Genomic DNA, 72,089 nt, shown 5'->3' with positions numbered 1-72,089 from the left:
GGGTCGTTATATTTTATGTATCAATTTGAAAGTGATTGGTGCAAAATTGCAACAGTTATTGTGTCCACAAGAAAATGAAATGTATATATAAACTTTTGAACTGACTGGTTTTGGAGTCTGGGGTATGTGAAACGCGAAGATATGTCAAAATTTTTCAGAAGTTGAATCATGGTATCCATTACAATGGATAGCTTTCTTATGAAATCTACCTAAATGTTGATATATTTTTATAATAAAGCTCAAAAGCATTACTGAGTTATAGGTAAAAGCAAGATGTTCTGGAAGACCCTTCCTTCATTTCTATGAATGCACATTCATGTGGTAATAAAAAGATAATTCGAATTTTAAAATTGTAGTGAGTTTGCTATATCAACTATTGAAATAAAAATATTTGACACCACAATTCAAACCAAAAGATAATAACATTATCTGCATGATCTGCCTCACAGAGTATTAATGACACACTGACTGATGATCTGGCATAAATGTGTGTTTTAATCAGAAAGTTATATACCATATAGTTATAACCACATAAGACTGCCTCCAGGCAGCTGACATTATACAACTGTTAAAGAGTACACATTTTTTAATACAAAATTATACCTTTTAGACTGATTTGCACAAAGGCTAATAGAAATCTGATTGTTATTTGAAACATGGTTTAATGAATACAGCAAAAACAATAATATTATTCATATCACCAATTGATTATTAATATATCAACAATAATAATGATAACAGCATTCAAACTCTCCAAATTGTTGAGAGGACAGGCAACAGTGTAAGTGGTTGGTATTTCAGAACATCTTGTTTGTTATTCTTCTTAAATATCAAACATAAGTGTAGTGTATTAAATAATCTGGAAAGGTACAATTTTTCATGAAAGTACATAAAGTATAATTGAAGCTGTTATAGTACTATAATGCCTGATCAATCCAAAGGGTAATTATTTTTTTAATTTATAAAGTATTTATAGTAAAGTCATTTTTAAAGTATTTATTAAAATGTAATTTTTTAATATAGTACAAAATTTTTAAAATCTGTTTGGGACTATTGGAAAATCTATTATAATTTATAGTTTGTAGTCTGTCTTTAACTTATTAGTACAGTACATTTTATCTTAATTCCTTTTATTTAATCAGAAATTGATATTAGTTGAAATTATCTAATGAATATAATTTATTTTTATGATTTAATTATAAAATTTAGAAATTAATCTAAATGCCACATTACTAGAGATTAATTTAAATGCCACACAGCATTTATAGATTTAGAAAAGGCACTTGATAATGTAGACTGGATAAAATGATAACATTTAAAAAAATGTAAGGTTCAAGAATAGAGGTAGAAGAACGATTGCTAACATTTACAGGAAGCAAATTGCAAGAGTAGTAATCAAAGGCATAAGAAAGAAGCAATAATAAAAAAGGAAGTCAGAGAAGAATGTTCCTTACCCCAGTTGCTTTTTAATTTTTACATAGAACTAGCAGTTAATGATGTTAAAAACCAGTCTAGATGTGGAATAACAGTGCAAGATGAAAAGACAAAGATGCTACGATTTGCTGATGATATAGTAATTCTAGCTGAGAGTAAAAAAGATTTAGAAGAAAGAATGAATGAAATGGATGAAGTTCTACGCAACAACTACTACATGAAAATAAACCATAACAAAACGAATGTAATGAAATGTACTACAAATAATGTGGATGGACAACTGCATATAAAAATAGGGCAAGAGAAGACTATGGAGGTAGAAGAATTTTGTTATTTGGGAAGAAGAATTATTAAAGATGACAAAGCAGGAGCAATATAAAATGCTGAGTACACAGTCAAAACGAGCTTTCAGTCAGAAATATAATTTGCTTACATCAAAAATTAATTTAAACATCTAGAAAACATTTTTGAAAGTGTATGTTTGGAGCGTAGCTTTATATGGAAGTGAAACTTGAACAATCTGACTACCTGAAAAGAAAAAAATTAGAAGCTTTTGAAATATGGTGCAATACGAGAATGTTAGAAATCAGATGGGTGGATAAAGTGACAAATGAAAAGGTGTTGTGGCAAATTGATGATGAAAGAAGCATTTGGGAAAATATAGCTAAAAGAAGAGACAGACTTATAGGCCACATCTTAAGGCATCCTGGAATAGTCGCTTTGATATTGGAGGGACAGGTAGATAGGAAAAATTGTGCAGGCAGGCAAAGTTTGGAATACATGAAACAAATCGTTAGGGATGAGGATGTAGGGGGTATACCGAAATGAAACGACTGGCACTAAATAGGAAATATTGGAGAGCTGTAGCAAACCAGTCAAATGACACTAGACAAAAAAAAAAGAGATTGATTATTATTTCAGTAAAATGGTGTTGTCTGTTAACTTAAATGTGAAGCTAAAAATCTGGTAAGGAACCAAATAAAGATCACAATTTTGTAAAAAAGACCTGGAATAATTTAAGTTCAATTGTTGCCCTTGCTTATAATTATTGTATATATATATGTATTTTTTTTATTATCATATAATTATCTGATTGTTTTATTTAATCTAAGTCAGTTTATTTAGCTAATTTTTTATTTTGTTAATATAATCTAGCTGTTAATATAAAGTAAACATAGAAAAATAATACATTCATAAGCAATGGATTAGGCAACTGTCAACAGTAATTATAGTGAAACATAAATAATCTACGATGGTGTTCAACCCAGTCTGAATTACCATTTTATTCAGAATTTTTAATTCATATTGTCTATGTTGAAACTGATACTGTGCAGGAATACATCTACAACTCAAAGTATAGAAAAAAATCATAAAAATACAGGTCTGAAAATGTTCTGTTTTGGTGTCTGAAAAACGTTTTCTTGATTTCTGGTACAAAAGTCATACCAATTCCTACCATAAAATAAAACCTCATTCTATATCTGTGGATATAACTACAGAGCAAAATTTACGATATTAAATGTAATTTAACTTGAAGAATTTAAAAAACGGTGTCTCAAATTTGTACTTTCATTATTATCCAGGTTTTTTTTAACTTCATAAGCTACTGTCAAATACTTTTATGTTTGGAGTAACTAAACTTTATTAAGTTGTCAAAACTTGAAAACATAAAATCAGTAGAAAATTAAATTCTGAAAAAATTACTGTGAATAAAATAATAGTTCAATCAGCAAGCAGATTATATTTTAAATTACACAATCTTTCCCAGTTCAATAAGTGATGTTTCAATTCAGTCAGAGATTGTTTCAACCCCTTTATACCTATCAGGTTTTTTCGCTTTCATTTAATTACATACCTACGACAGTCTAATAAATAAACTGCACAAAATGAATGATTATAACTCAGAAGTGTTGCACTAATGAAATGCAGTCATGATTTATGCAGCTGTTGGATGTATGAAACCTTAGAATGCTTTTACTACGTCAAAATCGTTTCATAGAAGAGACTGGAATTATGGTACTTATCTTAATCCTTGAAATTTCATTTACTACATGATACACCAGAAAGTTTATACTGTTTACTGCTGCTTATATTGTTTGAAAGCTTATAATAACCCTCAATAAGTTATTTATATTATTCAACATTGAATAATCATATTTTTTATAATAGGTTAGGTAAATTTTAGTCATTAACTAATACGTATAATATATATCCGCCTGAAAAATCAGTTAATTATTCTTGAAATCTTTCAATAATTTTCTCAATTATATACACATTTTTCTATGTTTTGCTAGTTATTGACCATTCTGACATAATGAATAGTCTTTATTGACGCTGTCTTTAACTGACTCACTATTAAAACTACAGACTATCTAAAATCAGAGACCTAATTGAAAGATTCTCTCTATTAGCCTGACAAACGTTTCAGAAATTTCTGTTACTGAATAACCTAAATCTTTTTATAAAGCAACATATCACAGGTGCACAGGCACTAGCAACTCCATTGCACACGTGTCTTGTCATCCATTTACTATTGATAAATCATGCAACCTACCACAGTTATTTTCATTGTGAGGTATTTTTATTTCTTATCTGTATTTCTCATTTATCATATTTTTAAACTTATATATATATATATCCGCCTGAAACTTGAGTGTTTGAGCCTGAAGGTACACTTTCAAACCTGTAGTACAATGTAATATGGCATACTATACATTACCTTATTAATTAGTAGTTATTCATATCTATGGAAATCATATAAAGTACGATTTGATCTTGGTCCAAAATATTATCATGTAAATGTATAGAGATTTGTAACAGGGATGTAACAGTGTGATCTGGTTTAGTCAAAACAAATATGAATACACTCAAGGTTCAGTACAAATATTAAAAATGACCATAAAAACAATTTTTTTTTAAATATTTAATCGAATAAAAAGGTAGATTATTTTGGGATTGATTACCACAAGAAAAACCTTGCAGACAGTTTTTAAGAAATCCATAATATCAGTAATACACAAAGATGATTGTGAATAAGCACTGAAGATATTTGGTAAGTCAATCCAAGGCAAATTGTACAGAATGCTTATGAAAGGGAGTCACTCTGCTAAATGATAATGTTTTGCCTCCACTTCAGATTTACACAATGGTTTAAACATTCAAAATGATAAATTTTCAAACTTCCCTTCTACACTCTAAAATTAGTCATCAACACTTTTGTGCCCAGTTAGCTATCAGCATCTTGAAACCAGCAAGGTCCTCTTATGGATGCAATAAGTGGATGGATACTTTGACAGAGGAGTTCTTCAGGAAGCGAATTCTAAAACTTGTATCACTATGAGTATGTTTAAATGTGTTTGCAAGTGTAGTTAAGCATTAACATATAAATATGCAAACTATAATATTTTTTTACATCAGCCACTTGGAAATGAATTTTGGAGTAATCTTTGTGTGCAAGAGACCAAATCTTATATTCATTATAGTTTATTAATTGTTTCAAATTTTAAACAAAAGAAAAGTGTAGAAACAAAAACATCTCATGAATTTTCTTTTTCAAATTTCATCTCCAGAAAGTATGCAGTTAACATATACAGCAGTTTCAGTTTCAATTGTTTATATATTGATAATAAACCATGTGTTTAATCAGTATTTATTTGATGTGGTATATTATATTAATGCCTTTCACAGATTAACTGAGACTCTGCTACATTCCTCACTTATGTAAAATGAAATAAAACTTGCTTTTCTATTATTATTTTTTTTTTTACTTGGATTAAGCTGCGTGGTAGTTGAAGAGCTAAATTATTTCAAAAAAATATTACCTAGATTTGCTCAATATTGTGTAATTATTTTAAACTTAGTTTCAATATTCATAAAAAAATAATTAAAACATTTTATTATATTAATAACATATTTTTTCTTAATATTTGTTTCTAAATTTTATGAAGGCAGTAAATGCATAATATGCTAAGTGCCAAAAACAAATTCTTTCTGAAGACACAAGTAACTATATAGATTAATTTCCGATTTCCACTTGTCTACTAAAGCTACTTTTTGATTTATTTGTATTTTTTTATCGATTTTTCATTTATTATATTTTTAGATTTTAAATATATATCCTCCTGAAACTTGTGTGTTTGAGCCTGAAGGTACACTTCCAAACCTGTAGTATAATATATAATGTACTATACACTAATCTACTAATTAGTAGGTATTCATATTTATGGAGATCACATTATACATGATTTGATCTTGGTCCAGAATATTATCATGTAAATGTGTAGTCATTTGCAACAGTGATATTAATTGTGATCTTCTGGTTTAGTCAATGCAGATGTAAATAAAGTATACTCCAGGTTTGGTACAGATATTAAAAATGATCGTAAAAATATTTTTTTTTTTAATATATAATCAAATAAAAAGGTAGAAATAACAGAATAGTTGGTAAATCAGGATATTCCATAGAATACTATGGAATATCCTATATGTACCATGTTTCAGATATATATATATATATATATATATATACCACATATATATACCATGTTTCAGATGTAATGAAGTTTTTTAAAGACTTACTATAAGAAATGTTGCACTTGTTTTCAAAGGATTGATGATGCATAAGAATATTGATAAGGTCTTAGAAATATAAGAATTATTTTTTCCTTATTGTTATAATATTGTGAAAATGAAAAGTAATACTAATGATTATACTTAATTGATATAACAACAGAATAATTATGTTTTAGGGTTTTAAATGAGTTGAAATGAAATAGAAGAACTATCTTCCATTTGATTTTAAAGATGATGACTCCTGAACAGAAAACCTTGTTTGTTTTACAGTTTACTAAATGCAAATCTATAGTTACAGTTCAACAATGTTATTACAAAAAGTTTAATTATGATCTTTAATAAGAGGCTCCTCTTTAATAAGTGATAATAACATTTGTCGAGGCTGTAATAAATTTGAAATGAAAACTGGGGATGCCTCCTCTTAATAGGATGACCTGGGAAGGTTTTTTTAATAAAAAAATTATATTTTTAAACTTGGTCACTTAAACTTATTTTTTTAACTGCTATATTTTTGCAATAATATAACTATATACACACAGTTAAGAATATAAGAGTTCTTCATAATTAAAACTTCTCTTTAATTAAAGAACTAGCTATCCAATCACAATTTCTATATCAATCAATGTATTTGTAGTTCTCCATTATGCAAAATAAAATACTGAATTTTCCCAGTAATTCCCAAAAAATGTGTATCCATAACACTTTTAAACAAAGAACACAGCAGTTTTTTTTTGGATTAAAGATCAAAGTATTTGAGCTCTTTGAATTGTAGATGAGTTCACAAATTAGTAATGAAATGAGTTATATTAAATCACAATTATTGTCTATGAATTACTCCTTTCTTGCCTATGAATTTATTCCTTTCTGTGAATTTTATAAATAACTTTCTTTACCTGCTACATAACAAGCTTAGGCCAACAAATCAGCACACTAACTTCTGTTCGCTTAATAATAGAAGTCCTTTTCTTCCCTTTGTACAGGCCATAAATGTTGGCTTAAATCAGGTAGTAATTCATGAGATGATGCTTTTCATAATGCACTTCAGTTCTCATTCAGAAAGTCTTGAAATTTTATAAATTCCCTAATAGCATATTATGACTAAAAATACTTTATCAATGGATTTATTTTTTACCACAGTATTGTGACAAGGAAACTCAGTATTGTATGGTATACAGTAGTGGGCAGTACCAGAACACAATTTGATTTTCATAGCTAAATTTACCATTATCATTGAGCCCATGATACTGATACAGTAGTTATTATATTTCTGTAAGGTGTCATACTAAATACAGTACATTTGGTACTATTGAATGATATATTATGTTCTTCTATTACACTAAAGTTCACTTGTGTGAGAACATGGAAAAACATGAAAACATTTTTTTAATTTTTTCTGATAAAAAAAAAATAATAATTAAAACTTAAAAATATTTTATCAGAAAAAATTAAGATTACTCAAATATTAGAAGAGGGAAATAAGCAAGTTGATGTTTGCTGTAATTTTAATTTTGTTTCTACTATGAATGTATATAGAGCAATAGAAAAACTGCTGAAGGGAAACAATAATTGTTAAAAAATTTGAATACTAGTTTTCAATTATTATCTAGATAATTAGTGTTTCATTGATCTCAGAAGCAACAATATTCAAATTTCCTGTTTAACTAAAGTAATTACAATTTCAAAACTTAAGTGGAAGTCTTCAATAAAAAGCTATGAATAGAAACTTTTAAAGATCCTGACAGGCAGCTCCAAAATATAAAAAGTATTACAACCTCACTTTTGGAAAAATTAATAATGAAGAAAAAGATGTTGAGTAATATTATGTTACTAGTGTTTGGCTTGAAAATGGATTCTCTATAATATGAGTATGCAGGAATTATCAGGAAGACGATATTTTTAATGCTGATGAAATGGAACTTTTTTTTAATGCTGGAAAATAAGATTCAAATTTTAAAGGTGCAAAATTGTCAAAAGAAAGAATAATTAATGTTAAAATGTCAAAAGAAAGAGTAATTGATGCTAAAAAAATCTGAGAAGATTAGGCTGATTAATATTGACTTGTAAAAGAATTACTCATTTCAAAAATCAGAACAAAGAAGAAACAATAAATATTAAGAATGTCAAGAAACATTCAAAAATATGTTTTTTAATATTTATAATGTTGAGATCTATAAAACAGTTTTAATTTAAGAATAATCCTATTTTACAAGATTTTTTTTTTTTGCTTAAGTCAAATTTATTAACTATTTATAAATTAAAAATGATTGTTATCTTAAAAATATTATGAATGTTAATATCTTTACTTTGACATTTTTAAACTTCTTCGTTTGTGCTCCTTTACATCTAAAGACAGTTCTTTAATTCTTGTTAAAGCCATCAGATCATTGTAAAATCAATGGAACACATCAGGAATAAGTTGCTGTAAATCTGTACTGTTTTTCTTTCTTTCAGTAATTGGTATTACTCAGAAGTACAAATATAATTATACCAATAAATTCTTTTAATATAAAGTAATCTCTTGGGTGCAACATTTTTTTGCCTAACTAAAGAAGACTAAGTGTTCTAAATTACTCATTTTATTAATGTTTTATTTAAATTTGATATCACTTTTAGTGCATTAAAATCAGCTAAGTTTCCACAGTATTCTTCTTGTGAATTTGAAGAGAACTTATTGATAGGCTAGCAAAGCAAAGGTCTATGTTAAGAACTTTTGTTAGTTGAAAATGCTTATTTTTACCACATGAATTTACCAGTCATGCAGATAGTATGAATTTGAAGGTTATCTTTTCTACTTTTCAATTACACCATGGTCTATGTTGCACTCCACTATGTGGCTGTAGTCACTAACCATAAACTTTTGGTCTGTAATTTCAGTGTTAAGAGTTATTTTGAACTGCAGCCACATGTATCAAGAATTTTATGAGCTGCAAGTATTACATGTTAAGTTTATGGAGATAGTGAAAAGTAACTTCTTGTAAATACATAGCAATTTGGTTTCTCTTGTGACTTCCCTCCCCTGTATACCACATGTAACAATTGCCTTTTATAGCCAACTGAAAAATTAAGATAAGATGCAGGAAAACAGTCCTATAAATCAAAAGAAGAACGTTTTAATGAGTTGTCTTCCTTAAACAATTTTTTATCTCAAGATTTATTAAGATATTTTTCATTCACTCTTCATAATGAATGGTAATGTATTTTTCACTTTGCTTTAATCTATTTTCATCTTTTGTAAGTTTTTTCTTAATATTCAAATACATTTGTGTTATGTTAATTTGCTTTAAATAAAATTCTCTTTAGTAAATTGTTTCTGAAACTGTCTTGTCCTATATACTTTTATATTCATTTTATAGAGTAATGGTGTTATTCCTTACCATAATATCTCAGTAATATGATGAGGAAAGATCTCTTGTAAGTAAAACAAGTTATGAAAGGTTGCAAGAGATCTTTCCTCATCATAATACTGAGATATTCTTGAAAAAGAAGTTTGTTTACAGCAGGCAATTACGTAACAATGAAAACTTAAAAAGTCAAAATTAACACAATAAATTTGTTGTAAGCAAAAACAGTTTTTACTTTCTGGACGACCCTCTTATTTAAATTAAGCATATTTCAACTTCTACAGAAGTAAAGATATCCTGTACCCATTCTTTGAAAAATAAGTATATCATAAATAATATTTTACAAAAGAGAAAAACTGCACTTGTTCTTAAACAACTGTGTTCGATTCTAAGTGAATACCATATTGGAAATGCTGGAATACCATACTGTATTGGTTATAAATAAATCAGGACAGAAGAATTTAATTTAAAGCTCATTAAGTTGCAGAATATTTGGTTATAAAATTCAAGACAAGCAATAATAGTTTCATAGCCAAAGTTTGGAAGCGTATTTGGGAAATCAGAACTATTAAATCTACATGTTTGATTTGCAAAAGTTGTGCACTCTGTGAAAGATGAATATTTGATTGTGAAATATGAAAAATGATTTGAGTAGATAGTTGGTAGTGGTTAACAACATCGTGATTTAATTTGGGACCACACCTCTAATAGCCAAACAGAATGATGATCAACAAAAGATACAGAACAAGGAATAAAAGAAAAGTGGCTGATCACTCTAGTACAGGACATAATAGTCGACCGCAACAAAGTAATCTGCATTAACTTAATAATGCACCAAATGCAACAACATAATCTATAACAAAGTAATCTACTGCATTAACTGAATAATGCATTGTACCAAAGATTGCTATGGTGGATGGCATTCAATCATTGCCATTGTCATTCGCTTACCAAAATGTGAAGAGGTTGCAATAGGAAACTCTACTTTCTGTTTTGGAGCCGTTATCATATTGAAGGTATGAACATCTTCAACTATCTAAAGAATATTTTAAAGAAACAGGTGTAAATTAAAGAACCAGAAATAATATTATAACAGTAATATTATGACAATATAGATAGTAAGTAATCAAGTCAATTTTGTGTGGCAAATAATTTACAGCTGCAACAAAATAACACTAGTTAAATTTTGACTTGCTTATTTTTTTGATGTAAATAAAATTTTTTATATCCTTGGTTGTTAGGATTCTGCAGTTTAGGAGAAGGGACAGTTTTATGGCAGTTTTAGTTTTGTGACACAATAGCAGTAAAAATACTGCAGAATTATGCAATAAATTAATTGTGGTACTCACAAAAACAAAACAAAATAAAGTAATAAAGTTTTATTAACTATTGGTTTATTATTTACCTATCTCAAAAAATAATGGCATTTGTTTCAAAATTTATTTTTAACATCAAAGGTTAGATTTGTACTATTAATTTAGGTGTCAGTTTAGTTAAAGAATACAGAAGTAAGTGATAATATTTTGTACCACTATAACTGTTATATTTAATAAACTGTAATTTAATGAAAAAAAAACATTTATAAAAAGAAATTTCAAAACACCTTTAACTAGTACTTAAACAAAAAACAGTTATTAAGAATAATCAAATTTTACTTTTTTTTAACATTGGAAATAAGAAATAAACACTGAGATTGGCTGTGGTTTTTGTTTTCCATTATATGTTTTCATAAATTATTATTATTATTACTGTACATACCTGACTTATTTTAATTCCAAGATAAATTTTTTTTGGGAGTAAACGTAGTTATTAATGTTTAGTTTTATTTTAAATTTATTTACTTGCATAACAATTACACCACACTTTATCAAAATTATATCCTTTTAGAGGCTGTAACATCTGATCACAACCTGTGAATAGCTAACATACTGCTGTAACCAAAAATCAATTTCTTACTGGTTGATAATAATACTAGTATAACTAAATGCCAACAGATTAGTATTATCAAATGCCAATAAAACATTTTTATTTATACTACCAAAATCAAAGTTTATTTCTCAGCTGTTATTTAATGTTGACTTGTACTGATTAGACCAAATAGAAGAGAATTTTTCTTGTATCTGCTAATTTATTTATCCCATTTTGTGCAATCTCTGACATCAGTTGTTTAGCCTAAATACTAGATACATTAATTTTCAATGTACATAAAACATTACAATAACAATAAAACTGGAATCTTACAATATCTATTTTTTTACAGACCAAATTACACACCAAATTAAATTATTAATGGACTTTTGGCTGAACTTGATAAGTTTTTCTGAAGAAATAATTAGTGACAGTAATCTATTATTTTATGGAGAATTTAAACAGCTGTTATTTGAATGGTAATTTCTGTTGTAAAAGTTACAAAAATCTTTTGGCTCAAGTAATTCTGTAAAGCCTTTTACTAGAAAAGAATTTAAGGAATACATTCTTCAATCCAATTTGTTTGGATCATTTTTCATCTATTTGGTTTCTAACAAATTATGTTCACTTATAACAAAATTGCTGATTATTACATACTCTATAATAGTGTTCTGTGAAATAAAGGCTTGTATCCCAAAAAAAGGTTTTAAAAAACTCTTTAAACTGTCACATTTGTAACAATTTTTATAATTTTTATTAGATAATTTCAATAATTATTAATAATAATTTTGAAATAAAATTGAATAATTTTTACTAAGAATTAGAAATATTTAAAAATAGTATTTTGGTATTAATCTTTAAATTTAATATTGATTTGTACCTGGGGGAAAAATTGTATAACGAGATAGGAATTTTGTAATAGGTTGTTTTTTACAGAAAACAGCTATATGAACTCTTTTCATGGGTTTTGTTTTCATATTAAACATTGAAACAATAAATACCAATTTTTGTTTTTATGTGGCATAATATTACTTTTAATGAAACATTAACTTTATATGATTCAGACCATAATCTTAACATAGAACTTAAAATAATATTGCATTCTTGTTTTATTAGAGAATACAGAAGAATTTACTGTTTCTTAATCTACTGCTTACCCAGATTCTTAATCATATTCATTACTCACTTCATCACTTTCACTAACTCCTTCCAAACTTTATCCTCATGTTTTTACAAAACCACCATACCAAGCAAAATATGGATCTAAAATTTGAACATTCGCACATCCTTTTCTTTAATGAAATAAATTAACACAGCTTATAAATTTTTTACAATAATAAATTACGGTAAAATTCATTTTAAATAAATTTAAAATACAGTTTATTTTTGCGAGAAATTTTTATGCCAGTTTAGCTTTCAGTTAAACTTTCATAACTTCAGATTTATTTCATAAAAGATTTTCATTACCTAAAATAGTTTAGCATTCTACTGCTCATATTTCTCAAGTTAACCCTTCTGGTTATTCACTTTTATAACAACTGAATGTAGATATCATTTTTCTTGAATTATTTGTTATGGGATTTATGCAAGTTTATACATTTTTCAACACCTACAGATGAAAACCTCCTGATGGGTCTAGTATTAGAAAAAAAATCTTAAAAATATTCTTGCTACTTCAAGGTCTTTACATCATAATATTTTGGAATCCATCTACCTAACTCTTGGTAATGTTCCCCATGTTTTACTATGCATAGAGACAGATAGATGGATGTAGTGACTTTTGTTAAATATCTCGACATATTTTCTATGTTGTGTACTTTTCTTCTTTCAGTAATTTTTTAGTTTACACAAACCAAAATTGCAATTACAATGACTGAATAACTGACTATACTCTCGTGGGAAAATGTATGTATTAATAATACTGAGTTTCATTGTAAGTTAACTACAAAATTTTGTTATGTATTACATGTTCCTTTGGTTCTGTAATAGTGCTGGATATTAAAACTATATTCTTTTTGAACCAATTTTCTGTTCTCTGTTAAAAAATTAACACACAAAAGAACAGACTCTACAGGGATTTTTCTTGGATTCAGTGTGCAAAAACAAAGCACTAATGATATAATTGTGACCGTAAACACTAAAACTTTTATCCATGTTAGTAATTTATAAAATTGTGTATTTCATTGATATTACTTAGGCAATGGCAAATTTTAGCCATTATCAAAATCAAGAATTATTTAAAAAATTATTTTAAAGGTTTTAAAAATAATTTTTCAAGTATGATTTTCCTTGCATTACTCTGCTAAAAGATATTTTTTGTTGCTCTAATGATTTATCCCATCTCTTGTATATTTCAAAACATAACTTATCTTTTGAGTTACTTCAAAGTTTAATTATGGATTCAGTGTAACAATCACAAATGTTTCAGCATGATATACAAAACCTACAGTTTGTATTATTATTGTATTATTTATGATAATTTTATTACTCACTTTTAGTGTTGCACAAATATTTCCTGTAATATTTTTAAAAGAGAAAACAAAGTTCTTAACTGTCAGGTTAGGATATTTTTGAATGTTTAAGATTTGTTATGAGTACAACAAGCCTAATTATATGGTATTGTTTTGTAATGTTATAAATAAATCTTTACTTTTCCAGCTATGTAGTTATACTATACTAGCTGGCCCATCTAGCCAGAACCTGGACCCTCAGGGCCCAGGAGAATCCCAGGACTTACTCAGGGGCTCCTTGGAGCCACAGGGTCTACTCCAGGGCCACAGAGCTTGCTTCGGTCACCATTCCCATCTACCCAGAGGGCTCCACCCCCTTGACCCTCAAACTGTTCGTTATCCTCACAATTGTGAGAATAATACTCATAAATAACAGTTAAAGTATTAAGGCTTTATAAAAATCTGAAAAAGAAACTGTATTACAAAAGACAGTATAATAGATAGTAGCTTCTTTCTTTTTTTGTTTAGCCTCCGGGACCAGTGTAAGGTATTACTTCAGAGGATGAATGATTATGATATGTATGAATGTAAATGAAGTGTAGTCTTGTACAGCCTCAGATAGACCATTCCTCTGATGTGAGGTTAATTTGGAAACCCAATCGCCAAAGAACAGTGGTATCCATGATCTAGCATTCAAATCTGTATAAAAGTAACTCTTTACCAGGATTTGAACCTTAGAACTCTCAACTTCAAAATCAGCTGATTTGCGATGACGAGTACACCACTAGACCAATCTGGTGGGTTTTAGAATAATAGTAGCTATGGTAACTAAAGTACACACGAAAAAATTCATAACATACACGAAAAATTATGAAAAACATCACGAAAAATTCATAACTTATTTCTTTGCCATGGAGGCAGAAATATAATAATGAAGAGAAAGAATTAATCTTTTTTTCCTTAATGAATATCTTTAATTTACAATTTCATCCTCCTTCGGAGTGAAGAAATAATGAATATTTTTAATATTTTATTTTAACATTCACAGCAGCTAGGGCCTCAGTCTGTGTCTTAAAACCTTCCATGGTATAACACGAATGTATCCTGCAAATTTAAAACAATTGATTAATTGGTTCTTCAAGATTTTTTGAGATTAAATTTATCAAAAAACCTTCTCAGTTATGACAAGAAACAAGATAAAAATTTGATTGCAATTGATCAAGTAGTTTTTTTTTTATCCCTAACAAACAAAAACCCTCTTCGTCTTTATATAATAGTATAGATAATTGTACCATGGATTACATAAGGGGAAAGTATACTAATCAGGTCAAATTTTGCATGTCATCATTTTGCAGATCTTGACCTTCCATGATCCCGTCAAATCAAAAAACACAATTTTAGCACTGAAAAACTTTGGAAGGTTTATGTATGTATGAAGTGTGGCTATAAAATAATGAGACTAATACTGTAAAATATTTTCTTTAAAATTTTTACATATTTAGTTATTATCCCCTTCAATATACATTCATCCTCTATCCCTATAACGCTCCATGCAAATTTTCCATTGTTCAAAACAGTGCTGAAAATCTTCTTTTGTGAGCTCTTTCATGACGCGTACTTCTTTTTCTTTCACAGCGTCAACGGTCTGAAATTTCTTTTGGTGCAGATTTGACCTTGGGGAACAGATAAAAGTCGCATGGTGTCAGATCAGGCGAATAAGGTGGATGGTCTAATACTGGGTGTTATGCTTGGCTAGAAACGTCTTGACAAACAAGCAGTGTGAGCCAGTGTGTTGTACTGATGAAGAACCCATGACTTATTCTTCCACAATTCAGATCATTTTTTTCTTATTTTTTCACAGAATTGAGCAAGGATCTCAAGGTAGTAATGTTGATTAATAGTTTGATCTTCAGGAACCTAATAATCCTATGAATATCGAAAAAAAACAATCATCATCGCTTTGAATTTTGATTTGCTCATGCCTTCCAATCCATGAATTGACACTTAGTCTCTGGATCATAAGTCAAGATTTATCATATGTTATCACTCTTTCCATGGGTCATTTTCAGTGGCATTCACAGTGTCAGAACAAACATTTTTAAGAGGTTCTTTTTGTTCGATTGTGAGAATTTTAGGTACCATTTTCGCACACACTTTTTGCATGTTAAAATTGTTATGTAAAATTTGCCTTACGTTCTACAGTTTCAGCAATCACATGAATAGTTAACTGACGATCAGATTACCAATTTTTTAAATATTTTTATCAGTTTTTGATGTGAAAGGGCAACCCAAGCAAACATCAACTTCAACGTGTTCTCGGACATCTTGGAAATGCTTAAACCACTCGCAAACCTGCACACATAATACATATTCATTGCCATATACTTTTTTTAATAAAAGATAAGTTTCAGTAGCAGTTTTTCCAAGTTTTATATGAAATTTCACAATAATTCTTTGCTCTAATAAAGCACTTATCATTTTTTCAGCAAAACAAAATAACAGATATTATCTAAACAAAGGCCATAGCCTAGACTATTATGTCTACAAAAACTGGAGTGGCAACAATCGAAAGAGCAGGCTTCACACTGTACAGCTGTCTGTCGTATGAATTTGGTGCATGTATAGTTCTTCTGTAGCAGCATTAGTCTCGTTATTTCATAGCCACAACTCGTACATACCTTGGCCTATATTTCACTTGATATCTTCAGATAGGCTGATTTGGATGAATGTGACATAATGATTTCTAAATATATTTTTGTTTATTTTTCAATTCTAAACCATAAATTTAGTGCATGTATTTTTATAATAAACATTCTTTTTGTGTACATGTGAAATAATATAATATATCTGTGATTGATACATTATTTAATAGGTTTACTAGTAGAAAAAGTTATTAAAATTTCACTGGATTGAAATATGAACACAGCTCTTAAAAATTATTGACTTCAAATTTTATTAAGTTCTATATTTAAAAATTAATTTTTACCTTTTTTTGATGAAATATTATAAATTTGGGAAAAATATTTTAATTACAGTACTATATTACTTATAAATGAATACATGATGTATTAATTGAATCTGTTCTGTATAGTAAGAAATTAATTTATGTAATTACTTTCATTGTTTTGTGAGTAAATTTTACTTTACATAAAAAAAAAACAAAAACATTTTAGCACTGTTATATGCTAAATTATTATTTTACACTAAATAACTAGCTTTATTAGACATCTTATTGTCTAAAGTATACACGAGGTGCGACAATAAAGTAGAGACTGATTTTTCTTTGCAAGATGTGGCAACCTGCAGCTTGCGTAGGCACACCATCTTTGACCTTGGTCTATAAGCTACTTCTAGTCCAAGCGTCATATTGATGCAATTGTTCAGTTGTGAGTTGTGCTGTAATAAGTGAACACGTGTTTGTGTCTCTCATCACAGAAATGAAACCGCAAAATATTGCGCAACTGTATGCCATTTCTTTTTGCGTTAAATTGGGTGAAAACTTGATGACAACTTATGGTAAGCTTCAGAAGGCTTTTGGAGAGGAGGTTATGTCAAGAGCTCAAGTTTTTCGGAGGCATAAAATTTTTAGTGAAGGCAGAACGAATGTTGAAGATGAAGACCGCAGTGAACGACCAACAACCTCACGGACAGATGTCAACTTGACCAGGGTGCGTGAAATCGTACGATCTGATCAAAAATTATCCGTGAAAATGATTGCAGAAGAACTCAACATCAATCGAGAAACGGTTCGTCTAATATTAATTGAAGATCTTGGTATGAGAAAGATTTGTGCAAAAATGGTCCCCAAAATTCTCACACAACAACATCGAGAAACACGGAAAAATGTGGCAGCCGATTTGTTAGAGCAAATGGAAATCAATCCAGATTTGTTGAGCCGTGTTATCACTGGTGATGAAGGTTGGTTTTTTCAATACGATCCAGAGACAAAACGCCAAAGTTCGCAATGGTGCTCAAAGGGATCACCCAGACCAAAAAAAGCTCGCATGTCAAAGTTAAAAGTGAAATGCATGCTTGTATGCTTCTTCGATTCCAAGGAAACTGTTCATAAAGAGTGGGTGCTTCCTGAACAAAAGTTAACCAATACTTCTACAAAGAAATTTTAGAAAGACTTCGTAAACGAGTTCTTCGTATCCGTGCCAACATTGCTGATAATTGGATTCTGCATCAAGATAATGCACCATCCCATACTGCTCTGTCAGTACAGCAATTTTTAACCTCAAAACAAATTTCAGTACTACCACAGCCACCTTATTCAACAGATATCGCTCCGTGCGACTTTTTTCTATTTCTAAGAGTCAAAATGGCGGTCAAGGGACACCATTTTTAAACAACACAAGATGTCCAAAAGCTATGACGAGGGTCTTGGAGGATATTACAGAAGATGAGTTCCAGAAATGTTACCATCAATGGCAGAAGCGCTGGAATAAGTGTGTGCAATCAGAGGGGAACTACTTTGAAGGAGACAACACTAAACATGACTAAAACGGTAAACAACATTTTTTTTCACATCAGTCTCATTACTTTATTGTCGCACTTCGTATATATATATATATATATATTTTATTGTGATTGTGAATATTTCTTTGTGTAGTGTTATTAATACACAATTGTGGAAGAAATTTTTACTATATTAATGAATCCATTTATTTACTTTTTTTATTTAAAAATATAAGGTGGAGACACAATTACATTTATTATGTTAAAGTATCAGGAGTTTAAAAGAATTTTTTAAACATCTGTTATTAATAGGTTACTGAAAAAAAATTTGTTTAACACATTTGTTGCAAAGAATTGTGTATTCAATCTTAGCAACTGCTGTCCTTGTAGGATTACTTGTCACTCATACTGTTCTGAAAGTAACACTCATCTTAAACTTATTTGTTGTAAGTAGCGGTTTTCTGCCATTTGAAATATTTGAACAGTACATATTTCTTATTCTTCCTTTTTTAAAATCACCTGATTATATAGTGAGTAATGTTATATCCCCTACACTATTACTCACTAATCCTTTATTATTGTTACTAATATTACCCTTTAATATAAAATATTTAAATATTTTTAATTTAGACTAATTTAGTTCTAATTAAAATATTTTTAATTCTATATATATATATATATATATAATATACATGTGTGTGTGTTTTTTCTTTTTAGGTAAGATTAAATACAGATATTCATGCTTACATCATTGGGAAGTATAAAATATATAAAACTTTTTTTTTATTAAATTTACTTATGTTTATTATTACAACCTGAACTTGCTTACATACATATTTTATCAAGGAAGATCCAAATGATGAATGTTAAAGTAATAGAAAAATTAAAATTTTTTTGCCATTCTTAACAAAATTGTAAATATTAAACTTCTCTCTCTCTCTCTCTCTCTCTCTTTTGGGAAAATAGGTATGTCTAAAATAGTCATGAGTCCTTTCTATTTTAAAAATTATTTTCACATTTGTAATATACTGCTTTAAAAGACTTATTAATCATAAAAAGTAACAAAATAAATGGATTGACGTCAGGTGTCCTTGGACCTCATATTCATCAGTCCACTGGCAAAGCTCTCTTATTGTCTAAATACATGTCTCACTACATTATTTTTCCATTTTAATATACTTTTTAAAATAATTTTAATAAATATTTAAATTGTAAGAAACTTTTGCATTTTATAAATACATTATATTTGAAATCACCATCTAAATTTCTTTTTATAATACATTATATAATGAAACATGGTTTATTATGAAAAATAATTTACATCATTTTTTAATATTTATTTTGGAAAATGACACAAAATTCAAGAGGGCTAAGCAAAGAACCACCTACCCCTTTCATCAACCGGAACGGAATCTTGCAATTGCTTCAGTAATAATGTAGAAGTAAACTTATTCAATTATTCTGATAACTTTCACAGAAATCTCAACAAAAAACTATTCTACCTGGAATCTACACTTTAATACAAATATTAAAAAAAAAAAAAATTGTAATAAAATAATTAACAGTTTATATTGAAAGATATAATCAAAGTAATGTAATAGCTGAGCAATCATAACTGTATAGCAATAACATAGAGAACATGAAAGACTAAAAAGAAATACGTACTGTTGTAACAAATGGACATGAGGTCCTTCAGTACTAAATATCAGTCAAAATATACTGGATCACAGACTGGTTTTTGGCACCAACACATATTTATAACTATTCCTGAATGTTACAAATTTCAACAGATCAACATTTTATAATTATCTTATCATTATTCCTCGTCATCAGATGATGATGTTGACTCAGGCATACTGCTAAACCAATTTTCTCTTGCTCCAGTTTGTGCTGGAGTACAATGCAATGATGTAGACCTGTGATAAGAAAATAAGAAAGCACATTACAATACTTCTTAATTAATTATTAAATCTGTATAGTCATCAAAATTATATATAAGTTTTGTTTTTATTATAAATCTTTATTAGCTACATCACACAGACTTAAAGACATGGTTTTTCTGTAAGGGCCTTTTTGACAAAAAAAAAATTAATGTTCCACATAGTCATCACTACACCACAACTCATTTTTGAAAAAATTTCTTGCCAAAGGTTTGAACCAATTAATTACTTTGCTTTTCAGTTCATCATTTTCAAACCTCTGTAACACAAGCCCTCATTTAAAATGTGGAAAAATATATGAAAGTCAAAGGTGGATATACAAAGATATCCCAGTGAACTCACTTTAATCCTAACTACTTTAATGGCAGTGTGAGATCACGCATTGTCATACAGAAACAACATTCTACTGGGTAGCTTTCACCTTTTGTTCTAAATAACCAGACAAACATTTTTAAGAGTTTCACATTACGTATTGGCATTTGCAGGACTTCCACCATCCCTTTATCTCTAAAAAATAAGTGGTCATAAGCTTCCTATCTGAATATTCACGCACAAACTTCTTGGGCCTTGTAGATGATGTGTATTACCACTACATCAACTACTACTCATAATGTACAATGTTCAAGTCTCATTCCCATTAATGTAGTTAAGCAGTACTTCATTTAGACAACACTGCAGAACTGTTTCAGCTGCAGCAAGATATTAACTGTCAATATTTTTGCACTCACCTGGCTCACAACCTTCTGCAAAATAATTTGAAAATTTTATAATCACTAAATGCAATATATTTGGAAATTAACTTGACAAAATATAAAATTGTAAATAATCATCTGTTCATACAAATTTTTTCAATTCTTCCAACAAATCATTTGTGACTATAGATGAGGAACAACTATTCTTTATTGCAAACACTTATCCTGCCTTCTCAAAATAAATGACGCATTTTAAAATGTTACCTACACACAAACTTTGGTCCATTAACATTAAAATTTCTTTGTGGATTTTCACTGTCAAAAAACAAATTACTGCTCAAATCTCACACTTCATGAAACTATTTATTTTAGCATTCATTTTAATAAAGTTATGCATGGTAATTAACATAAATATAATTGAACTATACCAACAGATGAATACTCATAGAAATAATTATGCTACACAATTATTTGTTTCCAAGGTATAAATTGCCAGCAAAGTTGAAATGGCCCTTACTTAAAATGTGTGTCACATAACTGCTGCCAACCGCCAAAGCCTTCAAAGCAAAAGGGTTATTAATTTAAAAACATTTGTTTATTATAATAATAAAAAAGAAAATTTCATTAGTTTTGCCGATATAAAATCTATAGAAAAACTGTTATAGTATTATTAATTCTGAAAAAGCAGCAGAACGTGATGATCATATTGGTATGTTTGAAAAGTAAGGTAATGTGTCTGTTCCACCAAGGGAAATTTTTCATTTCAAAATTAGCACTCCAGAGTGAAAGGAAGGTCAAAGTGAATAAAATCAAGATGGAGGTCAGTAGCTTGATTGGTTATGTCAGAATCATGTCTATGAACCCGGCAATTCCCAATCCCAAGTGTGAAGTGTGAGCCCTTCAGTGGTGTAGAGAGTTTAAAGATGTGGAATATAAGAAGGCTGTTTTTTCAACCACCAATGGGCTATAATAAAACGACACACTGACATAACAAAATAATTAGTATTAAAAGCTGAGATTACCTAACTTATTTTTCTACATAATCGCCAAAACGATTGAGGCATTTGTCGTATCATGACACCAGCTTTGTGATGCCCTCTTCAAAGCAGTTTGCCACTAGTGAGATAAGGTACATTTGATAGCCTCCTGAAGTTCTTCATTGGTGGTGAAGTGTTGTCCACCCAACCATGCCTTCAATTCTTGAAAGAAGTGAAAATCGCTAGGTCTATGTCTGGACCATATGGTAGATGGTCGAAAACTTCCCAACTGAATTGTTTGAGAAGGTCTTACATCACGTTGGCACAGTGTGGTCGTGCATTATCATGGATTAAAACCACGCTAGAAGAGTGTGTGCCTTTGTTTATTCCAGATCAGTCTGCAGAGGCGATGTAAAGATTCACAACAAGCTTCCTTTGTTACTATTATCCTCTGCTCCATAAAGTCTACCAACAAGATATACTTACAGTCCCAAAAAACTGTAGCCATTGTTTTCCTGTTGCTCAGTGTCTGTTTGTTTCATTTTCAGCTTATTTGGAGAAGTGTGCATCTATTACTTAGACTGTTCTTTGGTTTCTGGATTGTCATACTGAATCCAAGTCTCATCGCCAGTAACGGTAGACTTTAAAACCTCTTCCCTCTCATTATCTTAATGTGTGAGAAACATTAATGCTGACGCCATTTGCTGTATTTCGTGATCGTCACTCAACATTTTTGGGACCCAACATGCAACAGTTTCCGGTATCCTAGGTCTTTAGTCACAACTGTATACAGAGAAGACCTTAAAATTTCTGGGATTGGTCAAACTGTGCTGAACGAAACAGTAACCAATCATTGGAATTTTCAAAGGTTACTGTAAGCGTGGCATGGTGGGTAATAAAAACGTTAACAGAAGAACATGAAACAAATCAAGTTTATTGTCTCAGCAGTTTCTTGACCATTATGAGTTCAAGAGTGAAGAATTTCTCAGCTCTATAGTGACAGGATAAAACCTGGGTGGCTCATTTACACGCCATTATCCAAAAGGCAATCTATGCAGTGGTGGCATACTGGTTCCCTATAAAAATTCAAATGCAACAGTCTGAAAAAAATAATGGTGAAATTTTTCCAGGATCAAAAAAGAATTTTGCTTATCAATTTGTTGACTCCAGGTCAACCCATAAATGCCAACAGATACTGCAAGATTCTCCGAAAGCTCCATTGAGCCATTCAAAACAAAAGAAGAGGGCAGCTGTCAAAGGAAGTGTGTCAGTTGCATAATTACACTCAGCCCGCACTGCAGACAAAATGGTTGATCACCTCAACAGTTTTGGTTGAGATATTCTAAACCATCCTGCCCATAGTCCCAATCTGACATCAAGTGACTTTTTCCTCTTCACCCTCTTGAAAGAACATATGGGTGGAAAATGCTTTTCAATTGACAAAGAGATAAAGAATACCATGTTTGAATGGTCAAAGGAGATGACAGCAGGGATGTGACACAGGAATACAAAAGTTGATACCCCAGCTGAACAAATGCTTGGACTGAATGGCAGATAAATAGAGAAATAATGGTATAGTTATGTAATATGTCATAAATTTCATTAATAGTAATTATTACCTTAATAATAATTCAACAGTTTGTATGAAGTTTTTGATTTTTGTTAAATGTCCTAACCTTACTTTCTGCACATATCTCATAAATATGGAAACCTACATTCAAATTAAACAAATCATATTTGAAAAAGTCATAATTTGAAAGAAAATCTACATTTGGAAATTTTCAAGATGACATGATAAATTTACATATTACTTGTAATAAAGAAAGCAAAACTTACACATTGATAATGAATAAATCATATACATATACTTGTATATACCAAAGCACACAAATCAAATTAAAAGAAAATATCATAAACGTAAAAACTGGATATGACGTAGTCGAACAGCTGCTGCAGAATACCATAATAAGATCATCTTCAACAGCTGTAACAAAATTCAATTGAGTAACAATAAGACCCATCACATTTTTATCTTGGTTATTAGTATTTTAATTTTACTTTCTCCGGTGAAGAGTACTTTTTAAAGATACTAACTGATAATAATATTAGCTAAGATATAAACTAAAGATAAGCAGATATTCATTTAATTTTTATTTATAACATGACCTAAAAGCTAAACAGTCAAGTCAATAAAATTTTTATTAAGATTAATACACACAGTTGTATCATGAAGAAATGGAACAATTTCAGAATATTTTTTACTGGTGAAATAAAGAAAATGTTCATACAAATACAACGTGTACAGAGTCAAAATGCTTTACTTTCAAGTTACAGCTAACAAAATGTTTTACCCAATTTCTGCTCCGCTAGTAAAATGAATTACATTGAAATTCTTGATACACAAATAATGAGACAAAATTGGTGATTTATAGAAATCTTTGAGAACAAAAATTATTTTTCATTTTTCACCTAAAAAATTACTTCCAAGACTGTATTCAAGAAAATTGTGTAATGCCAAAAAATTGGTGACAAATTTTTTACAATTTTTGTGTAAATTTACTTAATTTATTAAAAACCTTTTAGAGAATTTAATTCCAAGAGAACTGTGCAAACTATGGTTAACTAAAAACAAACAAAAGTTAAAGAAATTTGATTAAACCAAAACATCATTTGTAAAATAAAAAACTGAAAATAAAGTTCACATCGATATGCATTTGAAGTAATTACAATGTGGTAATTAAATCAAAGATGGAGCTCAAAAAAAATTATTTATTATCCAAAGCCAACATAACAATACCTAGATTGTAATATATTTGGGTAATAAATGAGGATGTATAAATTGAATCCGATATAAAAAAAATATTTCAAATATAAAACTAATAATAAAAATATTCCCAAAAATGCCATGGATTCTATTTTTAATTAAAGAGAATGAGAATAAGATAACATGTGAGTTTTTGTAAAGAATATTACACTTTTACAGTAAAGAGTACATAAAAGTAAAAAAAAAGTAGTTCTTGGTTTTCACAAACTTTCCACAAAAATTTAAGGTGAATTATCTTCAGTCTGTAGAAAGATGCGACTGAAATTGAAAATTAATAGAAAGTGCACTTAATTTCTCACTTAGGCTTTAAATTCAAACTCAAAGCTAAAGTAAAAGTTTCAGAGCTTAATTGATAATTATGAAAGCAATCATGGTTCAAAAAACTAATTAAGTCCTTTAATAATTTGGAAATATGTTATTAATATACATAAATTAATCATAAACTTACTACCTGCGACACTGGGTAGGTAATGTCAAAGAAGTGCGATAATATGGTCCTGAAGCAGATGTGTGTGTCTCTGGTTCATGTGGCCGCCGGTGCAAAGTCATAGTTTCCAGATCCTCTAAAAAGTACTCCTGGCCTTGCCCTGCACTCAAATTACAATTCTCACATTCACTGCGATAGTCATCATTCTCTTCTATTGCTACTCCAACTTCCATTGTAATATTACTTCCAATTCCAACTGAAACAGATACATAGCATCAGCTGGTAATATTTATAAGAGGTAAGGCTGCGGCCAGCCTTACCTCTTACTGTGGTTTGGTTCTTCAAACCAAAACATAGCGTGAAAACAACCTCAAAATATAGATAGGTTGCTGTAGCATAGGTGTGGTCAAATGCAGCTTGTTTTCCCACTGGCATGGAGCTTCAGTGTCACGTTCTCAAGGTCAGCCACTGGCGAATACAAGCAGACCTATTTTTCAAGCTCAGTGCGTGGCAACATGTATATGAAAACACTTTGCTGCAAATCAGTATTTCTGTTTTTGCTACATTCTTCAATTTTTTATATTTAAAAAATTATATCATGGAATACTACTTGGATAGTGAGGTTATCATTCTTGAAATTGAAAAATATTCATATCTTTCCATACAAGGCATATGATTTCAAAAACCATTAACTGAAAAGGTGGATATTTGTAAAAAGCTTGGTTGGTTATAATTAAAAATGTTATTGGTGAAAAATAGGACCAGATGGATGAAAACACAAAATCTAATTTTGGTAAGTAGTAATATAAATTGAACTTTATTTTTAAGTTGCAAGTTACAACCTACAAGAGGGCATTATACAAAACTTACTAGTTCACAATTTTCAAAATTATTGCTAATTTAGTTAGCAATAATTATAGTTTAGTTAGCAATAGTTATAATTTGGTACAAAATTATTGCTATGTTAGTAGATTGTACTATTTACTTATACCAATAAAGTTCCTAAGCTACAATGTTACGAGGATGATTTTGCCAAGGCAATGAACCTGCAGGAGAACAGATAAAACTTTTTAAACTGTCTCTGCTCTCAACTACAATGTTGTTTCCTCTTGTTCCAATTGCAGGAATACTTTAAGTGGGCATGAGAAGGTATCTTCAAAATTGTAACCATCTTGGTGTCTGACAAAATTGTGAAGCACACAGCATGCTTGGATAATGATGTCGGCCATATCAATACTAAGAACAATTAGTTGATGAAGAATGCACCATTTATTTGCTAATATGCCAAATCCATATCCAAAGCTATGCTCTAGACAGCCTATAATTATAAACTCTTTGTTGCCAAGTCAATTTCCTTGCAGGTTGCAATCTCATGACATTTTCATACTTAGCAAAAGCTTTGTCAGCGACAAAAACATAGGGCACTGGTTGTCCAGACAGATCGTTAAGCAAAGGTACAGGCTGAGGCAAGTTTAAAGTTTGTTCGTGAACCTTTTTACCTAGCTCAGTTGTTTTCTATATATTTGAGTCTCCTTTGTGACCAAAAGATCCTGCATCAACATATTGGAAATAATAACTGGAATCAACTATAGCCATTAATACAAACTTCTTTTAGTTGAAGTATTCACTATCTGAACCCCACAGTTTTATAATTCTTGTACATTTGCCATCAATTGCCCCCAAGCAATGAGGGAAATTTACCCTTTTTTCGCATTGATCACTGATTGCCTTTCACTCTTCCACAGTTGGCTGTCTCATGTACTCCCCTTTCATCACTTCCCAAATAGCTGTACATGTATCTTGAATAATAGAAGAAATCGTTGAGCGACTAAGAAGGAATTCAAAGTATAGTGAGCGAATCAAATTTAGTCGTCAAGTACCTGATAAATGTGGCCATTATTTAGTCATATTAATTGATGTAAAATATACTTTGTTACACTTTACGCCCTGAGTAAAGTGTACTGAAAGAAAGTGCGTCATCAATGTCAATGTCAATGTTAATGTTGAAGGTGTAGTAGGTGATGTCGCATTCCTAAAAGAAAGTTTAGGAGTAAATGACTAGTTTGTAATTAATACCTGAAATTTTGCAGGAAAAGAAGTGCAAAAGAGACGGAAGAGTATGAAGGACAGCTTCTTGAAAAGTATTCAAAATGAAGTAGGAAAAAGTGGTGATGCAAGAAAAACAAACAAACCTTATGTACACCATAAGCAAATGACCTTTCTTCAAGCAGTTTATGAGCAAAGAGAGTAAGTACAATAACACTGTCAACCTCTGCTTTAATTCTTACTTTACAACAACAAAAAAACCCCTGTCACAGCATCCTGAATAATTCCTAAGCGTTCCAAAACTGATAATAAGTGTATTGTCTCCTCATTTTGTACAGAATGAAAATAATGTTTAATTAGTATTCTAAAAAAACCCTTATTTCTTAAGTCTTTGGATGTATTTTAATTCTTTGGTGGTTATTTGAACATTTTTTTTTTTTATCAGTACTTCAGTAAACATGAATACTGATCATGAAATTATGAATTCTGAAGCAAGAGAAGCACCAGCAGTAAGAACCAAAGAACCAGCTATTATTGCTGGACCATGTTCTCGCATGCCAAACAAGCGAAAGAGGAAATTCTTCCTTTTGAAAGAGAAATTCTCAATGTTCTGGAGGTAAATTTAGTCCACAAAAGTAATGCAGGACCCAGATGAAATGTTTCTGATGTCATAGTTGTCGCATATAAAAAAGATGAAACCAAGTGACAAGCTTCAATTTCAAATTCTATTCATGCAACTTACCCAGATGTACAGCAATTTGAATCCTAATTTTTGTGAATGTACTTCCATACCAACTCCATTCCCTGTTAACAGCACCCTGTCATCGTCATTGGCCATGTCGAGGGCACCACCAACAGCAGATAGACAGTTGTATGAAGAAGATGAGAATTCAGTGGCTTTCGTTATCATTGCTCAGAATAAAATAAATAAAAGAAAAAAAGAAAAGCAGATAACTAAAACTACATTAAAAAACTAAAAAATTAAACAAACAAAAACTTACAACTAATATCACAGCTAAAATAGCATTAAAAAAAATAATAAAACATTTAAAAAAACTAAAATATTAGAAAACAAAAACTAAAATTTACAACTAATAACAAAAATTAAACATCACAAAAAACTTATGACTAAAATCAGTCAGAGTAATAATAAGATAAATAAATTTAAAATGAAACAAAAAAATAAAAAATAAAAACAAACAGAAAAAATATATAAAATTTAAATAACAAATAAAATTCAACAAAGTCCAAAAGGAGTGTAAATGGCCCCTTCTCAGATAACAGAAACAATTAAGAAAACAAACTTAAAAAACTAGTAAAAACAATATTAAATTTTATATAATAAAATGATCTGTCAGAGAAATAACAACACCCAGTTTAAAACCTCCCTGTTATTGCCCAGAATTTGACGAATGTTTCTGGGCAATTTAAATTTACAATGTAAGGCCACATAATATATGCAGTCCATAAAGATGTGGTGCACAGTTAAGCAGCAGTCGCATCTTATGCATAGTGAAGCACTTTCCGTTAACATCAGGTACCTGGGAGTAGCTCTCATGTGTCCTATCTGCCGACATAGGACCACTTCCTATTGGTGAATTCTCCTACGGGAGGAATCCCATGGCAAGACAGTATCTTTGATATGTCGAAGTTGTAAACAGTCGAATTGTTACAGTTGTCTACTGTAACAATTCAGTCATCTTGCCATTTTGCACGAAGTGTGAGTTTTACACAGTTAATAGAGTTGGATGTAGTAACATGAGTAGTGAAAGAGGGTTGACTACATGCGTCTTTAGCAGTTGAATCTGCACGTTCATTACCCGGAATCACCACGTGGCTGGGGATCCAGCAAAAACTCACATCTGTGTTGTGATGGTTCAACTCAGTGGTTGCATTGTAGATTTCGATGATCATAGGATATCTGGAATAAAGATTTTCTAAGGCTTGTAGAGAACTACACGAGTCACTGCAAATAAGGATATTTCAGTACTTGGGGTTAATGATATTCAGAGTCTTATTTATAGCATTAATTGAACAGTAGACACACTCGTTATACAAGTAGACCAAATATGTAAGTTCTATCATTGACCATAAATGCACAAATAACAGTTTCATACTGTTTTGATCCATCTGTGTGTAATACTGCATCTGGGATTATCTTAGAAAGAATATAGTGAAACATTTGCTAGAAGACATTAGGTGGTGTTGATTCTTTATTGTATATCATAAGGTCAAACATAAAATTTATAAGGTTGATTCCCCACGGAGGTTATGAACACGGATATGTTGGAAAAATAGGTTTGTCAACATTTATAAGGGGCAATAGACATTGGGTACAAACATCTACAGATGCAGTAAATGTGGATGGTCCTCATACCTTCCTAAATTAGGATTCCTACAGACTGAGTCAAAAGACAAGTGATTTGGCTGTCCTTTAAGATGGGAAAAAAAAAAATGCTAAAAGCTGGTCCTATCTATTCCTCAGTGATGGCTCACTGCAGTCAATAAGTAAGATTATGACAGGGCTTGATTTAAAGGCACCTCTGGCAAGCTGAAAGAAAATATGATGTACAACATTCAGCATTTTAAGCACGCTATGACGTGCTGAAGAGTAGGCGACACAACCATTATCTAAATGGGAACAAACTAAGGAATAATAAAAATGTATCATACATGATCAATCGATTCTCCAATTGGTGTTGCTAAGGACTCGCAGCATATCCAAAAGTTTGGAACAGTTTGTTTTTAATTCTTTGATGCGTTTGATCCAAGTAAGGCGGCTATCAGAGAATAAACCTAAAAACCTGATATCAGGAGAGATAGTAATTAGCTCTCCGTTGTGAAAGACTTGCGGAACAGAAGGGTCTCATAGCTGAGAAAAGACTACACATTTTGTTTTCTCAAGTGAAAAGGTGAAGCTGGTAACCCTGGACCAAGCTTCAAGGCGAGATATGGTATTCTGTAGTAGTCTCTCTGCTGTGGCTGTTAAACAGGACGTAAATATATAGCAAATTCATCAACAAATAATGAACAAGAAATAGGTGGCTGCACACATTTAGTAATACCGTTGATGGCTACAGAAAATAAGGTGGCACTTAATGCACTTCCTTGAGATACTCCATTCTCCAAGATGATGATATCCGATAGAAAATCTCCAACACAAACATGGAAAGTTCAGTCATTTAAAAAACCCCTAATAAAAGCAAGCACATTGCTCTTGACTCCCCATTCTTTTAGGGTGTTTAGGATGACACATTGCCACGCTGTGTCATACACCTTTCTGATATCAAAGAAGATGAGGCACTGGCAGAATAGGAAAGCGTTTTGAATAGCTATTTCCAATAACAATAAATGGTCAATGGATTCTGTCCTTTTCGGAAACCACATTGTTCTGGAGATAAAAGGCCATGTCTCTGTAAGTACCATATAAACCTGTGGTTTGCCATTCTTTCCATCACTTTACATAAAACACCTGTCAGATAGGGTGAAGCTTGAGGGGCTTGCTTAGTCTTTACCAGGTTTAAGTATTGGTACGACAGTGACTTCTGACCAGATGGGTGAGAAGACTTGTACGGATAATAAACCATTATAAATGTTCAATAGATGTTGTAGCGTCGAATTAGGAAGGTGTGACAGCATACCAAGGTGAATGTTGTCAGATCCAGGGGAGGTGTCACATGAGCTTTTAAGTGCATGTGACAACTCATTGAATAAAAATGGAGCATTTAATTCACCACTGTTTAATACTTCCATCTTTGTCTTGTACCTCTGAAATTTGTTACTATATGATGAACTGAGGGAGACAGAGCAGAAAGAATCTGCTAAAGTAGTTGCCACTGCAGGAGATGATGAAAGGAGTCCTCCTTCATGATTAAGCTTGAGAATAGATTTTTTTGATGATCCATAAATTGCATGGATCTTTTCCACACAGTAGATGTGAGGTAGTGCATGAGATAGTGTTCGTGTATTTTGTTCATGACTTCCTCATAGTGCCCAAGAATATTCAATGACATACCGCTCTAGCCCTCAGTATAAATTTAGATGTTCCGTTATAGGTCTGCGTTAAATTTGCTTAGTGCCTGCCATCAATTGCTGATAATGTTTTGGCAATCATCATGGAAGGACGTTTAGGGTTTCCTGATGTTTGTGGGATATATCTATTAGCATTTTCAAGTATCATGGACATAAAAGAGGAAAACTGATCAAGGACGTCTGTGCCAACATCATATTATGATGGGAAGGCTTTGTGTTAACTGTTCCAATCTGCCTTTTCAACAATCCATCTTTGTGGCCTTTTTTTCACCTTGCAGTCAACACCAAAAATAATAATAATTGGCTTGTGATCACTGCCATGAAAGTCATCAAAACAGACCAATTAAAATGAGGGAATAAACTCGGTGAGCATTCGGAGAGGTTGATGTTGGACAATGTACCAGATGATAAGGACATGAGACCCATCATTCAGTAGAGAAAGATCCAAGTCTTGTCTCACTCTGTTTGTCATAGATCCTTGAGAGGAGCAGAAAGATGAGCCCCAGGAAATATGATGGGCACTGAAATCTTTTACTATTAACGACAGCAATGGGATTTGAATGAGGAGTTTTGACATTTCTAGAGCATTGAACTCGGAGTTCGGTGAGAGTTACAAATTGCAAATATGTAATTTAAGGGGATAGAGACCTTCACAGCAACAGCAGGAATAAGGGTAGCTAGTGGTATCTACGTAGCCGACACCTCATTCCGCATGAAAATAGCAACTCCACCACTCTCTTTACTGTTTACTAGACAGTCGTATCTCTCACAGAAATAGCCTCTGAATGTTACCGCATCTTGTTATAGAAGATGCGTTTCTTGGAAGCACATTGTTCAGTTTTTGGTCAAGGTCGCAGACACAATGTTGTTCAAGAAACCATAGTTTTGCCAATTTCGCAATAACAACTAACTAGGGTTTATCAACAACTCAGTGAATGGTGTTATAAACAACATAAGCCAAGGTTGTTTATTATTACAATTCTGACCTGTGTGCAAATGATGATGTCAGCTGTTTTGTCAGTCAGTTCTCTTCGTGCAATGGGTGTGTTAGCTTCGGTGCTGTGTACAAGTTTTTTTGTTATCAATAAATTATCGGGTCAAGCTCTTTACAAGATTTAAGTTATCTAAAGACTTTATGTAATTTTTACTTACTGCTCGTGGCTGTTTCTGTGTTGTCGAATATAATACATATAAAAACTAAAATTAGATTATTTTTTAAGTAAAATGTTGTGCTTGGTAAGACTGATCGTGCTATGTTTTTTCGTGCTGTAAGTTAATTATGTGTTTGAATTCCTGTTTTTTATTTTTTATTTTGTGAATGTAATGTTTATTCAATTATTCTCAGTTAAGTCTTCTGTTCTTGTAGCATAAATGTTATTTACCACATTGTTTTCCTTTATTATAGTTGATGCATAAACTCTTCTTGCGTTTCTGGTATAGTTATAAATTTAACAAGCTTTAAATAATGTTGATGTGCTGTTTTATTTTTTTTTCTCTCTTTCATAATTACTACCCAATCCAGACCATCAGATCCTCTCAGAACTCATATGATTAGTTGTTCATGTGCGTGCACCAATAATCTAATATCTTCAATGCAGGACTGAAGATCCCACACTGAATATCTAACGTTCCATTGAATAATGTTCATAAGTAAAGGTAGTTATAAAAAAAAATTACAGGAAAATATATAAAAAATTTGTTGCATGTGATACGATTTTTCTTTTTCATATTTTTGATTTTAAGAAAATTTCATGCCCTGGGGTCAGGCAGTTCCTCAACCATATCCTCCAGTATACGAGGTGATGGAGAAGAGATTTTGGATTTTGAAAAATGGAGAGTCGCAGATGACATCCCAGAGGGAGTAGTTGTATGGGGTTCCTTAACCCCATACAATGGCATATTAGATGGCTTATCGCCAGTTGTGATTACTCCTGCCCATATAAGTAAAACTTTGGGGACAGGGACTTTCAGAGGGACTGCACTGTTGGATTTACTGACTGCAACCAGCAACTTTTTGTTCATCTTTTTTCATCCCTGAAATAGAGGCTGTAAGTGAAGCAACTTTATCAGATAACATCTGAACAAGTTTTTTTAGTTCACTGCAGGATCCACATTGCTGATTACCTAAATTTGTAGGAGCTTGTTTTGATGTAGCAGTGGCAAAAAATACATCTAGTTTAACCAGGTTCCGTGAGTAAATTGTCTTTTTATATTCTTTGTGTGCAGCTGGAAAAAATAACTTCTGCTCGGTAGAGATTCTGAGAATTGCCCTTCCTTCTTTAAAAGCTGGGCAATTTCAGGAGTGGGCTGTATGTGAACCACTGCAGTTTGCACATTTTTCATCTTCTTGACAGTTTGTGTCATTGTGGTCTTCCTTAGCACATTGAGCACAGATCTTCGTTTTCGAGCAAGATGTTTTAGTGTGACCATATCCTTGACATTTGAAACATCATTGTGGGTTGGGAATGAAAGGTCGTACTCGAAATGAAAGATAACCAACTTTTATTTTTCTGGTGGTACTGGAAGGTTGAAAGTCAGTATAAAAGAAAGTGTTGGTTCTTCCTTTCTGCTCTGCCATTTTATTATACGCTTTACTTCTATAACATCTTGGGGACAAAGCTCATCAGTTATTTCAGTGACATCCATATCCAAAAGGCAAAAAATAACTCCCTGCCTCGTATTTAGAATTTTATGGCATTCTGCACTTATATTTATACTACCCATATTACGTAGACTTAAGATAGATTGACTGTGCTCATTAAATGTTTCAATGAGAATCGATCCGTCTCACAGTTTTCTAATGTTCTTCAAGGAACCACTTGAACTTGTTATAACTTTGTTTATCAAGAAAGGGAGGCCTTATGGAGGTAACCACCTTCCTGATTATTTCAAAGAACAACGAATCAGATGTTTTTATATTTAAGATTTAATGCATCAGGATTTAATGCACTCTCTTCTGCCAGACTATCATCCTCATCAGACAAAGCTGAATGAGGCCTCTTTACAAGATTAATATTGATAGTTTTTCAGATGGACTACCAATCATCATATAAGTTATTTGTGGACTAGTAGTGTTCTCCAGCAGAGAACATGCTTACTAGAGCTAGAGCTAAACACAACTGGGTTTGCCCAGGTGCCCAGAGGATTCAATCCTCTGTGGTATTCACAATCATAATAGTGATTGTGAATCCATCGGCACCCATTGGCACAATAGTTTCCACCTTGGGTTATGGTTGCGTTTCATAAGGTGTCGCAATGCCACCAAGTGTAAATGAAAGAGGAAATAGTGTAGAATGTTGTTGTGCAAGGGTATATGTTGTAATTTGTGTAGTGTTCATGGTTAGTGTATGTGTATAGTGTAAAGTGGTAAAGTGTTCTGCAACTTGAGTGTAGTAGGAAGAAAAACTGCAGAGGCTAGGGTTATTAGGGTTATGGGGATGCCAACCCCCAAAGTTTTAAAGAATAAGACTCCCCATCGAGGCTAATCTAAGATTGGGTTGCCTAGATCAGATATCTGCAAATTATGTGATCAGCTATATCCAAAACTTGTTTTGACATCTTCAGACCATGAACGGCAACTAGTAGAAAAAGAATGTGCATCATATGAAAGCTGATGCAGCTTATAAGCCGCCGGCAGAAGATGGATCAAATCCAACTTCATGATGCTTTCTGTTGACTTATAGTAAGTGGACTGTACTCCTGTTAAGTCATTCTGATATGTATAACCAAAGATAGTACTCCAACTATAATTTCGCAATATATAACCAGACCTGCAATCAAGCAATATGTTTCTTTGGCATCAACTTGTTGCAAACAGAGACTCAAAGGAGATAGGTTCATGTATACTCAATTGTCATTTCAAATTTCAAAAACTTAGCACCTACAGAGAAGCAAAAGCTCATTATATGGTCAGACAGATATGTCAGGCAAAATAAAAATAAAACTATTCTCTGTTTATTCATGTTTTTAATTGGATCTTCCTACTTTACTGAGATACATAAAAAATTTATGATCACTGGCCACAGCTTTCTCTCATGTGATCTTGACTTCACTGTAATTGTGCATCAAAGAAAGAAAATGAAAGCACTTGTCCCTGCAATTTTGAAGTAAATAATTGAAGCATTAAATCTTAAATCACCATTTCTCTTAATAGAGATGGATCAAAAAAATTTCAAAAATTTAGACATTATTACAAATGGGTTATTTCTGATGTGAAACAAATTTAAAATAACAAAATATGTTTGGTTCAAAATGTGTAAGGATGATGTTGGTTTCACCTATGCTAGAGAATCCACAATTCATTAAGACCATGGAAAATTTCAATATTTTTAAGCCTGTGTGGAGTTAACTATGGAATCTCCTTTGTCACAGCTATACACAAGTTCAGTTCCAATAGAGAAGGAGAAGAAAAAAGATCTGCTAACCAAGGTGTAATTCTTAGTGGATCCAGAACAAACTTTTTTATAGTAATTTGTTTACAGTGTAATTTAAAAATATAACTATTAAAAATATTATATTACTTGATCATAAATATTTATTAATCAGAATTTAAAAAAAATGTTTTTTAGATAAAAAGAATACATTTCGCATAAAAGGTCTTCATTTATGAGCATACAAACAAGGTTTTTTTGTTTGTGTCATGGAAGAAGGGCCTAAGTTGAATAACCACTAATTTCATTTCCTGCAACTTGAAAAGGCTCTCCTGTAAAATTTACAAAATGTAACGTAGACCCTTATTCCAGACACCTATTCATTTAATGTGTAAATTTTTTTAAACTATAATTTACTAAAATCGATCAATTTTCCTCTCTGACAAGATTGCAAAGACAGTCTAGAAATTTACTAGGCTGATTATTAAAATACAGTGTAATGTTTAAAGGCTGGTTTCTATTTTCAATGCTATCTAGCTGCTTAAAAATACACATGTTATCTTCATTTTGAAACACTGAGGGAGAAAATTGATTATACTGATCAACAACGATTTTGTTAAATGAGAGTGAATAACTGATTCTTATAGTATTTTTCATACTGATTTCAAATATGAAATCATAATTTCTTCTATCAGGCACAGTAATTAAAATGAACACGAATGTGACTCATTCTTACTACTTTCATCTTAGTATAAACATATCACCCACTCATTAGTTATTTCTATTATTATATTTACTTATAAACTGTTGTGACATGAAGAATGATTGCCATTTGCAATTCCAGTGGTTTGGAGAAAACTACACCAGAAATATGAAACTTAGATGAAGATGAAAATGTAGAATCTTATGCTGACATCAGGTGATGAAGAAAGAGATCCAAACTTTTTCAGAAAATAGATATATTGAACTCCATTTAATTAATCAGTCAGAATTAAATGATCTAGTTTGTGATCTAAATTTATCAAAGAATCAAGCAGAAAATATTGCATCAAGACTGAAAGGTTGTGCACACTAGAGAAATATTTTTAATTCTCATTCAAGTGTGAGTTCTCGTGTGTGTAATATTCAGTTTGTAGCTGACTTTTGTATTTGCAGGTGTATGTTGTTCAGTAAAGTGAGTGTATGTTTATTAAATTAGTGTATTTATAAAGTGTTTCTTTTTAAACAATATTAGTTTTAGTCAACCAAACACTAAAATAAGTGCTTTTCATGACAGACAGTCAGAATTTGAACATTTCTTCTCTCAGTATGAAAATTTAGTATACTGTAATGATGTGGACTGTTTACTGGAATTTTTGGGACATATGCATCATCCTGACAAATGGCAACTTTTTATTGACTCGTCAAAGCTTAGATTGAAAGTTATTCTACTTCACATTGAAAATAAATAACCATAAATAACATTAGCATATGCTGTTCACATGGAGTCTTATGAAAATAAGAAACTTGTATTGAGCAGGATTCAGTATGAGAAATATTTATGGTATATTTGTGGAGATCTGAAAGTCATAGCACTTTTACTTGGACTGCAACTTGAATACACAAAGTTCTGTTGCTTTTTTTGCGAGTGGGGCAGCAGGGACAGGAAAAACAATTACATAAAAGAGCAGTTGCCAAAGAGATAGGTACTGATTGTTAATTGTAGGAGAGAAGAGTGTTGTTAGTCAGGCCACTACACATTAAGCTAGGTTTATTCAAAAATTTTGCTAAATCAATGGATCCTAATGGTGAAAGGTTTCAGTTTCTAAAAAACAAATTCCCTAATATAAACATGCTAAAATAAAGGAAGGTATATTTGTTCGACGACAGATAAGAAAACTAATGAGTGATCCAGCACTTGAAGAATGTTTGAATGACTTGGAGGTTGTTGCATGGAAATCATTTCAAAATGTGGTACACAAGTTCCTTAGAAACCATAAGGCCGGTAACTACAGAGAACTTGTAAGCGAACTCCTCCAAAACTGCAAAGAACTTGGGTATAACAAGTCACTCAAAATTTATTTCTTACATTCAAATTTGAATTTTTTCCCAAAAAATCTCGGTACTATCAGTGATGAACATGGAGAATGCTTTCACCAGCAGATATCTATAATGTAAACACAATACCAGGGAAAATGGAACCCAAAAATGTTAGCCGACTACTGTTGGAATCTAAACAGCTTTCTACCTACAGCAAATTACAGCAGAAAATCCAAAAGAAATAGATTTTAGGTGAGTACAAAATGCATGTAATGTATTGTCATATTAAATTCACCATACATTTCTTGTTTGGAAATAAATTTCAATTACAAAAACTGAGGACGATAGAAAAAATTTATTAACATATATGAAACCAGCATAAAAAAGACTTTAATTATCAGCCATTCAAACTCATTTAACAAAAAAGAAATTAAATTTTGTTGACCAGTGTTATCTGAGTAAGTTTGATAAACAAAGTTAAATATGAAGTGTTAATTTTAAATAAGAATGAAATATTAATAAGAAGTGTTCATTTTAAATCAGCTGAAGTGATGAATAGGAACTTATGTCACAATCTCATCTTATAAGTAGGATTGAAAAGTACTCAAAAAAGAATACCTTTGTTTAGGTTACTTTAAGTTTTTGAAGATAAATTTTATTTATTAAATGAAATTGTAAAAGTTAATAGAAAAGAAATATTTGAAAATGAATAAGACCAAATTCATTGGTGTATGGGACAAAATATGTTACAAACTAACTTTAATTAATTCTTCTTAATTTTTTAAATGCTATCTTTTTGAATTTGATACCAAATTAAAAATACCTATCAACTTTCAAACCTTAATTTTAGTTTAAGTTTTTTAAATGTTTAATTTAATTTAGTATTTTATTTAATTTCTGTTTTAAATGAAGATATGTTATAACAGAAAACATTACTCATTTGAAAAATATTTTTGGGAAGAAACATAAAGAGTCCTAAGCAAAACCAAGCTTGTTATTTTTTTTATCTTAAAAATTTACTAAAATGCGTGTTTCATTTTTTTGGTCTGATGAAGTAATTCCTCACAGAAGCTTGCAAAGCTGGTTCATGGAAATTTGTATCGTATGAAAAACGTTATGTCTGACCAGAATTCAAACTCGGGACTCTACCAATCCCAATCCACTATCCAACCCAACATTCATCATCAACACTCCTAAATATACTCCCATATTCAATTAACTATCCTGTTGATAACATTGTTCAGATTTGTTTTTATTTTAAGCCTAGCGATGGTATCTTTTTTAAAACAAATTTGTCTCAGAAAGATAAAAAGCTTTCTCAGAAACGCTAAAGTGTATAGATCTTCTTCTTTCTTTTTTTTTTTCTCCCTACTTCCCCAGGCCGGGTATCCATTCAAGTATGCGCAGCCCGGGAAAGTGTCCTTTAAACTCAAAGGAGGCCTCCCCACCCGCCGGCTGTACGTAGGGCACAGCAGGTCAGCCTCCCCGGTTGGATCTTTTGTTTTAATGTGCCTGCCTCAACCCCCCCCGACAGAGAACCAGGCCCGACAAAGCCGTCCCTAGCCCCCGCCGAGGGAACCGGGTCTCGGTCTTTTCATTACCCAGTTGTTATGATCCCCAAACAAAGGAATGATCTTCTCCTCATAACTACTTGCCTTAACGAAAATATTAAACTACTAAGTTACCATGGGGCCTCAATGGCCTCTTAAAAGGGCTACATCATCTTTAGCCTTTAGCACTATCTTGGCAAACTCCTCCATTTTGTTCCAATTGTCAGTGGATCGCAGTAGAAAAAGAAGCAGATTCTCCGGATTTAATTCTTGCAGCCCTGCAAGTCGTCTATGTATAGTCCATCTATTACAGTGGAACAGAGTATGTTCGGCAGTATCTGAATCCTGGCAGAACATGCAAATAGGTGCTGGTCTTCTACCGAATCGATGTAAATAATATTCGAAGCTACCATGCCCAGAAAGTATTTGAGTAAGATAATAACCAACCTCCCCATGTCCTCTATCAAGCCACATGCCCAAGTCAGGTATCAATCTCCTGGTCCAGGTAGCTTTAGTGGAAAGATTCCATCTGTCCTGCCATATGTGCCTGATGTTGGCTTGGGCTTCTTGTTTTGGCATGCCACGATACCTAAGTGATCGCTCTTTAACTAAGAGGTCGATAGGGGGAACTGATGATAATACACAAGCCGCATCGTAAGAGATGGTGTGGTATGCAGAAGTGATGTTTATAAGAGCTTGCCTATGCAGAGATCTAAGTCTTGCGACATTTCTTGCAACACAAAGTGCTTTTTCCCATATAGGTGCAGCATACAATAATACAGAGGTTAAAGTTGGCAATGACCCGCCGCCTAGATGCACGTGGAGCTTCATGTCCAGCCAACAATCTTGTTAAAGCCTTTGCAGTATTCTCGACCTCTTTACATTTCTGTGCGAGATGAGGACTAAACTTTAGAGCTGGGTCTATAATGACACCAAGATATTTTGTTACTGCCACATGGTCTAATCTACGATCGCCCACGCGGAGATTTAGGTCTCTGAGTCGCCTTCTTCCAGCCAGAAAAATATAGTGACATTTATCTAAAGACAAAGATAGTTCTCGGTCCGAGAGCCCGTTATTAACCAATGTTAGCACTTCATTACCGGCAACTTCAAGGTCACGTTCAGTTTTGGCTTCAATTAATATAGCCAAATCATCGGCATAAGCAACTATTTCCGAGCCTTCAGGTAATCTCAGTCTGAGTATTCCATCAATTACTATTAGCCAAAGCAAGGGGCCTAACACAGACCCCTGCGGCACTCCTCCATGAAGCTGATATCTAAATTTACCTTCGAGCGCCTCGACCAAAGTCCACCTATCAGTCAGATATTCTCGTACTTGTCTTTTGATATAGGAACTAATCTGTTTGTCTGTGAGAGCTGCCATAATCGTATCCCACCGGACCAATCCAAAGGCATTTTTTATATCTAACAGAATAAGCAACGGGATTCTTCTGGTACGCCACGTACCAGATCTGACAGACAATACCGAGTTGGTAATTTTATCCAGAGCTTGCAGCGTGGATCTATGTTTCCTGAACCCAAATTGGTTATCATGAAGCCCGTCTTTGGACTCTAATTCTTGGATAAGTCTGTTTGCTACCAAGCGCTCGGCAACCTTTCCCATATTATTGATGAGACTCAACGGCCGATAGCTAATGATTTCTTGATTGCCGGATTTCTTAGGCAGGAAAACAGTCCGTGACTCCTTCCAGCATGCGGGGAAAGTCTTGTTTTGTACTCCATAATTGGCCACGTCAGTGATTTCCCAGGGGATTATCTTCATTAATCCTTTGAGGAGGGCAGCCGGGATTCCATCCGGACCCGGATTTTTTTTTATCTTTCAGACCAGAAACGGATACAGCGACCTCGTTTTGTGTAAAGCGTTTAGCTTCACAGTCTATTATGTCCGTATGTCCCTCGTCATGAACAGGGAAGAGACTATGAAGATGCAGTCTGGCCGTTTCGGTAACTAGGACAGGCCAGCGGCGTCCTAGTCTCTTCATTGCTATTTTGTATGCCCGTCCCCACGGGTCTGAATCCAAGTCAGCACACAACTGTTTCTTTTACTAGTCTTTATTAGATGATTCAACGCCTAGCTTGGACAAATCTTTCCTTTGCCTGGTCATATGGAGCACCGCCAGCGGGCCGCAGCCTTTGCTTTTTCCTACGCCAAAATTGTAACACTCTTCGCTGATCTGCAATTTCAGACGTCCACCAGTATACTGGGTGACGACCCCCTCCAAACAGCGGGACTCTAGACAGTTCTGTAATAATTGATTCTTGAAGGACTTGCGGCGTTACTATTCTTCCATCAGATAGGGTCCTGGCAATCTTGTTAACCACCACCTCAACTTGTCTTGGACTAAATCTAAATCGTGCAGTGGCTGATGTTGAAGGTCTTGCGTCTTCCATAACAAGCAAAGTTGCTAGGTGATCGATTCCAGTTTCAGATTCAAGAACGCTCCAACTAAAGACGTTAGGATTCCATCTGCCGTCCACCAGCATAAGATCCAGCACTGATCTATGGCCTCTTGCCTCATAGGTATAAGTGTAGTCATTCAGGCAGATCAGCCCTGTGGCCATCATCATGTCAATGAAGATTCGTCCCCTTGTATTGGTATAAAGAGCTGCCAGTTAAAATGGACTTACAATTAAAGTTGCCTAAGAGTATAGGTCTACTAGGTGCCCGCTGTATGACTTGCGTTGATGTACTGCGCAAAGTCCCCGATATTAATGTTTGGGCTTACGTAACCGACTATAAGGTCAAAGTCCGGGAGTGCTACTGCCAGAATTCCCTCACCTCTATGAAGTAGGTGTCAGCCAAGACGGCCGGAGACATTTCTGATAGCAACATCCCCAACCACGTCAGCCCACCAATCACCTCTGGCCGCCGTTCTCAGGTTGGGCTCTGTGGTGACTATAAAGTCAACCTCAAGATCGTTCGCAGTCTCCCCCACCAGATCGTGGGAAAGAATGCTCCTGTTGGCGTTAGATAGTATTATTTTAGCCATTATTTAGGTAGTCCACATTGCACTCCTCCTGTGCGATGGTCTGTGCCTTTGCAGTCAAGGCATTTAGTGGCCTCCTTGCAGTCTCTTATCACATGGCCTTTCTGACCGCAGTTGTAACAAAGGGTTGACCTATCCGGGCCCTTACATACCGTACTCGTGTGATCAGCGGCCCAGCATCTTTGACATCTCATATTATCAGTCCTGATATAAGCCCGGCAGTGAACCCAGCCGACCTTAATTCTACTGGAAATTAACTTAGTTGCAGCCCTCTGATTGGTTATTACTGTCGCATTTTGAGTATTTCCATAAGCCTGCCATAATGAGGTAATTCTGAAGGACTTAGTGTCTCCAATAACAGCCGTTATAGCCTCGCTTAATTCTTGCGCCGTGTACTCTCTTCCATGTCTTTAACGTGTACCACTCGCGTCGGTCGCCCTTAGTACGAAAATCCACTTGAAGGTCAGAAGCCCTGTCTCTCAATGTTGCGGTAAACTGAGCCGCATCTTTAGGAACTTTAATTCTGACTTCCAAGTCTTCATTTCTACCCTTGCGAAGGGACAGGATTTCCCCTGCCTCGTCTTTAAAGATCTTATCCTTTACAGTCCGGAGTAGATCAGCATACGACTTGCCCTGTGACCGGACAACCACCACTTTGCTGCCCTCCACAGGAGGTGTTGATCGCCGAGCAGAAGCGGATCTAGAACGCGTTCTACTCTCTTCAGTTTTTTTCGGCGCTACCATCAATGCAGGCGTCTCGCTAGTCCTGAACAGATAGATAACCATCTTCTTAATCATGACACCAATAGGACCACTTGGCAGAACGAACGCCGCATTAGGGGCCCTTAGTAAGATCTTCTTGACCGCGCCTAGTATACACCCAGCAGCAGCCCTGTTGTCCTCTGTCGAGTCGTAGAAAACAGTATACTTATTGGTCTGAGTATCGTATTCGTCATCCATAATGACAGAAGTGTCTACAGCTATCATTCCAGGCTTCTTGCCCTCTGCCATTGCCCTTTTGGACTTGGTGATATCAATAAATTGACAGGTATCTGTAACACCCTCTGCAGGCAAGGTAATTAATTTGGCTTTAGACATTGTCCAGGCAGACCATCTCTTAGCGGTCATATCCAGAAGTTCCTCATCAGTTAGTTCAAGACTTAATATATCTTCCTGATCTGCACCAGGGGGCATATCAGTCTGTGTATATTGCGAACTGGTCTCTGTAGTAGTCGTAGTCTCCTGCAGATGTTTTAAAGCAGTGTATATTTCTCTTAATTCTTTACTATGGTCATACATATAATTTAACATGTTTTTTCCCAGATGTCGTTTGTAATGCATCATCGCTTGTCCTAGTCGAAGAGTAACCTCCTTTAAGCCACCAGTATAGACCTCTTCTTCAGAGGAGGATTGTCTAATTCGTTTTTTGCCCTTGGGATCAGTCGGTTTCAGCGGTGGAAGGCCTGAGGATCCCTGTTCACTAGCATAACTTTGTTCTGCTTTATCCGCCATGGATGATAAATAAACTCAGCAACTATGTAGCAGTTGTGTTCTCCAAGTAATTCCCTTTAATTTGATACCCAATAAGGAGGGGTCAATGGTCCCCCAAAATCGAAAAAAATTAGGGGGGTCAATCAATCGGGTATGACCCAATTCGTATAGATCCTGAACGGTTTTGATCCAGGACCAAACGGGGCGTTCAAAAAAGGGGGGGGGTCAAAACAGTCCCCCAAAATAAAAAAATATATAAGGGGGGTCAAACGATAGGAAATGACCCAATTCGTATAGATCCTGAACAGTTTTGGTCTACGACCAACGGGTAACAAGATATGAATGTTTAAAGTTACCCCTATAAAAGTCTGTAAACACTTAGAAAAAATTCAGTATACCTACTGTTATTAGTGAAAATTTTCCAAGTCCTTATTTACATTAAATACAGTGACGTCACTCTCCTGTATTCACTTGCACGAAATGTCCACTATGAAAAACAGAAATAACTCAGTTGCACGTTGTCTAATTTTCACAAAATTTTAAACACTTATTTGTATATCCATCCTCGATGTGAATCCAAAATTTCCGTTTAAAAAAACAAAAAAGTTTTTTTAAAAATTTTAAAAACTTAGTAATCCGTTAACCAAAAATTCTATTTTTTCTTTAGACCTGTCTAGTAGTCCAATCACAATGTTAAACAGCACTTTCCTGATAGATAAAGCCGAAAAAACCCAATCAAAAGCAAAAAATAGCGGAGCGAAAATAGCACGTCTTAACAGTCCGAGTTCTCCCACTCAACTAAAAAAAGTGTATAGATCTGTGCAGCAGTATTTGAACCAAATTACTGTTCAGCCAGCACAACAAGGGAGTTGTGGTATGAGGCATGCAGAGGGAAGTAGCAGTCCCCTTTGTCTATCTGTCTCTCTCACACACATGAAAGTAGCTTGCTGCTACTGTATTCTTTAGAGCTCTATTCTTGTTGTAGGCAAACAGTATGCTTTCAACACCTCATAACTCTTGTTGCCATTGTACACAAAAACATTTATTTAACTTATTTTCATTGTTAATTGGCTATTTTATTTGTTTTTTTGAACTTACATGTTTCTAATTTTCCTTTTTTATTATTTAAAATATTACTTTATAATGAGTTTTGAAAAAATATTATATCATTATGATTATGAAAAAACATCACGAACTCTAAGTAGCTTTTAATTTTGCTTTTGTTAATACCAAATTTCTTGACCTAAAAGCTATTAAAAATAGCTTTGTAAACAAAAAAATAAAATTGTATAAAAGAATAACTAATTCTTCGTAACAAAAAATGCAGCATTTGCATAAACAAACACAAATGAAAGTTGATAAAACTTAAAGTTTGGGAGTTGTAACAGCTCCTTGTTTTTTACTTTAATACCCTCACATAGCAGGAAAACAAGACAGATTACTTCCGTGTTTACTGATCTGAATGAGTATGCCAAAACATTCTGCTCCTTCAGTTAGAAATTTCTTTTTAAGCTGTAATATATCGAATTATTTATTTCACCAAAATCAAACACAAATACAGTTAAATATTTTTTTTTTTTTATGATTATCAGATGTAAGACAAGAAATTAAGTCTGGATGACTCAATAGAGAAGCCAGCACAATGACAAAATAACTGACCAACCATTACGTAAATTTATTCTTAATTGTGTGTATAAACACATGAATAAAACTAGTCAAATTTTATACTTTATTTGAAATTAAGGCTTACCCTCAATATTTGTTTGCTGCTGATGTGGTTGTGGATTATTATGATGGCTTGCAGGTTCATCATAATGTGAAATGGGAGGCAAAACGTGTGACATTGGTGGTTCAACAACAGGACAAGGTGATGATGTTTCATGATGTTGTACAGTTGGTTGAGGTGATGGTTCACTAACAACCAATGTTGAACCTAAAGGACAAGCAGTCGCCAATGTCATCGGTATTGTTCTATGCTGGTGTGTGTGAATTACTAGGCTTGGACCAGCTGGAAGTAGAAAATAAAATACAGGTTAAAGATGTAAATTTTATATTTTAAATTTCTTAATATTATTTGGTAAGGCCTAGAAATACTCTTGTACAAAATGAAGTATAAGGATTAAATGAATTAAGTTATGAACATGGGAAAATGATACTTTATTTCACATATATCAAATTCCTAAAAACTAAAAGTCAGCTGCTTATTTAAAAATTTCTTTATTGTTTAGTCCTTAAATTTTATTTATTTACTCATTGTTGCTTCAGCTGACTTATCGCACAAACTATTTTACAAATTAAAAAAACACAAATTATTATAAGATTATGTCTGTTTAATCAATCTAAATACAAAACTGTTCCCAAAAATTCTCAAGTTAGTTGCTAATTTAGGAAACTTGGACTTACGAATTTCTGTGGTCAAAACACAAATTTATGACCTGTAACTTACACATTCTTTGTCCAGATTTTACTAAAAATGAAATTAATATATTATTTTACACATATATTTATTCCGGCAAACTTTTAAATATTACTGGATCAAATCTATAGGGATGGAAGGATCAATACAACATTTTTCTTGATATCTAATAAAACTGAAAAATCTACATTGCTAATAAAATAAAATAATTTGTGATGAAAAGTTTTCTCTCGCAGTCTTTCTTTCTCTCTCTCTCTCTTTCTCTCTCTGTGTGTGTGAGTATTTAAGATGAAATTTTTAAGAACTTTAATTTGCTGACTATTCAGCATACATGGAAGATTTCAACAATATAAAATAACTACCATACAGGATTGAAAGATTGATTCACTTGATATTCTCAAAATCTTCAGATATCTAGCCTTGTTTAATCAGTCTTTTAGTCTTAATTTATTCATCACCTCAGACATATAATTAAACAGATATTTTGATTAAAAAAAAATTGGTTGAATGAGTCTATAAGAAGATGTATTCCTTGTTTATATAGTGAGTGTATCTCCCTCAATTGTTAGACCAGGATTTATTTAATCTTAATCCATTACAGAATGGAAATTAGGAGATAGTGATGAGGAACTAGTCCAACTTGGTCTTGAACTACAATTTTCCAGGTGAGAAGGAAAGAACAAGGAATTATCAACGAACCATCCCAAGAAGGAAGTGGAACACATTCCTGCCTCACTAAAATATAAAATATGTTTAACACTGATATAATATATTAATATATTTTACACGAAATATAAAGTAAATAAAAATACAATAAAAACAAAATGAAGATAACACAAAAAATGGACACATTAAGAAATGTGCTTTGTATTATACATATATAACACAAATAGATTTAATACTCCATCTTTAAAATTCAATGAGATTAAATCATTAATAAGTATTTGAAAGTTCAGGAAAAAATTGTCAATTCAAAAATCTGGATGCTGTATAGCTTTCAAGATGAAAAACAAAACAACTTATTACATTTGTAAAAACAAATGTTTTGTTTTTACATATTGTTCTAGAAGTATACATTTTTTTTCAGGGCAAAAACCACTTACGTGTTATCATTGTCCGGGTACGATATTTGTTCTACAAATAACTGACAGTTAAAATAATTTAAAAACTAAAAACTCCAACATGCAAAATACGACTTCAGAATATAAGGCCTGTAACAATATAAACAAAATAACAAAACAAAGATATATCACAATATATATATCTTGAAATATTAAATTGCAATCTGCATGACAGCAAATGGCATGAGTGTTTGGAACACACAAGAGTAATTTATTTATTTATAAATGGAAGGCTCAAAGAAATCATAAAACAAGATAACAACACTTCACTATCCCCCACAATTTTTTCATGTTAGCCCCTAGTTTAAACTTGTGATGCAATGCCGCATAACAGATTTAATCCTCAAGGATGTGGTGCACTGTCAGTCAGCAGTCACAGTGAGCACAAACTGAAGCATCTCTTAGAGTCATCAGATATCCATGAGCAAGCCTAATGTGTCCTATTCGCAAACAGCAGATAATAACCTCCACTTGACGGTTATTTCTGCATAAGGAGCTCCAAGGTGAAACAGTGTTTTTAACTGGGTGAAGTTTATTGTTCATGGTAGTGTCCCACTCACTTTGCCACACATCATGAACTACCCTCTTTACGAATAGACAAGATTGATAGAAGAAACACACCTAGTAAAAGGAGACTGAAGACAAGCCTCTTTTGCCACATTGTTCAAGTGCTTATTGCCTGAAATTCCTGTACGGCTGGGGATCCAGCAGAAGCTCACTGTTGTATTACAACTAGTAATTTGCAAAATTACACTGAATCTCACAAACAACAGGGTGTCTGGAGTACACATCACTAATTGCCTGTAAGACACTCATGGAATCTGAGCAACCAAGACCATGTCAAAATTTTGAGCTAACCATATGTAAGGCCTTATTAATGGCATACAGTTCTGCAACAAAAATACTGGTGATGCTGGGAAAGCCACACATGTATGTTCTGTTGCCAACCAAAAACAACAAACCAAATTAACATTTCTAGAGCTTTCCACATAAACTGTAACATCAGGATTAATGGTATTTCTAATAAAATAAATTTTCTTCTGTATAATAATTGGATTTGTGTTCTTTTTATAACATTGACAAAGATCAAAGCAGTAATTAACAAGAGAGGGCTGTCAAGGAGGATAATAACGTGGAGCAACAGTAAGGACTGAAGGTAACTGTATATTTAGAGCTGAGAGAAGGCAATTTGCTCTGATGGCTAGTGGAGCAGTAGCTTTATGCTGTTCTTGGTATCGAATCAGATAGTGGTTAGAGAACACCATATCAAATTTTGGATGATTTCGTTGTGCTTTAGTATGAACTACATGAGTGCAAATCATTTGATTCCATCTATTGGAAAGGGATTGTTCACCACTTTCCACTTGTACACTTACCACAGGACATGAACGAAAAGCAACTGTAGCAAAACAGATGAATGAATGATGGACAGAATCTTGCATTTTAAGAGTGGTGGACCATGCAGATGAATACACCATACAGCCGTAGTCCAAGCTGGAAAAGACTAGAGCTCGATAGAAGTGCAACATGCATTCTAAATTGGCTCCCCATCAAGTATTAGATAAAACTCTCAGCATGTTCAACATTTTTAAACATTTTACATTCAGCTCCTTTAAATGTATTACCCACGTTAGTTGTTTGTCAAACCACAATCTTAAAAATCTAAACCACGTGCATGCTTCAATTGGTTCACTATGTATAAAAACAATTGAGGGACAGTATCTTCTCTCAACTGTGAAAAACAGATGCATTTGGTTTTCTTTGAAAAAAACGTGATTCTAGTCGTTTTACACCACAATTCTAAGCGGCTTATTGTATTTTGGAGCAATCTCTCAGTAGTAGCTGAAGTTCTAGATGTTATATAAATTGAGAAATCGTCAACATCGTCTTATGGCTATGACAAATAAGTTAACGCTTAGGACACTTTCCTGTTGTATTTTGTTTTCTAGTGTGTAACTTCCAGATATCGTTGTTCCAACTCGAACTTGAAAGGACTGACTGTTGAGGAAACCCCTGATAAATGCAAGGAGATTTCCTTCTATACCCCATTCATCCAGTTTATTTAAGATTCCTCTCCTTCAAGCTGTGTCGTACACCTTTTGCATATCAAAGAATACCACAACCAGGCGTTGCCGAAATAGGAAGGCGTTTTGAGTAACAGATTCCAGGGCAACTACATGATCGATAGCCAATCTAGCTTGGTGAAATCACACTGTTCAGGGGCAATTAGGGCATTTTTCTCAAGGTACCACACTAGGCGACGGTTTACCATACATTCCACCAACTTGCAAAGGGTTCGTACTGGTCCACAATAAAGGGCATGATTTATTTTTACCAGGTTTCAGTACGGGGATGACCAGTGCTTCTGACCAGGAATCTGAAAACACCTGGTCAGAGAATATTTTGTTGTAAATAGACAAAAGATGTTGTAATGAACTATTCAGCAAGTGAGATAACATACTGAACCTTATATTACCATTTCCAGAGGAAGTGTCATGGGAATTTTTCAATGCATACCTTAGCTCATCAAGAGAAAAGGGAATATTTAACTCATTTTGCGAATCTCCAATAATGCAAGGCGCACTTTCTACCTGTAACTTATACCTCATAAACTCATGACAGTAGAATGATGTTAATGAAACTGATCTAAACGAGTAACCAAACATGTTCACTACATCAATTTGCATGGTAACAAGGACGCCATTGGTTATTAGTCCAATTAGTGGTAGAGATTGTCCGATCCACACATGTCCCATGTCTTTCTCCAAACAACTGATTATGGAGTTGTCTGTGAAATGCTGTTGATATATTTTAACCATGATTTCCACTTAGGATATCAAAACACTAGTATACAGCCCTCACATTGTGGTAGGCGCAGAGCATTTCTGTCATGGCTTACGATTAAAATTATGCAATGCCCTATACTGATTCCTCAATCCCCTCCTGCATTCATCATTCAACCAAGGAACAGACTGTCTAGGTTTACCAGATGTTAAGGGAATATATTCAATCACACAATAGAGTATCACGTGTGCAAACACAAAAGGTTGGTAGATCAGATTGCCACTTTCATCATACAAACTAAACAAATCTTTGTACCTAATCCAGTATGCCTTCCCAACCAACCACCTACATATCTGATTCTGAGGCAAATCACTAACACAGCCTGAGATATTAACCAGTCTGTGATCACTTCCAAAAATGTTCTTGGAAATGTGCCAGTCAAGACATAGAAATAGTGATGCTGAATAAAACAGATCAATGCACGAAGATGTACCTGATGAAGATGATACAAAAGTGCAGGATCCATCATTCAAAAAGCAGAGATCTAAGTTCTGTTGCAGTTGATCAACTATTCTTCCCCGAGAATAACATGACAATGAGTCCCAAGATGGTGGTGAACGGTGAAATCGCCAATTATTAGGCAGGGTACAGGACTCTGGGAAATGAAATTGGATAGATCATCCTCAATGATATCAGAATTAGGAGACAGGTATAATTTGCAGATATTCATTTCAAATGACGTCATTATGGGGTGTTTGTATGCAATGGTATGAGCTAACACTACTTCCTTTAGGAAAACAGCGACACCTTCTCATCATCTGCCCTCAGTTTGATAGTCACATCTTTCGCAAACATATCTGTGAAAAAACATATCCTGGAGACAAAAGTGAATCTCCTGTATATAGTATATTACAGGATTCGCTTCCTTTAGTAGGATTTCAATACTCTCACAGTGAGAATGGAGACTGCAAACATTCTAATGAATAATATTTGTATCCATAAAAAACAATTTTCTCCTGTTTGCATAAAAATACTGCATGCAAACTACTTATCAAATTCTATCCAATTTTTCTTTTTGAATTTGATGATTTTTAATAAGTGCTCTACTTCTTTAGGCACTTCATCCATCATCATATCCTTGTAGAAACCTCAAGATGGTGAAGGAGTAGTGGGGGAAGCCTGAAAGGACAGAGAGGTGATAATGTTTTAATAAATCCCTTTACAGGGGATCTTGGTTATTTGCTGCATTGTTGATGCAGCAGGAATCTTATGTGTTTGTGTAATGATTGATATGGATTTAGTTTGACACCATCAATTTTTCTGCCAGAGGTTACCTTTTTGTTTGTGCTTAATGCTGAAATAGCAGCTGTGAGAGACTTTGCCTGTTCTTGCAAAGCTTCTACCAATTTTATTAGTTCTTTACACAATGCACATTCTCTCTCTTTTAGTATGCTGTGGGAGAGTGCTTGTACAAAACTAATTCTGGGTAGTAAGGGATTTCTCATGCTCAGTGATTTTCTCTACTCCGTATATGCCACCAGAAAGAGCACTTTCTGCTCAGTACAGATCTTTAAAATGCCTTTTTCTTCCTTGTACAAAGGGTATTCCTGAGACCTTGCCAAATGTAGACTTTACAGTTTATACATTTTTCTTTCTCAGTGCATGTGCTATCATCATGTCCCATATGGCTGCAACGTGCATAAATTTGTTCCTTTTGCAACCAGTTTTGGTGTGACCAAATCCCTGACATTGGAAGCAGCATCTGGGATTTGCTACATACGGTTGCACATGAACAGAATGGTAACCAATCTTTATTCGGTCAGGAACAATCTGACTGGAAAAGGTCAGAATTAGTGATGATGTTGGTACATCAATGCTATTCTCTTTTCTTTTAATCCGCTATACACAGGTGACTGATTGCACTGACAATTCTTCCGTAATTAGTGGTAATTCTACATTGGCCAAGTCCCTACAAAAGATCACACTCCTTTCCTAAAATTTAGCATTGTATGGGGCTCTAAAATCACTCGGTCTGTTCCTATGAACTTAATAGCTAGAGTTCTCTGCAACGGTATTCATTAATAACTTCAACCAGCAGGGCGCCACTCCTGAGTTTTTTAATCGATTTTAAAGACCCACAACTGTTACAATGCTCCTATTAATTATGAAGGGAGAAATCTTTTCAAAGGATTTATCTTCCTTATTAAATCTTAAAACAAGAAACCGTACAAAAGAAACATTACCAATATCCTTAACACTTCTTGTTTCCTTCTCACTCATTAAATCCTCAGTCGACAAAGTTGATCAAAGTCTATTTAAACCCCTGTTTTTGTTGGTTTTTAAAGTGAATCAACAACTACTGTAGAAGTATTTATTGGGATGGACATACAGTTCCCATGAGTACTGGCGATACAATAGACCACTCCAGTAGAGTGCATGTATAATGGAGCTAGAGTACTGGTGCCCAGAGGACATCATTCGAGGCTCACTACGTAGAGCCATCAATCCACCAGCACCAGTTTCCACCTTGGGTTATGGTTGTGTTTCATAAGGTGTTGCAATACCACAGACTGCAAATATTACAAGAATTAATGTAGGATGTTGTTGTGTAGTTGTGTAAGGGTATATGTTGTAATTTGTGTAGTGTTCTTGGTGCAGTGTATATGTAAAGTGTAAAGTAAACAAAGATCTCCTGGGACTTTCATAACCTATTCTACTTGTGAAATAATGGAAAAAGTTCACATAAACAAATGCCCTAAAATGCTTCATTTATGAGATAATGGCTCTTGAAAGATTTCACTTGGATTTCAGCTATCCCTGGAGAAATGAGGTCATACTGTAATTTTTAAGGTGTTAATTAAAAAATAGAATTAGTGATTTCTTATGATTTTTGGCCTGAAAAATCGAATATAATAGGTCCCAGAATTTTTCTGCAGTAGTTTTTGTGATATCTGGGGTGAAAACCAATAAATTGGTGGAAAAACAAGGTTTTTCCACCATATTTGACATATAATAATTTGGTAAATGAGTAATAAATATTAAAACTTTTCAACAAAACTTGTAGATGATTTAATTCTGAACAAAGTGGGGTAAGATAAGTTGAATAAAAGAAAGAAAGGTTAGAAAAATTCAAATTTTATTTAGAAACAGTATACTAAACCAAAGTGCACGAATCAGTTTATATATATATATTTTTTTTCTCTTCAGTTTGACTGGTTTGATGCAGCTCTCCAAGATTCCCTATCTAGTGCTAGTCGTATCATTTCAGTATACCCCCTACATCCTAAATCCCTAACAATTTGTTTTACATATTCCAAACATGGCCTGCCTATACAATTTTTTCCTTCTACCTGTCCCTCCAATATTAAAGCGACTATTCCAGGATGCCTTAGTATGTGGCCTATAGTCTGTCTCTTCTTTTAACTATATTTTTCCAAATGCTTATTTCTTCATCTATTTGCCGCAATACCTCTTCACTTGTCACTTTATCCACCCACCTGATTTTTAACATTCTCCTACAGCACTACATTTCAAAAGCTTCTAATCTTTTCTTCTCAGATACTCCAATTGTCCAAGCTTCACTTTCATATAAAGCGACACTCCAAACATATACTTTCAAACATTTTTTCCTGGCATTTAAATTAATTTTTAATGTTAACAAATTATATTTCTGACTGAAGACTCGTTTCACTTGTGCTATACGGCATTTTATATCACTCCTGCTTCGTCCATCTTTAGTAATTCTACTTCCCAAATAACAAAATTCTTCTACCTCCATAATCTTTTCTCCTCCAATTTTCACATTCATTGGTCCATCTTTGTTATTTCTAATACATTTCATTACTTTTGTTTTGTATTTGTTTATTTTCATGCGATAGTTCTTGCGTAAGACTTCATCTATGCCATTCATTGTTTCTTCTAAATCCTTTTTACTCTCGGCTAGAATTACTATATCATCAGCAAATCGTAGCATCTTTATCTTTTCACCTTGCACTGTTACTCCGAATTTAAATTGTTCTTTAACATCATTAACTGCTAGTTCCATGTAAAGATTAAAAAGTAACGGTGATAGGGAACATCCTTGACGGACTCCCTTTCTTATTACGGCTTCTTTCTTATGTTCTTCGATTATTACTGTTGCTGTTTGGTTCGTGTACATGTTAGCAATTGTTCTTCTATCTGTGAATTTGAACCCTAATTTTTTTTAATTGCTGAACATTTTATTCCAGTCTACGTTATCGAATGCCTTTTCTAGGTCTATAAACGCCAAGTATGTTGGTTTGTTTTTCTTTAATCTTTCTTCTACTATTAATCTGAGGCCTAAAATTGCTTCCCTTGTCCCTATACTTTTCCTGAAACCAAATTGGTCTTCTTCTAACACTTCTTCCACTCTCCTCTCAATTCTTCTGTATAGAATTCTAGTTAAGATTTTTGATGCATGACTAGTTAAACTAATTGTTCTGTATTCTTCACATTTATCTGCCCCTGCTTTCTTCGGTATCATTACTATAACACTTTTTTTGAACTCTGACGGAACTTCCCCTTTTTCATAAATATTACACACCAGCTTGTATAATCTATCAATCGCTTCCTCACCTGCACTGCGCAGTAATTCTACAGGTATTCTGTCTATTCCAGGAGCCTTTCTGCCATTTAAATCTTTTAATGCTCTCTTAAATTCAGATGTCAGTATTGTTTCTTCCATTTCATCCTCCTCAACTTCCTCTTCTTCCTCTATAACACCATTTTTTCTAATTCATTTCCTCCGTATAACTCTTCAATATATTCCACCCATCTATCGACTTTACCTTTCGTTTTACATATTGGTGTACCATCTTTGTTTAACACATTATTAGATTTTAATTTATGTACCCCAAAATTTTCCTTAACTTTCCTGTATGCTCCGTCTATTTTACCAATGTTCATTTCTCTTTCCACTTCTGAACACTTTTCTTTAATCCACTCTTCTTTCACTAGTTTGCACTTCCTGTTTATAGCATTTCTTAATTGTCGGTAGTTCCTTTTACTCTCTTCATCACTAGCATTCTTATATTTTCTACGTTCATCCATCAGCTGAAATATATTATCTAAAACCCAAGGATTTCTACCAGTTCTCTTTGTTCCGCCTAAGTTCGCTTCTGCTGATTTAATAATTTCCTTTTTAACATTCTCCCATTCTTCTTCTACATTTTCTACCTTATCTTTATAACTCAGACCTCTTGCGATGTCCTCCTCAAAAATCTTCTTTACCTCCTCTTCCTCAAGCTTCTCTAAATTCCACGGAATCATCTGACACCTTTTCTTCAGGTTTTTAAATCCCAATTTACATTTCATTATCACCAAATTATGGTCGCAATCAATGTCTGCTCCAGGGTAAGTTTTCCAGTCAACGAGTTGATTCCTAAATCTTTGCTTAACCATGATATAATCTATCTAATACCTTGCAGTATCGCCTGGCTTTTTCCAAGTGTATATTGTTCTATTATGATTTTTAAATTGGGTGTAATTACTAAATTATACTTTGTGCAAAACTCTATAAGTCTGTCCCCTCTTTCATTCCTTTTGCCCAGCCTGTATTCACCTATTATATTTCCTTCCTTGCCCTTTCCAATGCTTGCATTCCAATCTCCAACTATTATTAAATTTTCATCTCCTTTTATGTGTTTAATTGCTTCATCAATCTCTTCGTATACACACTCTACCTCATCATCATCATGGGCGCTTGTAGGCATATAGACGTTAACAATCATTGCCGGTTTAGGTTTTGATTTTATCCTTATTACAATGATTCTATCGCTATCCATTTCTCTTTTTAAATTTTCCAGCCTACCAACCTTTTTTAAACTTCTAACATTCCACGCTCCGACTCGTAGAATGTTATTTTTTAATTTTCTGGTGACCCCCTCCTTAGTAGTCCCCACCCGAGATCCGAACGGGGGACTAGTTTACCTCCGGAATATGTTACCAAGGGAGGCGCCTCCATCATTGCTATATGAAAATGCAGAGAGCCACATTTTCTTGGAAAAAAAGCAGCTGTAGTTTTCCATTGCTTTCAGCTGCGCAGTACTCAGAGGACTGAGTGATGTTGATATGGCCGTTTAAGTTTAAGTCGTCCTGACTCACGCCCCTAACAACTACTGAAAGAGCTGCTGCCCTCTTTCAGGAATCATTCCTTAGTCTGGCTCTCAACAGATACCTCTCCGATATGGTTGCACCTTCGGTCCAGCTACTCTGTATCACTGAGTACTCAAGCCCCCTCACCAACGGCAAGGTCTCATGATTCATAGAGGAGGCAGTTTATATTAAATGTCAAAAATGAACCTGCCATTTCAACAGAACAGATTTCTTGGCAAGCTTCTGTACTGCTTTTGTTGCTCTTTTTAGTTCTTCAGGGCTGTCCTTAAGTTGTTCAGCTGCATCCATAATTCAGCAAATTAATTCCTCTCGAGAATGTATTTTTGTTTTGTATACAATATTTTTCATTCATCCCCAGATGCAAAAATCTAAAGTTGTTAGATCAGGCAATCTTGGTGGCCAGGAAAGTGAACCTCCACAACTGATCCATTTTTCAAGGAAATGATTTAAGTGAGTAGAAATGGCACAAGAAAACTGGGGAGGTGCACAATCATGCTGGAAGTATACTTTGAATCTCAGTGCTAGAGGAACATCTTCAAGCAGTTGCAACAATTCTTCTTGAAGAAAGTACAAATAGACTCAACATTTGAACAGTCAGATAATATGAATGGTCCAAACTGATTATGAAGAAGCCCACAACATACAATGATGCTAAATCAATTTTGAAAATTGTCTTCCACCATTACATGAGGATTTACTTCAGCCCATTATGCTCATTGTGTAAGTTATTGACGCCATCTCAAGTGAAATTTGCCTCGTCTGTAAACAATACATACTTGTAGAATCGTCAATTTGTATTCCATCAGTTGTAGAACTCCAAGAGAAGCAGACCATCTCCAGAGTGTGTAGATGTTGAAATGGCTGCTTATGATAAGGATAAAACTTGTTTTGTTTAAATGTCCTCCAAACCATTAAATGTGAAACTCCAGATCCACTTAGAAATATGTACTGATGTCTGGACTGTGATGAAATATATCAATAATAATTTCATTAATAACAGTGTCTTGTTGGACAGATCGTTTGTAGCTGGTATGAATACTAGGTAGTAAACCTGTTTCCTGAAGAATGGAAAAAGTCACATTAATTGTTTTGGGATCTTGAATCCTTTGATTCGGAAACTTACTTCAAATTCTACTGAGCAATTGTAGCACTGCTATTACACACACCCAAAATGAATATCATATCAGCCTATTCCTCTGTGTAAACAAGTACAGCATGACATTTTTCATATGCTACAAAAATTACATTTCATATTCCTACGCACAAGTTTCAAGTTTCCGTAGTGAATTTCATCAAGAAAAAAACAAATAAATAAAAAAATACAGTATTGTGCATTGTTGATGAGCTGTTGTTATTTTATTGCCAACTTTGAAATAGTAATTCATTGTAATTCTGTCATTAATAAAAAAAACTATTATCTAATTAATTTTTATATATTTATTTTCTTTTATAATTGTTTAATTTCCAGTTTTTTATTAATTTTTTAACAGTAATTTTTAATAGTAACTTTGTTTTTACAAAATTTTTACATTACCGAAAAAGAATCTGGTTTTTTATTACAAAAAATAAGTACCTTTCTGACAAATAATGTACAATTTCTAAATAAAATTCAAATTTTTCTAACTTTTATGTTTTATTCAACTTATCTTAAATCATTTTGTTCAGTATTACATACTCTAAAAGTTTTGTTTAAAAGTTTTATGTATTTATTACCCATTTAACAAAGTTATTGTATATCAAACATAAAAAACAGGATTTTTTACTCCAGTTTACTGGACCTCCCCCCCCCCAGATTTCTCAAAAACTACTGCAGATGCAGTTTTGGGACCTATTTTATTTTACTTTTCCAGTCAAAAACCATAAGAAATGACTAATTTCATTTCTTAATTAACACCCTAAAAATTTCAGTACAACCTCATTTCATCAAGGTAGCTGAAATCCAATCAAAATCTTTCATTGGCCGTAACACGCAAACAAAGCATTTTAAAACACGTTTAGATGAACTTTTTCCATTATTTTCATGAACAGAATAGGTTATAAGTCTTGGGACAACTTCATGATACACTTTGTATAAGTAAACTGCGAGATTTCATGTAGTTAAATAGTGGACATCAGTTTATAGCGTAAAACAAAAATACCATAAACATATAAAAACTCTCTGTAGTGTCAATATTTATCACAAACCATATTGTAGAAACAAATCACAATTACACCAATGTACATTTGAATAATCGATCTGGCCATACACTGAAAAACAAATATATTCTACATATACATAAAAAATAATTGTACCTTAACACACTTGAAAGACATTCAATACACAACTGTAAATGTAAATGTAACTGAAATGTAGTAGATGAGCAGATACAGTTTGAATTATTACACTTTTTAACCACAACTAATGCATTTATTGGTAACTATATAATATATAACTATATAATTGTTAGTAACTGTTTTGACTGAAAGTACAGGAGTAAACAGTACTTTATAGTCAACACTAAATAAACATTATATACTAAATAAACATTTAGTGTAACATAAATAAAAAAAATATGAGTTTAAAGTAAACGTAAGTCAGCTATAAAAAAATCTGTTAGTTTTGTATAATCTCACTTCTAGTTGTCATTGACAAAACTGAAATTCTTTTAAAAAGATTTTTAAGTTTTATTGTTTTAGTTTTTTGATTGTTAATTTTTTTCTATGTATAAGAGAATATAGACAAGAAAAGTTGTCCAATTAAAAAATGTGTGTGGAAACTATTAGAAATTTGTACCAAGATTATGGGTAAAAGTCTATACAAAGTTTATTACAAAGTTTTTTTAAAACTTTGTAAAAGAGTTTAAAAAAACCTCTTTTAAAAAAATAAATTTAATTCATTGTATTTTCTTAAGTAAAATTAATTATTATGATCATTAATAAAATCAACAGTATACACTGAAACTACATCTTGCACTGTTAAAGTTCAATAATTATTCAATTTTATCTTTATTTCACATTTTCTAAATTTCTATTCCTAAAACATCCAAACCATACTGCAACCATCAGGTTGTACTGAGTGCAGTTTGTCAAGAAATCAACCAAAATAGTATTCGAATTGATCTAATATTGTAATTTTTCCATGAGTGATATAATAATTCCTGGTGATAAAATTGCATTATTTCTTTAAACATTTTTGGTAAATCATTTTAAAAATTATTTATACAATATGCAATATTCAGTAGTTTTGTAATTTTAATGTTAAATCAAACTTCAAAGATAACTGTTTGCTAATTCAGGAAAAATATTGCCAGAGCGATGTATACATTCATTACTAGTATAAGATTAGTTAATTAAAAACTTTTTACGGCAATTTAAAAGTACTCAGTTACTTATAATACTATTATTTAAAGTATGTTGCTATACTCTGAATGACTGATGTTAAGAGAATCCCTGTTAAGAAAACGTTTACAATCACAAAACTGAAATTTAATAATAAAGCAAAAAATGTAAATTACATAGAAAAAAATTTGTTCAATTCTTTAACATTATAAAATAATCAAAAAAACATCTCCATTCTCAAATGATTTCCTACATTGGCAAACTAAAAATTTACAATAATCTAAATAATTTAGATTCATGTTTTTTTCATATAAAACTTACATATTTATTGATCCTGAAAAGTTCTAAAAAAAACTCGTCTCGTGTCTTCATAGTGTTTCTCACAAAAGAAATAAAAATAAAAATATAACCTTTATAAAAACATTTATTAAACAAATACTTCCACAAATTAAAAACTCAATTTTAACATTGAATTCACTGAAATATATTTTTTAAGGACTTTTGATGAATATCTTCTTTTTATTTCCTGTTTAGCCTCCGGTAACTACCGTTTAGATAATTCTTCAGAGGATGAATGAGGATGATATGTATGAGTGTAGATGAAGTGTAGTCTTGTACATTCTCAGTTCGACCATTCCTGAGATGTGTGGTTAATTGAAACCCAACCACCAAAGAACACCGGTATCCACGATCTAGTATTCAAATCCATGTAAAAATAACTGGCTTTACTAGGACTTGAACGGTGTAACTCTCGACTTCCAAATCAGCTGATTTGGGAAGACGCGTTAACCACTAGACCAACCCGGTGGGTTTTGATGAATATCTATTCATAATGAATGTAACTGTATGTTATAATACATTACAATACATAAAAATTCAATTAATACAGCATTAACATAATAATAATGTAACTGTGTTATAAACATAGTTATTAAAAAAATTTTATATCTTCAACTTAAAATCTTGTTGTCTTACGAGAAAAAATAGAGGCAACCTTTTTTTTTTCTTTCTTTCTTTTTTGGTTGATATCATCACATAAGCTTGAAGCTTGTGTGTGGGATATAGAAATGAATACCGGGATTTGAATCCAGGATCTCTGGATGAAAGGTCAAGATGCTACCACTCCACAACAGAGATTGGTGTAGTGACCTTATGAACATGTGTTCATGTATACACCACAATAACTGATTTCAAGCAATTAAAGTTTTTCAGTAATATATAACTGTACTGACGGGCAGTAATTGATGGATTAACCCTAGCAGCTAGGGCGGCTTCAACTCTTGCAGCTGCCACAGCTTCTTCATATGGTGGTGGGGCTTCTCCTCGAGGGAAATAGTTTCCAGGAGGTTTCCATAATGAATAATGAGTAGGAGGATCTTCATATTCACAACTAGGCAGGTAACGTATACTACCAGCAATAAAACCTATACTTCCTTCTTCATCATGTATCTGGCTTTGACGACCTAAAAAATATATACGTGAAAATACAAAAATTTAATTTGAAGATAATTCTTAAAAGTTTATTTTCTAAAATACTGAAACTAATAGTGTTAGATTTTATTTGCCTAAAGCAAAATTTACTGATAAGTGAGTACCATTTTATGCTATAAAATGTTATATGTATGTTCAGGCAATGAAAATATAAGGACTAAAATCTTAGAAGCTGTCTTAACACAGTTGTATTTACTTTTTAAGATGTACATTTATATATACATTTTAATGGCGAAAATTAGGTGAATGAAGTAATTAAGAATGTTCATTCATTCATGACTAAGAGTCACATTCATTCATTGTAAAATGAATGAATCAATAAATACAGAAACTGCAATAATATAAAAATCTCTACTCACACAGTAGTATGACAGTACTTGACTGCAAAAAGAACAGCATGAGATTAGTCATCTAAAGAAAATAATCAGGATGTTCTGTTGAAGTTAAGCCATAATAAATAAATGTAATTCTTTTAATAAGATTCAAGATATGAGGAGATTCTCAATTCAATTCATACATTATATCATATATATAAATATATGAATAATATGAAACTTTGGATTATTACATATTAGACATGGAATTATGGTTTTGGAACTACAATAGGAACTACACTTCTAGATCAGTTCAGGTTGTCCAGAGACATCTCTTTCCATTTTTGAATATAAAGAAATTGATAATCCATCCTTTAACTAAAAAATCTAGTACATTTTCTTAGGGGGGGGGGGGGGGGGGGGTCTTGCTTTGTTGAGGATATAATGATGGTCAGCTCTTAGATTTGATTGGCCCAACAATATTTCACAAGGGCAAGGAAATAACTATTTAAGTGGGTACAGAAGCCTTGAATTTTTATATCTTTGACAAAATATGTAGATAAATTAAACTTTTTTTTTCAATTTAACTGATGTTTTGTTGATAATATTGAAGTAGCAAAAATATTCTTAAATGTAAATTTATACATACATTATTTCTTTCCATTAAATTGGTTCTACAATCAATTTACAAAGTACAGGTCAAATTTTGAATTTTGACTTAAACTATACATAAATTATTATATAATAATGATCCAATCACATAAAAGTTATTGCCTTGCAACAATGCCTTTCTCCTCAAAATAGATAGGCTTCTCTTTCATACAGGTTCATATTATGCTTCTGGTTATCTTTAAAGATTTATTTTAATTTAAAAACTTATTCTAATAATGAAGAAAATAAATAAAATAAAGATCAATGTACCTCTTATCTTACGTTGTCGAAGCCGGTGTATACCAAAAAAAAGGATTGAAAGTGACAGTATGGCAGTGATAGCACCCGCAATCAGACGGAGTCCAACATCTGCATTAATATCATGTGACCCATCATCCTTCCCAAGTGTATCATCAAGACAAATGAACTCACAGCACGATGTACCAACACGAAATGATTTACAGTTCTAGTAAGAAAGATAAACTATGATATAATGTACTGTAATTTTAAAATATTTTTAAGAATTTACATATATAATAACACAATTTTGTAATCTATATACCTTAAATCAAATTATAATTACTAATAATACAAACTATCTTCTAAGAAGAAGGAAGGCAACAATTTAACAGAATACATTATCAGTAGAAAATATTTTTATTAGACTTTTTTTTTAAATATAGAACCACCTTCAGTTTTTCCAATAAAATGTTACCTTTATTTTCCCCTTGGGTTGTTACTCCATTCTTAAAATGTTACTTTCAATAACTGTATTGTTTCTTCTATAATTAAATTAAATAATAACAAAGAATATTGCATCCTTGTTTACTATTTTCTGAATTAGAAAATCTTTCATTTTCTACCTGAATCTTGTACAAATTGTAAATGGCATACCTCTTCTTTTTCTGTATTTCAATCATATTTTTTATTTTAACATTTTTAAATATAATTCCATTCTAATATATTAAATGTTTTATATAGACCTACAAATTATACACAGATTTGAAAAAATTCTAGCCAGTCTTTTGTAAGAATAATCTGATGGTCAGAATGCCTTCCTCAATTGTTCCATGCTCTTTCTGAATCTGAAATGGTATTCTTCTACTACATCTGTTACTTCTTTCTGTTACAGTTGTTGGTAAGTATTTTCAACGCATGAGAGATGTTGGTTTGGTATACAGTATTTTGCACATTTATATGATCTGATTTTTTCAGAATGGTGACGGCTGCCCTGTCTATAAACAGGGTACTTAAACTGGTGATAGGACACTTCTCCAAATTTTATTAATCTTTGTAGTTTTTAATTTCTGCTTCTCCTAAAAGATAAAAATCCTGAATACATACTCAATGGCTGTAAATGTTTAAATCTCTTGGAGACCTATCAAATTCTTATTTCAAAGTAGTCTCCTCTGCAGTGGTGGCTTGCGTTTAGGCACTGTGGAACTGCAGCACCTCCTATTTCCACTTGATATTATCGATAATATTTTATACAATGAGTCCTCTTTTCTTTAATTCTTTCTTTACACTTGTACAATAGATAATCCGTAAGCTTAATGTCAGAAGCCATCCCCCAGTTTATGAAAAAGATACAGAGATCTTTGTATGGAACTGTATGTTTCACAGTTTCAACAGCATGGTGTTTGGCTGTTATGTGCTTGCGCACATATGAAGTTGCATGCAAGGCTGCATTGGAGAGAGAGGACTATCGCTCCCACAGTGCCAACCCTGGCGTGCTGTAGGAAGATAGTTATTTTACTCCACACGTTATGGAACGTTCCTTGTTTGTTCCCTTTTCTAGTTTAGTTGGTGGAAGGAATATGAAAGCAGTTTAGTTGTTTTTTCAGTAGTGATCAGAAGATGGTGTAAAGCAAGCTCTTTGATTGCCAAATATGTCCAAAAACATGCTGGAAGGGCGAAATAGAAGGTAATTAGTAAAAACGAATTATGTATTTGTTTTCTGTGTACATAGAAATTTAAATAAGCACCATTGGACTACAGTGTTTTTAAGTGGACATTTTATTAAGTTATTATCTAATAATACCAAAAAATATTATCTGTATTGGCATTTTATTATTTATTTCGGTTAAACCGGATACAGTTTTTAAGCACAATGTGCTTAAACACCATGTACCGTATTCTTGAATGTGATAAAGTGTAGAATTATATTATTATCCTGCTTCCAGCTATTCTATTTGATTCATTTTTTTTCAGTTTTTTTATTTTACAGAAAACTTCAACCCTGACCTTGAAAAGGCCCAAAAAAAATTTTCCGGAGCGGCACCCCCAATAATTTTAGCTACAAGCCGCCACTGCTCCTCTGAGATCATTATCAATTTATTTTCCTCATCCAAAACCAAATTTCATAATTTCCCCCCTCCGACTGGTCTATTTACACATTATCACAGCAGTTAGCTCTCATTCTTTTCCCGTAACTGCATTTTTATGTTCTTAATTATAATAATAATAATATATTTTAACTTTAATATAACAATAAATCATACATGTATATATATATATATATATATAAATAATATGCAGAGGGGTCTAAAAAAATGTACTCACTATTTATAATTAAATAATATCTAAACAAAAAGACTTACATTCACTAATCTAATGTGCAGGTTAGTGTAAGGTATTAAATTTGTCATGGTAGGAGGAGCTGGCATAAATTGCCATCTCCAACACTGCTACACGCGATGAATGAAGACAGTCCAGATCAAAGGATGGAGTACTGTGAATGGTTTCAACACATGGTTGGCGAAGATGAGGAATTTGCAGGGAACTTTGTGTGGACTGATGAGGTGCAATTCAAACTTAATGGTACTGTGAACTGCCACAATTGTATGTACTGGGCTCCTGAAAATCCTCATGCTCATTTGGACAGGACAGTGAATCTACCAGGGGTTGGTGTGTGGTTTGGTCTATCAGTGCATGGTTTGATTGGTTCCTTCTTCTTGGAGGGTATCTGTAACTAGTTAGGCATATCTTATGCTTCAGACAAGGATTTTGCCTGCCATCCAAAACCTATGGTGATGAATTATTTTCTGTGCAACAAGACAGAGCCCCGCCTCACTACCATCGAGATGTTACGTTGTACCCCAATAAAACTCTACCCAGATGATGGGTGGGTCAGAGAGGTGCTGATAAGTACCCACCTCGGTCTTCTAATTTGACACCTCTAGCCTTCTACCTCTGGGGGACCATCAAGAATGATGTGCATCGACAAAAGCCAGCAACAATCAATGAGCTACATGAAAAAAATCATAGAATCATGTGCTTCCATTATGCCAGACACTAACAGCTGTAGTTCGGTGTGCATTTCGACGCCAAAGGCATTGTATAAAAGCTGCTGGTGGTCATCTGAACACATACTATAACACTCTCTCAATGCCAAAAATTGTTACATCAAGTCAAATTTGTCACGAGATATGGACTAGCAAACAGACATTGCGTTTTTTTGGACCCCTCTGTATTTTTGAATATATATATAAAACTGAAATTGTTCTCTAAATAGTGGTCTTAAATGATCTGCAACCATTTTAAAAGTTGGTACCAGATACAAAAAGTGTTAAGACATGTTTTAACTGATAACACTAGGCAGATGACATGCGTGGAAATCCAAACTAAGTAGAATTCTAAAACCAAATACATAATTAAGAAATCAAGGATCAACTTAAATTCCAAGGCTAAAATATAATATTTAATTTTATCAGATTACTTTATTTAAAATACAGATCGTAATATAAACACTTTAATTTTAAAAAGTAAAGAAAAAACAGTAATTAAAAAAAATATATAGATAATATATATAGATATCTAAAACTAAATAGATATTTTTATAACATTTAGAAATTTCATATATATTGTTTCTTGCTTGTTTCAGCATATATAAATAATTTGAAATTTCCTGTCTATTTTCCTGTTGCCTCTTGATATTTTTCATCTCGAGTCAACTGCTTTTATCAATGTAATTAATTTGATCGCATAGTGAATGTTGAAAAAGGATTTTTTTAAATAGTTTTCATATTTCTTTCAATGCAAAAAAATTTTCCATTAAAATTGTACTTAGGTCTTGAATACTTTTTTATCTTGAATAAAGAATTTTATTTCATTTCATACATCCTCCATAGTTAAAAAAGAAAAAATGTAGATTGACTATACAACATAAAAACAAAATAGATATTAAATTAATAAATAAAATTGAAATAAAGTAACAATACGATAGGTTTAACAAATAGATGATAATGTTGATTACTTCCTCAGGAATAAACATTGTATATTTCTAGTAGTGTTGAGCAAATTCCAACCAACTACATATCAGACCACCATTACCGCTGTGTTCCTGAAGTAAGCAAGAATGGTGTACTTATTAATACAATCACTGCAATAATTAAAACTCCATGTATTTACCCGAACTGTCATCCAAAACTACATTAAATAAACATTGATTTCTATATCATTACAACTTATATCCAATGATTTACAATAATTCTAATTAGAATAATATAGTTTTAAAATGGAATATTCCAAATTAAAACAGCTCCACAGGATAAATGAAAAATGTAGAATTCTGTAACACATTTTAAGCTTATTAATAAAGTTGAAACATACATAACTTAACTTTTTTTTAACTGTTTTTTTTTTTTTTTTTACTGTAATGAAACTTTAAAAAAATCAAATGTATTATAAAATGGTTTGTTTCTTATTAATGTTATCACACCAGCATTAAAAGGAATTGTTCTGAAGGATATTCTGAAAGAATTTTTCAATTTTTCGAGAAAAAGTCATTTTTTTAATTTATTTTTTATGAAAGTTAAATAACATAGACCTAAGTTCTAATAAGTCATACAACTTTTTTTTGTGTATTTTACATGATGCAAAATCTGTTGCTCTGAGAAATATTTATTATAAATAATTAATATGAATCATTCAAAAATGTTTACCTGTGGTGGAGTGCACAACACCGCTTTACACCACCTGGGACTTCCATTATCACAAACACAGAGAGTGCAAGTATTAGGGCCTGGAATGTAATGTAGACCTGGAGCAATTGTACGTCCTTTATAATCAAAGCACTCGCCTAATACAGCCTCAGTTCCTGAAAACAAAAATTACTTCTAACCATGTTTCAAGATTTTAAAAATTAATATTATACAGAAATATATTACACATTATTTAGTAGAACATTTTTTTTAGTAGAACATAAATTCAACTTCCTACTGTTATCTAACAGGATACTATTAATAAAATAAATTAAAGAGAAAAAAATACATACTTTAATAGACAGCAAATAAAATTTAATATAGTTACTTTACAAGAATGCCTGGCTCATCTAAAAAAAATTAAGCAGTTTGTGACAATGTTATAAATTTATATTTTTAAATTTAATAATATGAATTATTTATGAGTATTTAAGTATATACCTATCATTTTTATCGAACTACTAAAAACAATTTCATCAGAACATTATTTTTGTACCAAAGTATACTTCAATGGCTGCAGTATATTTAATACCCAAAAAACACCAAAAGATTTTCTTATAAGGGTAAAAAACTGGTTATTCGCATGCCATGCATTATGTGTAACTAGCTCTTAGGTACACAAGCAGAAAATACATATGTTCATATTATACATATTTAGTACAAAACTGTTGAAATGAGCTTTTTTTATTAGTCTAGATTAGTGTGTATCAGTCGAATGACATTTCTAACAATTTTGAGGAAAAAATAACAAATGTAAATATGAATAACTCCTTTGTGTTACACACCCAATTTAATATATATGATGTGTTTTTGCATTTTTTGATGACTTATTCAATTATCTTAAAAGATCCACTGCTGCACTTGAGATAGATTAATATGATAAAAATGGGTAAAACCTAATTAATCTAGCATTTCGCTGATCTAAACCAAACAATATAGTACGAATGTAACACACACACACACACACACACACACACACACACACACACACCATTAAAATAGCATCCCATGTCAAATTGCTTCTAAATATCAAGAGAGAGAAGAAGGTATGTGTTGTGGAAATGGTTTATCCATGTCTGAATTTGAATTTCAGAATTACTCTGAATAATGAAATATGACTAAAGATTTTGCTTAATTTAAAGTTCCTTTGTGGTTCGTAGAAAAACATATGCAACACAGTGGTAAAGAAATCTCAGTTATTTAAAATATTTACTTGGAAAATTTTATAATTTAAATTATTAATTCCAATAATTATGTTGGTGATCACTGCTGAATAAAATGACAAATGTATACATAAAATTGGCAATTAAGAGCAATCAACAAGCTCTGTTTGCTTACATAAGGAAATAATAATGGCAAAAGCAAAGTAATAATATTTGTAAGTAATTTCTGACAACTTTTTTGTTAGGAAAAATAATAAATTAATTTTTAATTTAAATTATTCACACATTTTTTTTACATCTCCTTTTTCTTTCTTTTTTCTGTTTAGGCTCTGGAACCACCGTAATGTATTACTTCAGAGGATGATATGTATGAATATAAATGACGTGTAGTCTTGTACAGCCTCAGGTTGATCATTCCTGAGATGTGTGGTTAATTGAAACACAACCACCAAAAAGCACCGATATCCTTAATTTGGCATTCAAATCCATTTAAAAGTAACTGTCTTTACTAGGATTTGAACCTTACAACTCTTAACTTTGAAATCAGTTGATTGTGATGACATTTGAAATTTGACTTTCTGACATTTGAAATTTTGTTAGTAATGATTCAGTACAATCGAATATTGTTGTACATAAAATAGTTTTTTTTTAGACAAACAACAAAATTTAAAATTAATTTAAGTTTTTATACTTATATCAAAATAATTTCATCAGTTACTAAAATTTAGAAATTTCTTTTTATAATGCTGAATTTGCTAATTACAATTAGCATGTGTTGTTGAAATAGTTAGATGTAAGTAAATAATCTTAACATTCACTAAAGTGAAATTTTTTTTTCTGCAATATTGATATTCATACTTCAACTTCAAATTAATATCATGAAATTAATAATTTGATCTCAAGTACTATTGTTTTTTTCAGTTAAAATGGATTCTTCTCTGATATTGAGAATATTCACTATTTTACTTTGTTTAAAATAGCTCTTAGGTTCTACTTCATAGTCTTTTTAGTTATAAACTAACTATAACTGACTGAATATACAATTAAATGTAAATAGAATTTTAAATTATAAATGTAAAAATAAATATTAGCTATTTTATATTAAAATAGTTAATAAAAAACACTAAACCAGTCGACAGGTGAACATTATCCCTAATCAGCTGCTAAGACAACTGTCAGTGGTAAGGCAGATCTCAAACTCAAATCCAATAACATTTTATGTTATTGTTATAGTTATGTTGTACTAATTTGAATGCCCTTGTTACAGGCGTCATTTAGAAAATTGGTTCAATTAACAGCACTATCTATGAAAGTTAATTAACTGAAAAATAATAGCTGTTAAACTGTAACTGAGCTTACAGATGATATGAGGCAGGATTTCTATTGCCCTAGGTTGAATGCATAATTAGTGATATGGTTAGTTTTATCTAGAGTATTGTTATCATTATAATCATGCATGATAAAAATAATAGTGTTTTACATAAAAAGTAATTATTATCATTTGAAGTATTACAAAAAAACCTTTTTAATGAAAATATAATAAATTACATTAGTTTCAATTGTGATAGAAAAAGAAGTAAAAGTAATAATAAAAATAAATATAATTCTTTTATCATAAAAATTAGGTTCTAAATTATCTTATTTATTTTACACATTGGAGATTTACTGCATCAAATAATTAAAATACTATTGACTGAATATGATATTACTAATAATAATGAATTATGTTAAATTCACAAAGTTATTTTAAACATAAAACAACATAATATGAGGAGAAAAAAAATTATTGTTTTTTTTTTTTTAATTAGTAAAATGATACATACACCTTTCATTCATTTCATAGTTATAAAAAGCGTGTCAGTTCAATTAAAAACACCTACTCACCTATAAAACCCAAAGAAGATGTAAAACCAATTAACGCTAAACGCTGGTACATTTTCACTATAATGCGCACTTCCTGGAGAAATAAATTAAAGGAGTTACTAATGAGAAATAAAATGTTTTCATGTTATACATATTATCAGACATAAAAACTATTAATATCGGTAGAGCAGGAAAACATCCCCTTATCTATCAACACCAAAACAATTCCGTTTGAGGTTATCGATCGGCTCAGCAGGTCCGGACGATGTCTGCGCCCAAAAAACAAAATATCTCCTCACTGCTCGAAATATACCTCTTTTCCAAATCTTATCATTTACGCAGTGAATTAAATTAACTTAACGATCGTAAAACCGGGGTACTTGAGCGACTAGTAGTTTGGAAACGTATTCCGTTACTTAGGCCGCTTTGCGGCTACGAATAAACTGGTCACCCGAATGAACTGAGAGAAACGGTTTTATAAAGTTTCTCGGCGTTAACACAATAAACGACAGAATTAATTGTTTAACACAATACACTATCAGAATTCTTTCAATTCTGCTTCAAAGAAAATTATTGGTTTTCCTTTTTGAAAACCATACCATCATTGAAATAGCGAGATGCAATTTTATCTTAAAAAAAGTAGATAATAATTTCTTGTAGTTAAACTTATTTCCTGATAATAAGTATTTCCCGTTAAAAATGTTAATTAGTTGCTTTTTTTCGTTTAACCTCCGAGTCCACAGTTAAGAGCATTACTTCAGAGGATGAGATGAATGATTTGTAGCGTGTGTGAAAATGCCATGCCTGACCGGGATAATTAATTAGTTGCTTGCGTCAACATATAATAAATAAGTTGCTGTAAATCATTTTATTTATTCTATTGTTAAAAACTACTAAATTTTATTTATTTTTAAATAATTTCTTAAGTTTAATTTTTTAGCATTTTAATAAAATCAGGACCACTTATTTTTTGTATTTTTGATATGCTTCACGGTTGAAGTTAATATAGTACCGGAAAATTTTATTTGAAAATGCTAAATAGAGTAATAAGAAATTATTTATGCTATGTCCGTAATCGTTTTAGTAACAAAGGTAACGCATATCAATAAAATAATGGTTGCAACATTTTAATTATTATAAGTATATAAGTAACTGAACTTATTATTCTGCTAAAAGAAAACAAAATCGGCATGATCGCCAGTAATAAAAAACAGTTGGCCGTTAAGTCAACAAAGAGTAGTACAATGGTGAAACGACATAATTGAACTGTTACGAAGATAATAACCATTTATTATCATTAGCGTTAACTGAAGGACTTGTAAATAGAATGTCATAAATGAATTTGACATTGAGTCAATAAATAAGAACTTAAGTTCTTAAACTCAAGTAAACTTGAGTTTAAAAAAGAAATGTATGAACAAGTGCAGAGGCGTTTGTAAAAGCTCATTAAGCGTTTAATGATGTTAATCAGCAAAAACTTTCAGTTTGAGAAACGGCGATGTTCTGTTGCATGGGCAATACTTCGTTTTCTTTTCTCATTGTAATATAGGACTGTTAAATAATTAATTTAGTATATACGGTTTGCAAAACTTATTTACTAATACATCTATTTAGTAGTCTAGAATCTGAAAAAAGTGATACTGTTTTGAAACATAAGCACAGTGAAAAACGGTTGTATAAGAACTGCATTTTTGTAAGTAATTAATTTTTTTTGGAATGTTTGATAGTGGCTTCAGTTACTGTCCACAGATAGCTTCCTCTATATTTATCCAACAAAATAGAAAGGGTTTTATTAATGGAAGCGACTGACAGAGAAAGTTTCACGACAATGTATATTCAGTATGTCATTAGCGAACGTCATTTGCTGCAAAACTTAGGGTAGAAATTTTTCTGTTATTTAAAATAGTGTCAATAATTAGCTTCAATGTTTCCCATTCGTTCAAAACGTTGAAAGAATCTTTGATGGCTAGAGATTCGATAGTGATAAGGAAAGAAACTGTTAAGCAGTTACTGCCAGCTAAAATGTATGACAAGTGATTTTGAAACACGTGGATCGTTACGACTAGTCCTTTAATATTGGCAGTTTTTTGTAAAGGCAGTCAAAAGTCTTTGCTGTCAATATATATTCAGGATAACAAAGGAAGAAACTTTCAGGATATGTTCTACTGGTGAAAATGAAAATTGCATATAAACGTAGGTCTGGAAACGCTTTGTTTACGAGTTACGGCTAGCGAAAGATTTCTCCTGGATTTCAGCTTTTCTAATAAGAAGCCCTACTGTAATTTTTTGGACCCAAATTAAGGAGTAAAGTT

General features: G+C 32.3%; 1 protein-coding gene and 1 pseudogene across 2 annotated transcripts; one reads left to right on the top strand and one right to left on the bottom strand.

The window, feature by feature from the left end:
- Window positions 1-18,948: 18,948 nt before the first annotated feature.
- LOC142318114 (uncharacterized) lies at window positions 18,949-70,035 on the bottom strand. Of its 2 annotated transcripts, none has more exons than XM_075354653.1 (7): window positions 69,799-70,035; window positions 66,713-66,867; window positions 62,040-62,235; window positions 60,546-60,776; window positions 45,290-45,547; window positions 25,048-25,279; window positions 18,949-20,079 (listed from the first exon to the last, which is right to left on the bottom strand). In XM_075354653.1, exons 1-7 carry the CDS (start codon window positions 69,848-69,850, stop codon window positions 19,980-19,982), a joined length of 1,224 nt encoding a protein of 407 aa, XP_075210768.1. In that variant the 5' UTR covers window positions 69,851-70,035; the 3' UTR covers window positions 18,949-19,979. The 2 variants fall into 2 exon arrangements, with proteins under 2 accessions (XP_075210768.1, XP_075210769.1); XM_075354654.1 differs by lacking the exon at window positions 18,949-20,079 and adding an exon at window positions 23,627-23,756.
- On the top strand, window positions 25,622-28,831 carry LOC142318504 (uncharacterized; annotated as a pseudogene).
- Window positions 70,036-72,089: the final 2,054 nt, after the last annotated feature.

This window comes from Lycorma delicatula, chromosome 1 (genome assembly GCF_047948215.1).
Source record: "Lycorma delicatula isolate Av1 chromosome 1, ASM4794821v1, whole genome shotgun sequence".
In the NCBI taxonomy this organism is placed as follows: domain Eukaryota; kingdom Metazoa; phylum Arthropoda; class Insecta; order Hemiptera; family Fulgoridae; genus Lycorma; species Lycorma delicatula.
Note: the sequence above shows the minus strand (reverse complement) of the source record. Positions and strands in the feature narration are given on the sequence as shown.

Bases quoted from the DNA above. Each gene is read 5' to 3' on its own strand.
- LOC142318114 (XM_075354653.1), bottom strand. From the start codon at position 69,850: ATGTACCAGCGTTTAGCGTTAATTGGTTTTACATCTTCTTTGGGTTTT. The intron at 60,777-62,039 runs GTACATTGATCT...TATATTTTTTAG, and splicing joins TCGACAACGTAAGATAAGAG to GTCGTCAAAGCCAGATACAT. The intron at 20,080-25,047 runs GTAGTAAGTTTA...TTCTTATCACAG, and splicing joins TTACCTACCCAGTGTCGCAG to GTCTACATCATTGCATTGTA.